Source organism: Triticum aestivum, chromosome 6A, assembly GCF_018294505.1.
Source record: "Triticum aestivum cultivar Chinese Spring chromosome 6A, IWGSC CS RefSeq v2.1, whole genome shotgun sequence".
NCBI lineage: Eukaryota > Viridiplantae > Streptophyta > Magnoliopsida > Poales > Poaceae > Triticum > Triticum aestivum.
Genome location: NC_057809.1, coordinates 467186992 through 467259080, shown reverse-complemented (window position 1 = coordinate 467259080; position 72089 = coordinate 467186992).

Here is a 72089-nt window from a genome sequence, read left to right as displayed (position 1 = left end):
CACCTCCATTGGTGCCTCTCCAATGATGCGTGAGTAGTTCTTTGTAGACCTTCGGGTCCGTAGTTAGTAGCTAGATGGCTTCCTCTCTCTTTGATTCTCAATACAATGGTCTCTTGGAGATCCATATGATGTAACTCTTTCCGTGGTGTGTTTGTTGGTATTGATGAACTTTGAGTTTATGATCAGATCTATCTTTTTATATCCATGAAAGTATTCGAGTTTTGTTGATCTCTTATATGTATGATTGCTTATAGCCTCATATTTCTTCTCCGATATTTGGGTTTTGTTTGGCCAACTTGATCTATTTATCTTGCAATGGGAAGAGGTGCTTTGTAGTGGGTCGATCTTACGGTATTTGATCCCAGTGACAGAAGGGGAACCGACACGTATGTATCGTTGCTACTAAGGATAAAACGATGGGGTGTATATCTACATAGATAGATCTTGTCTACATCATGTCATCATTCTTATTTCATTACTCCGTTTCTCCATGAACATAATACACTAGATGCATGCTGGATAGCGGTCGATGTGTGGAGTAATAGTAGTAGATGCAGGCAGGAGTCGGTCTACTAATCTTCGGTGTGATGCCTATGTAATGATCATTGCCTAGATATCGTCATGAGTATTTGAAGTTCTATCAATTGCCCAACAGTAATTTTTTCACCCACCGTTTGCTATTTTTCTCGAGAGAAGCCACTACTGAAACTTACGGCCCCCGGGTCTCTTTCTGATATATTTGCCTTTGCGATCTACTTTTCCTTTGCTTTTATTTTCAGATCTATTAATCCAAAAATACAAAAATACTTTGCTGCACTTTATTTTATTTGCGATCTATTTATTCAATCTATTACAACTTTCTCTCATCCATGCGCCAATTGCTGGCACTGTTACCTGAAAGGGATTGACAACCCCTTTAACACGTCAGGTTGCGAGTATTTTTTATTTGTGTGCAGGGGTTGTTTACGTTCTGTTGCTTGGTTCTCCTACTAGTTCGATAACCTTAGTTTTATATCTAAGGGAAATACCTACTGACACTGTGTTGCATCATCCCTTCCTCTTTGGGGAAATACCGACGTAGCTTCAAGCGACATCAAAAGGAATTTCTGGCACCGCTGCCGAGGAGGATCTTCAACATATACTAGGTTCCTAATCACAAATCTCACCTCCTTGCAATTTACATTACTTTCCATTTGCCTCTCGTTTTCGTCTCCCCCACTTTACAAAAATTTGCCATTTTATTTGCCCCTATTTTTCCGTTCGCCGTTTTTCTTGCCGAATCTGTTTTTGAATGCAATCTTGTTGTGTGGTCATCATGACTCAAGAGACCACCAAGTTATGTGATTTCTCAAATACCAACAACAATGATTTTATTTGCACTTCGATTGCTCCTCCCGCCACTAGTGCGGAGTCTTGTGATATTAATACTGCTTTGTTGAATCTTGTTACGAAAGATCAATTTTCTGGTACTCCTAATGAGGATGCCTCATCCCATCTTAATACCTTCGTGGAATTATGCGATATGCAAAAAAAAGATGTGGAAAATGATGTGGTGAAGATGAAATTACTTCCGTTTTCTTTGCATGATTCTGCAAAAATTTGGTTCTCTTCTTTGCCTCGCAATAGTATCGATTCTTGGAATAAGTGCAAAGATGCTTTTATCATTAAGTATTTTTTGCCCGCAAAAATCATTTCCCTTAGAACCCAGATCATGAATTTCAAGCAACTTGAACATGAGCATGTTGCACAATCTTGGGAAAGGATGAAAATGATGCTAAGGAATTGCCCAACTCATGGGTTAAATCTTTGGATGATCATACAATTTTTTATACAGGATTGAATTTTGTTTCTCGTAATCTATTAGATTCTACCGCGGGTAGTACTTTTATGGAAATTACTTTGGTTGAAGCCACAAAATTTCTTGATAATATCATGGCAAATTATTCACAATGGCATACCGAAAGAGCTCCTACTAGTAAAAAAGTTAATTCAGTTGAAGAAATTTCATCCTTGAGTGAAAAAGTTGATGCTCTTATGAAATTGGTTGCTAGTAGAAGTGCTCCTATTGATTTTAATGATATGCCTTTGTCTACTTTGATTGAGAAAAATAGTGATGCCATAGATGTGAATTTTATTTCTCGAAATAATTTCAACAACAATGCTTATAGAGGTAATTTTAATCCTAGGCCTTTTCCTAGTAATTCCTCTAATAATTATGGTAATTCCTATAGAAATCAATCTTATAATAATAATAGGAACAACTCTGATCTTGAGAACAATATTAAAGAATTTATCAACATGCAAAAAGTTTTCAACACTTCCATAGAAGAAAAGTTGAGAAAGATTGATGATTTGTCTAAAAGTGTTGATAGAATTGCTCAGGATGTGGAAAATCTCAAGATGAAATTTTTTGTGCCTAAAGTAGATGAATCGATTAAAGCTCTTTATGTTTCTATGGATGAAAGTAAGAAAAGAACCGCTATGCTTAGAGCTAAGAGAGAATTTTTAGAAAAAGTTATGAAGATCTTAAAATGATTGGTGTTTCTTCTATTGGTTCCCTGTTTAGTAAAGTTAAGATTGATGAAAAAGGGACTGGAGAAGAGTCGACTTTAGGTAGAAGGTGTCCCAATCATTCGGAGGGTGAAAATCTTGTTGAGAAAATTGATAAAAGTGGGTTTGAAGAGGTCAAAACTTTAGCTAGTGATGTGCCCACTCTTTTGGATTACAAAGACTTTAATTATGATAGTTGCTCTTTGATTGCTTGTATTTCTTTGTTGCAATCCATGATAAATTCACCCCATGCCTATGAACAAAATAAAGCTTTTACTGAACATATTGTTGATGCTATGATGAAAGCTTTTGAAGAAAAATTGGAATTAGAAGTTTCAATTCCTAGAAAATTGCATGATGAATGGGAACCTACTATCAAAGTCAAGATTAAAAAATATGAGTGTTTTGCTTTGTGTGACTTGGGTGCTAGTGTTTCTACAATTCTGAAATATTTATGTGATGTGCTTGGTCTTACCGATCTTGAATCATGTTCTTTGAATTTGCACTTTGCGGATTCCACTATTAAAAAGCCTATGGGAAGAATTAATGATGCTCTTATTCTTGCAAATAGAAATTATGTGCCCATATATTTTATTGTTCTTGATATTGATTGCAATCCGTCTTGTCCAATTATTCCTGGTAGACCGTTTTACGCACTATTGGTGTCGTGATTGATATGAAAGAAGGCAATATTAAGTTCCAATTTCCTTTGAGGAAGGGTATGTTACACTTTCCTAGAACAAGAATTAGGCCACCATACGAATCAATCATGAGGGCATCTTATGGATCTCGAACCAATGATGAAAAAACTAAGATCCTTGCTTTATGCCTAGCTAAGGGCGTAAAACTATAATGCTTGTTGGGAGGCAACCCAATGAATAATATTTATTTTTTCTTTTTGATTCCTATTTTTGAGTGTTAGCGCAATTATGCTACTGTTATGATAGTGTTTTTATGTTTTAATTAGTGTTTGTGCCAAGTAAAGCCTTTTGGATCTTCTTGGGTGATAGTTGTTTGATCTTGCTAAAAAAACAGAAACTTTTGTGCTCGCGAAAATAATTTTCACTTTTAACCAGAGAGCGATAAAATACCCATTCGACTTGCAGTAGATCAATATACAAATTGCTCAGGTCCCCCTAATGTTTCAGAATTTTTGGAGTTACAGAAGTATTCGAAATAGTCAGATTGCTACAGACTATTCTGTTTTGGCAGATTCTGTTTTTCTTTGCGTTGTGTGCTTATTTTGATGGCTCTACGGTTTTATTTGATGAGTTTTTGCCATATAAAAGTTGGAATAAAGTAGATATAATGCAAGAACAAAATATGAATTGGTTTGATACATCACTGATAGTAGTGATTCGTTATTTTCTTATACTAACGGATCTCACGAAGGTTTTCTTGAGTTTTGTGTGATTGAAGTTTTCAAGTTTTAGGTTATCTTATGATGGATGAAGGAATAAGGAGTAGAAGAGCCTAAGCTTGGGGATGCCCCGGCATCCCAAGCTATTATCCAAAAATGAGCAACCAACTAAGCTTGGGGATGCCCCCGAGTGGCATCCCCTCTTTCTTCTAGCGATCGTCGGTATTTTACTCGAAGCTATATTTTTATTCGTCACATACTATGTGTTTTGCTTGGATCGTCTTGTATGATATGAGTCTTTGCTTGTTTTATTTTGTGTTTTAAGTCTTGATCTCTTGCTGGACACACTTATTTGAGAGATCCAAAATTATGTCATGACTTGTTAGAATTGCTCTTTATGCTTCACTTAAATTTTTATGAGCTATGGACTTGCTCTAGTGATTCACTTATATCTTTTTGAGCACGGTGTTCTTAGTATTTTTGAAGAAATGCTCTCTTGCTTCACTTAGATTTATTTGAGATCTAGTATTCTTTTTAAGAAATTCTCTCTTGCTTCACTTAAATTACGTTGAGAGAAAGAAATATTATGCTCATGATCTTCACTTATATTTGTTTGAGCTTATGAAAAGCAACATATGTAAATTAGTGCCAAAGTGATAGATATCCAAGAAGGATATAATAAAAACTTTCATGAAGATCATTGGACAAAAATAAAATTCATTCTTACTAATAGTTTTGAGATATGATGATGCGATATGTGACACATCTTGATGAGTAATTATGCTTTAGTAAGAATAATGGTGTTGTAGCGACCAGACCTCAACCAGTCTGATCTCTGTGCATAAGTGTCATCCCTGGATCGGTAATGCTGACACACACAGTACTTGAAGGATTTATAACAGAGTAGCAATCACACACTTATTACAACGAATGTCTCAAAAGAGAACTTATTACAATAAATATGGCTTAAGTCCATCTAACACGATAACAGCGGAAGGCCTCGAAGATAAAGTGAGTCCATCAACTCCAATGGCATCACTAAGTGAAAGACCACGACCTAAGGCTCCTTACTCGTCATCTTAAAAGTCTGCAACATGATACGTTGCAGCCCGAAAACGGGTCAGCACATGGAATATGTTGGCAATGTAACACAAGAGAGTAATGATCAGAATAATGCTATCACTACATGCATATATGGCTGGTGGAGGCTGTATGGTTAATATGTTTTGCGAAAAGCCAATTTTCCCTACTGCAAAGGAATATATTTTATTTAACTACCAAGTTGGTTGAAAAAACATTGAGAAGGTAAACCCCCTCTCAATCCCAATTAAAAGTAATTAATAACCCAACAAAATTAATGTAGAGTGATGAGATCAACATGATAATCCAAGAACCAGATACTCAAGATGTCCTTAATCAGGGACACGGCAAACCATGATTAGTTTGTACACTCTGCAGAGGTTTGCGCACTTTTCCCTAGAAGACTCGATCTCCTCCGTTGGATTTATCTCACTACATGATATTTGAGAAATGGATGACCGAGACACAGTCTTTCAGAAGCGTTAGCACCTTACGATGGGTAGACAGTACCACCTACATCCCCTACATCTGTTAGTCTACCACTGTAAGAGTTTACATGACTTAATCAACTATGCCAGAGCCCATAATGGCTTGTGGTTGCACACGAAAGTTTCTAGCATGAATGATCTCATGATCCCTTTGAGCCTGGGTGGCAGTCCATAGGAGAATCACACGGTACCACGGGATATCCAAAAATATAGGCAATCACTGGAATTCCCCAGGTGCCTCAATCCACCCAGATGTGTATTTAAGTTGCCACCTTAAGTTTACCATTAATTAAGAATACTCGCATCTGTCTTGAATACTCTCAAACCCAAACCACGTCTACGAGCATAGCATGGCAATATAAGCATAACGTAATAGTAACTCCCAAGGGTTTGATAATAAACAGGTGAATAGGTACTACCTCAACTACTTCCTAACCCACAATTTAATTTAGATCCTAACCATGCAATTTGTTCAAGGATTTATCTAATGCAATAAAACTGGGTACTAAAGAGGTATGATCAAAGTGTTACTTGCCTTGTTGATGATCCGCGAAACCTAGAGACTCGTAGTAGCACGCTTCACACTCCGGGTACTCTATCGCAAACAAACAAGCATACAATAAGCAAACAAGCAAGGGCACGGGTAAAACTCAATTAAGAGATCTAACCAGAAAGTTCAACTTAAGAACTCCGGTTTGCAAAAAAGAATCAAATCAAATGAAGCAACAAAACTCGAACGGCGAAAGAGACAAGCTTCGTTTACTAATCTGGACTAAAGTCAAATTTTACAGTAGAAAAAACTTGTTCAAGTTGGTTAAACAGAAAGAGGGCTTCGAGACGAAACTCTAGGCGCTTGAATCGCCTGATTCCGAAAAACAGGCGAAAAGTTATACTAAAACGAAAATCGGAACAGAAATCGCGATCGAAAATAATCGTGAAAAATCCGAGAAAAAGAAAAACTGACGAACAGGCTAACGAATGAATGTTCGCTGTCTGCGGCTAAACGGTGAAAACCGTTCGTTAAAACGAGCTAACGAACGGGCGTTCGCTAAATAACAAAACCGAAAAAATAAAACCGAACCGGATCTAAAAACAGATCTAGGTTTTCAAAAAAAAAATGAACGGTTTTTCCGACTAAACCGGCGGCGGATCGGGCGGCTACCTCGGGACGGGGTCGGCGGGTGGCGGGGCGGCGGTGACTCCGGTGATGGCCGGCGGGACGGCGGGCGGCGGGGCTCTGAGGATGCCGGGACTCGGCGGCGGCGGCGTCTCACGGCGGCGGCGGCTTCTCGTGGCGGCGACGGCGGGTGGCGGCTCTAGGGTTTCGGGGGGGCTGGGCTGCGGCTCGGGCCTCTCGGCTCTTAAAGGCTGGCCGGGTGCAGTGTCTGCGTCCGACAAGGCCCTTTAAGTCGGTTGGCGTTTTTAAAAAAAAAAATCCACACAGAAAAAATAAAATAGAAACACTAAACAGACTCCAAAAATCTTGAAATAAATTTTCCCCGTCCTCTAAAAATAGGCCGGACAAAGTGAACATTTATTTGGGCCTAAAATGCAATTTTGAAAAACGCAAATTTTTCCTAATTCAAATAAAATAGCGATAAAACTCTGAATAAAAAAATCTTATTTGGTTTTAATATTTAATCTCCAATATTTCTTTATTTTGAGGAAGTCATTTTATCCTCTCTCGTTTTATTTTTATAAAAGAAATTTTCAAGAGAAAAATAATTAAAATCAAACGATCCTCTTTTCAAAATTTGAGAAAACTCAAATATGAAAATAACGAAATCCCCAACTCTCTCCGTGGGTCATTGAGTTGCGTAGAATTTCTAGGATCAAACCAAAATGCAATAAAATATGATATGCAATGATGATCTAATGTATAACATTCCAAATTGAAAATTTGGGATGTTACAAACCTACCCCCCTTAAGATGAATCTCGCCCTCGAGATTCGGGTTGGCTAGAAAATGGGTGAGAGTGATCCTTCCGTAGGTCTTCCTCGGCTTCATCCTCGGTATGGTGGCTCCACTGAACTTTGCAAAATTTGATAACCTTGCTGCGTGTAACTCGGCTGGCAAACTCGAGAATTCTGACTGGCTTCTCCTCGTTAGTCAAATCGCTATCCAACTGTATCGCTTCTAGCAGTATTGTATCTCTCAAAGGGATATCAGCCATCTCTGTGTGGCACTTCTTCAACTAAGAAACGTGGAACACATCGTGAACTCCTAACAATCCTTCGGGCAATTCCAACTTTTAAGCAACTTCTGCCATACGTTCCAAAACTTTGTATGGTCCCACAAAACGTGGTGCTAACTTTCCCTTAACTCCAAAGCGCTTAACTCCTTGGAGTGGTGATACACGAAGATACACTCTGTCTCCAACTTCATAAGCTGTCTCCTTGCGTTTAGAATCCGCATAGCTCTTCTGCCTGGACTGGGCTACCTTGAGTCTATCACGAAACAGCTTAACCTTCTCTTCAGACTCTTTAATCAAATCTGGTCCAAACAACTATCGGCCTCCAACCTCGTCCCACAACAACAGTGTTCTGCACCTCCTTCCGTACAGTGCTTCGAAAGGGGCCATCTTCAAACTGGCTTGGTAGTTTTGTTGTATGAGAACTCTGCATAAGGCAAATTTTCGTCTCAACTAGATCCATAGTCTAGTGCACAAGCTCTCAACATGTCCTCCAGAATCTGATTGACTCTCTCAGTCTGTCCATCCGTCTGCGGGGGGAAAGCCATACTGAACTCTAGCCTGGTTCCCAAAGTTTCATGCAACTGATTCCAAAACTTTGAAGTAAACTGGGTTCCTCTATCTAATACAATGGTCCTCGGAACTCCATGCAGACATACGATCCTAGTCATGTATATCTTTGCCAACTTAGCACTGTTGTAAGTGGTCTTCACTGGGATGAAATGACCTACTTTCGTCAAACGATCGACTACAACCCATATCGAGTCATAACCTGAACAAGTCCTGGGTAATCCCGTGATAAAATCCATGCCTAGCTTATCCCACTTCCATTCGGGTATCGGCAATGGTTGTAGCAATCTTGCTGGCTTCTGATGCTCTGCCTTCACTCTTTGACATACATCACAAATTGCTACATACTCTACAATATCCTTCTTCATTCTGGTCCACCAGAAACTTCCTTCAAATCCAGATACATCTTGGTATTTCCTAGGTGAATCGAATATGGCGAATCATGGGCCTCTTGCAGAATCAACTTCCTGATCTCCTGATCATTTGGCACATATACGCAGTCCTCAAACCATAAGGTATCGTGCTCATCCTCATGAAATCCTTTAGCTCTTCCTTTGCTCATTCTTTCCTTTATCTTGGAAATCTCCTTGTCCGTCTTCTGAGTTTCTCTGATCTTATCCATCAAAGTAGACTGAATCTCCAAAGATGCTACATAACCTCTCAGAACTATCTCCAAACATAGCTCGCGAAGGTCTTCTGCCAACTCCTTGGGTAATTCTCCGATCATGAGTGTATTGACATGACTTTTTCGGCTCAACGCATCGGCTACTACGTTAGCCTTTCTGGGATGATAATGCAACTTCATATCATAATCCTTTATGAGTTCCAACCATCTCCTCTGCATGAGATTCAACTCCTTCTGTGTGAAGATATACTTCAAACTCTTGTGATCCGTGTATACCTCACAATGGTTTCCGATGAGAAAACGTCTCCATGTCTTCAACGCATGTACTACGGCTGCTAACTCTAAATCATGCGTAGCATAATTTAACTCATGGGGTTTAAGCTATTGTGAGGCATATGAAACAACTCTTCCTTCCTGCATAAGCACTGCTCCAAGTTCTCGACGAGAAGCATCGCAATACACTTCATAATCTTTGTGTTGATCTGGCAGAATCAACACTGGTGATGTAACCAAACGTTTCTTCAATTCCTGAAAACTAGCCTCACATTCCTCAGTCCATTTGAATTTGGTGTCCTTCTTCAACAACTTAGTCATGGGCTTTGCAATCTTCGAGAAATTCTCAATGAACCTCCGGTAGTATCCTGCGAGTCCAAGGAAACTCCGGATCTCTCCAACTGTCATGGGTGACTCCCAATTTGTCACAGTGACAACCTTGGTGGGGTCTACCGCTATTCCTTCTCCAGATATAACATGTACAAGGAATCCAACTTCCTTCAACCAAAACTCACACTTGCTGAACTTGGCGTATAGCTGATGTTCTATGAGCTTCCCAAGTACTAAACACAAATGCTCTTTATGCTCTTCTTCATTCTTCGAGTAGACCAAAATATCATCAATGAACACCACAATGAACTTATCCAAAAACTCCATAAACACCTTGTTCATCATGTTCATAAAATAGGCAGGTGCGTTAGTCAGGCCAAATGACACAACGGTATACTCATATAGCCTGTACCTTGTGGTAAAAGATGTCTTAGGTATACCCTGCTCTCGAATCTTCAGCTGGTGGTACCCTGATCGCAGATCGATCTTAGAAAACACCTTAGCTCCTTGCAGCTGATCAAACAAATCATTGATCATCGGCAGTGGGTACTTGCTCTTGATCATTACTTCATTCAATCCACGATAATCAACAACCATCCTTAACGATCCATCCTTCTTCTCCACTAGAAGTACTGGTGATCCCCAAGGTGACAAACTTGGGCGAATATATCCTTTATCCAGTAACTCCTTAATCTTCTTCTTAATTTCCTCTAAATCCTGTGCAGGCATCCTGTACGGTCTCTTAGATATTGGCCCTGTGCCTAGCAAAAGCTCAATCAACAACTCAATGTCTCTATCCGGTGGCATACCTGGCAATTCTTATGGAAATACATCCGGGAAATCCTTCACCACTGGTACTTCCTCCTGTACAACTCCTGATAAGGAATTTACTTGAGTCCTATTCGGCACATGCCAGGATACACACTTGATCCTTCTTCCTTTTGGGGTGGTGAGCAAAATCGACTTACTGGCGCAGTCAATGTTCCCTTCATACTTCGATAACCAATCCATGCCTAATATCACATCCAAACCTTGTGACTCCAATACTATTAGGTCTGAGGGGAACAGGTAGTTACCAATCCTTAATGGTAACTGATCACACCATAGGCTAGCCATATACTCTGCTCCTGGCGAGGTTACTAACATGGGTGACCTAAGGGCTTGGGTTGGCAGTTTAAACTTATCCACGAATCCCCTTGATATGTATGAATGCGATGCACTAGTATCAAAAAGAATGACTGCAGTAAATGACTTAACAAAAAACTTACCTATTACTGCATCTGGCTGGGCTTCAACCTCCTCCACGTTGACATGGTTCACTTGTCCCCTGGTGAAAGGGTTGGGCTTCTTCCCAGAGCTTCCATTGCCGTTTCCATTCTTAGCTTCAGGACATTCATTGGCGTAATGTCCGGTCTTCTGGCACTTGTAGCAAGTAACGTGGCTTAGATCTTTCTTGGCGGGTGTTGCCGCGTTGGAACGGTTCTGTCCGCTACTTCCTCCATTTCCGTTCCCATTCTTAGGGCCACTATGGCTGTGCGAACTTCCTCCATTAGAGTGTGGCCTCTATGGTTATGCACAAGTCCTCCCGAGTTTGGGGTGAAATGGGGTCTCTGCTGAGCTCCAGAATTATACTTCCCTTGTCCATACTTCCTCTTGCGGCTGTCAATCTGTTGTTGCTTCCCTTCTAGCATGAGAGCTCTATCCACCAACTCCTGGTAGTTATTGAAATTTGCTGCCATCAACTGCATGCTCAGCTCATCATTCAGTCCTTCCAGAAACTTCTCCTTCCTAGCTGCATCTCTAGCGATGTCATCTGGGGCATAACATGCTAGCTTACTAAAGTCATCCACATACTGGCCTACAATGCGCCCTCCTTGGCGTAAGTTGTGAAACTCACGCTTCTTTATGGCCATAGCTCCTGCTGATACATGGCCAGTGCGAAAAGCTTGCTGGAACTGGTCCCATGTAACAGTGGCTATAGGATAGGTGACAGTGTAATTCTCCCACCACGAGGCTGCTGGTCCATCCAATTGGTGTGCGGAAAAACGCACCTTCTCAACATCTATGCATCCTGCAGTGGTTAACTCCCTTCCAATCTTGTGGAGCCAATCATCTGCAACAATCAGCTCGGTGCTACTGGAGAACACCGGCAGCTGCAACCTCAGAAAACGGGCTAAGTTATCAACTGGGGGTGGTGGTGGTGGGTTGTTGTTGTTGTTGTTATTGTCATTGTTGTTGCCTTGGTTCTAAACTAACAACTGCATCAGGGTATTCTGCTGCTGGATCAACTGAGTGAGCTCCGGTGGAAAGGTAAAACCAGGGTCATGTCTCAGAGGCATCGGAGGGTTTATAGGGAAGAGAAATAGAATAGGATGAGGTCTAGTGAGAAAACACTACCCATATGCACATGAGACAAACACAATCATATCACCCAATCAATCAAGCAAGGGCATACAATCGGTCTAGAACTATCGTTACAAAGTGCTTGGACTATACTATTTACATGGTGGAATACTACTACTGATATGGTGGTCGACTAGAAATATTGATGGGTCGAAGACTCCATGATATCTGCTCCAGCTTCATCAACATAGTCATCATCGCTATCGTCAGGGTTCGAGTCAGTGTCGTCGATGATGATGTAGTTCTCCGGGCAAGTGGAACCGTCATCTTCTCCTCCTGGCGCGGAGTCTCGCATGAATACTCATAGCTTCCTTGTCAGGTCGTCATTCATCTCCACTAGTATCGTCATTTCCTCCCCGTATCCATCGCGTGTAAACTTGAGTTCTTCCTCCAACTCCATGATCCTTGTCATCTCCTTCTTCAGATCTATCATGCCTGCGCACATCTGATTCTCCTGGCGGCGAATATGCTGGTTTAACTCTGGTATGAAAGCGGCAATTGATCTATCCTTCCTGGTGCTGATTATCTCCCATTGCTCATCTCGGCGCCCACAAATCTGGTAGATAGAATCCTTGAGATCCTTGTGGTAAACTTCTCCAATGCGTCCCATGGTGATGTGGGCTGCCCTACTCTTACCTAGACTCCGGGTTGGTGCATCAAAGGAAAACTCTATGGACTCAGTGACTGGCGTGAATGTCCTTCCTGGAACTTGAACTTGAATCATCAAGTGCTACTCCTCTGGTAGAGTGGCATTGTAAGTCCTGGTGAAGCTTGGGATTCCAATGTTCAGGTGCGTAGTAACTTCCTTCAATTGGCGTCCAAAAGGTGTGTCTTCATCTGGTTGTGCAAACTTGTTCCTTGCATCCGCCATCCTAAAGAGTAGAAAATGGAGAGGAGTCAGAAATGAGAAGAGAGTAGTGTTCTAGGGTTTTGTCTTAGTGGTTGTGTCCTACAATCAACATGTGCTCTGATACCATCTTGTAGCAACCAGACCTCAACCAGTGTGATCTCTGTGCATAAGTGTCATCCCTGGAACAGTAATGCTGACACGCACAGTACTTGAAGGATTTATAACAGAGTAGTAATCACACACTTATTACAACGAATGTCTCAAAAGTGAATTTATTACAATAAATATGGCTTAAGGCCATCTAACACGATAACATCGGAAGGCTTGGAAGATAAACTGAGTCCATCAACTCCAACGGCATCACTGAGTGAAAGACCACGACCTAAGGCTCCTTACTCGTCGTCTGATAAGTCTGCAACATGATATGTTGCAGCCCGAAAATGGGTCAGCACATGGAATATGTTGGCAAATGTAACACAAGAGAGTAATGAACAGAATAATGCTATCACTACATGCATATATGGCTGGTGGAGGCTGTATGGTTAATATGTTTTGCGAAAAGCCAATTTTTCCCTAATGCAAAGGAATATATTTTATTTAACTACCAAGTTGGTTGAAAAAACATTAAGAAGGTAAACCCCCTGTCAATCCCAATTAAAAGTAATTAATAACCCAACAAAATTAATTTAGAGTGATGAGATCAACATGATAATCCAAGAACCAGATACTCAAGATGTCCTTAACCGGGGACACGGCTAACCATGATTAGTTTGTACACTCTGCAGAGGTTAGCGCACTTTTCCCCACAAGACTCGATCTCCTCCGTTGGATTTCTCGCACTACATGATGTTTGAGAAACGGATGACCGAGACATAGTCTTTTAGAAGCGTTATCACCTTACGATGGATAGACAGTAGCACCTACATCCCCTACATCTGCTAGTCTACCACTGTAAGAGTTCACACAACTTAATCAACTATGCCAGAGCCCATAATGGCTTGTGGCTGCACACGGAAGTTTCTAGCATGAATAATATCATGATCCCTTTGAGCCTGGGTGGCAGTCCATAGGAGAATCACACGGTACCCTGGGATTTCCAAAAATACAGACAATCACTGGAATTCCCCAGGTGCCTCAATCCACCCAGATGTGTATTTAAGTTGCCACCTTAGGTTTACCATTAAATAAGAATACTCACATCTGTCATGAATACTCTCAAACCCAAACCACGTCTACGAGCATAGCATGGCAATATAAGCATAATGTAATAGTAACTCCCAAGGGTTTGATAATAAATAGGTGAATAGGTACTACCTCAACTACTTCCCAACCCACAATTTAATTCAGATCTTAACCATGCAATTTGTTCGAGGATTGATCTAATGCAATAAAACTGGGTAGTAAAGAGGTATGATCAAAGTGTTACTTGCCTGGCTGATGATCCGCGAAACCTAGAGACTCGTAGTAGCACGCTTCACACTGCGGGTAGTCTATCGCAAACAAACAAGCATACAATAAGCAAACAAGCAAGGGCACGGGTAAAACTCAATTAAGAGATCTAACCAGAAAGTTCAACTAAAGAACTCCGGTTTGCAAAAAGAATCAAATCAAACGAAGCAACAAAACTCGAACGGTGAAAGAAACAAGCTTCGTTTACTAATCTGGACTAAAGTCAAATTTTACTGTAGCAAAAACTTGTTTAAATTGGTTAAACAGAAAGAGGGCTTCGAGACGGAACACTAGGCGCTTGAATCGCCTGATTTCGATAAACGGGCGAAAAGTTATACTAAAACGAAAATCGGATCAGAAATCGCGATCGAAAATAATCACGAAAAATCTGAGAAAAAGAAAAACTGACGAACAGGCTAACGAACAAATGTTCGCTGTCTGCGGCTAAATGGTGAAAACCGTTCGTTAAAACGAACTAACGAACAGGCGTTCACTAAATAACAAAACCGAAAAAAATAAAACCGAACCGGATCTAAAAAACAGTTCTAGGTTTTCAAAAAAAACCGAACGGTTTTTCCGGCGAAACCGGCGGCGGATCGGGCAGCTACCTCGAGACGGGGTCGGCGGGTGGCGGGGTGGCGGCGACTCCGGCGATGGTCGGCCGGATGGCGGGGCGGCGGGGCTCCGAGGGCGGCGGCGTCGGGACACGGCGGCGGCGGCGTCTCGCAGCGGCGGTGGCTTCTCGCGACGGCGGCTGCGACTTGCGGCGACGGCTTGCGGCGGTGGCGGCGTCGGCAGGTGGCGGCTCTAGGGTCTCGGGGGGGCTGGGCTGCGGCTCGGGCCTCCCGGCTCTTATAGCCGGTCGGGCGCAATGTCCGGGTCAGACACGACCCGTTAAGTCGGTTGACATTTTTTTTTGAAAAAATTCCAAGCAGAATAACAAAAAAAAGAAAGACTAAACGGACTCCAAAAATCCTGAAATAAATTTTCCCCGTCCTCAAAAAATAGGCCAGACAAGGTGAACATTTATTTGGGCCTAAAATGCAATTTTGAAAAACGCACATTTTTCCTAATTCAAATAAAATAGCGATAAAACTCCGAATAAAAATTATTATTTGATTTTAATATTAAATCTCCAATATTTCTTTATTTTGAGGAAGTCATTTTATCCTCTCTCTTTTTATTTTTATAAAGAAATTTTCAAGAGAAAAATAATTAAGATCAAAAGATCCTCTCTTCAAAATTTGAGAAAACTCAAATATGAAAATAACGAAATCCCCAACGCTCTCCGTGGGTCATTGAGTTACGTAGAATTTCTAGGATCAAACCAAAATGCAATGAAATATGATATGCAATGATGATCTAATGTATAACATTCCAAATTGAAAATTTGGGATGTTACAGGTGTTAATGTTTTTGATTCCCCATGCAAGCACGAAAGTCAATAATTATGCAATGAAATTATATCCTATTTGTGGTGCATTATTCGGTGTTAATTATGCTTAATGCACGCTTACGAGATTATTCATTTCTTGGTTGGTTGCTTCTCAATCTTTTGCTAGCATTCATTTTGCACTAAGTATGATTTCTACTTGTGCATCCAAAAACCCTTAAACCACTTTTGCCACATGAGTCCACTATATCTACCTATATGCGGTATTATTTTGCCGATCTAAGCAAATTTGCATGTGCCATCTCTAATCTTCAAAATAAATTTCTCTTTTGTGTGTTCGTTTCTCTCGCGGAGCGGTGAGGGGTGGCTAATATTTTCCATGCTAGATGTGTTATTCTCACGATGAGTGTTTATTCACTTGGCATTGCACAAGAGTAAGGCAAAGATATTAAGGATGCCTAGTCCCGAAATGAAAAAAATGAATTTACTTTATGTTGTCAAATAATAAGTTCCTTGGAAAGTGTTGGTACGGAGGGCAACCGTGGATACGGCTAGCCATGGAAAGTGAAAGTGTGGTGGAAAAAGGAATCAACTTTATTTTCTGTTTGGGAACCTGATACGTCTCCAACGTATCTATAATTTTTGATTGCTCCATGCTATATTATCTACTGTTTTGGACTATATTGGGCTTTATTTTCCACTTCTATATTATTTTTTGGACTAACCTATTAACCGGAGGCCCATCCCAGAATTGCTGTTTTTTGCCTATTTCAGTGTTTCGAAGAAACGGAATATCAAACGGAGTCCAAACGGACTAAAATCTTCGGGAACGTGATTTTCTCACCGAACGTGATCCAGGAGACTTGGACCCTGCTCCAAGGAACAAAAGATGCGGTCACGAGGGTGGGGGCGCCCCCCCTAGGGCGCGCCCCTGCCTCATGGGCCCCTCGTTGCCCCTCCGGCGTACTTCTTCCTCCTATATATACACACGTACCCCCAAACGATCAGAACAGGAGCAAAAAAGCTAATTCCACCGCCCCAACTTTCTGTATCCACGAGATCCCATCTTGGGGCCTGTTTCGGAGCTCCGCCGGAAGAGGGCCGTCATCATGGAGAGCTTCTACATCATCCTAGCCTCTCCGATGAAGTGTGAGTAGTTTACCTCAGACCTTCGGTCCATAGTTAGTAGCTAGATGGCTTCTTCTCTCTCTTTGAATCTCAATACAAAGTTCTCCCCCTCTCTTGTGGAGATCTATTCGATGTAATCTTCTTTTTGCGGTGTGTTTGTTGAGAGCGATGAATTGTGGGTTTATGATCAAGTCTATCTATGAATAATATTTGAATCTTCTCTGAATTCTTTTATGTATGATTGGTTATCTTTGCAAGTCTCTTCAAATTATACGTTTGGTTTGGCTAACTAGATTGGTAGTTCTTGCCATGGGAGAAGTGCTTAGCTTTGGGTTGGATCTTGCGGTGTCCTTACCCAGTGATAGAAGGGGAAGCAAGGCACGTATTGTATCGTTGCCATCGAGGATAACAAGATGGGGTTTATTTCATATTGCATGAATTTATCTCTCTACATCTTGTCATCTTGCTTAAGACGTTACTCTATTTTTAACTTAACACTCTAGATGCATGCTGGATAACGGTCGATGAGTGGAGTAATAGTAGTAGATGCAGAATCGTTTTGATCTACTTGTCACGGACGTGATGCCTATATACATGATCATGCCTAGATATTCTCATAACTATGCTCAATTCTGGCAATTGCTCAACAGTAATTTGTTCACCCACTGTAGAATACTTATGCTCTTGAGAGAAGCCACTAGTGAAACCTATGGCCCCCGGGTCTATTCTCATCATATCAATCTCCATCACTTTAATCTTGCTTTGCTTTTTACTTTGCTTTTACTTTTTACTTTGCATCTTTATACCAAAAAAATATTATATCTATCAGATCTCACTCTCGTAAGTGACCGTGAAGGGATTGACAACCCCTAATCGCGTTGGCTGCGAGTAGCTATCACTTTGTGCAGGTACGAGGGACTTGAGCGTGGCCTCCTACTGGATTGATACCTTGGTTCTCAAAAACTGAGGGAAATACTTACAATAGTCTGCTGCATCATCCCTTCCTCTTCGGGGAAAACCAACGCAAGCTCAAGACGTAGCAAGAAGGATTTCTGGCGCCGTTGCCGGGGAGTCTACGCAAGAAGTCAACATACCAAGTACCCATCACAATCCCTATCTCTCGCATTACATTATTTTCCATTTGCCTCTTGTTTTCCTCTCCCCCCAATTCACCCTTGTCGTTTTATTCGCCCTCTCTCTCTCTATCCTCCCTCTCTTTCTCTATTTGCCTCTTTTGCCCGTTTGCTTTTTGTTTGCTCGTATGGTTGGAATAGTCATTTATTTATTACTAAACAGAGAACCTAAAATTTATGGATCCTCGTCCGCTTTCTAATCTTTTTAAGAGATCCAGTTATGTTGAACCAATTGCTAGTGAGTTTTGTGCACTAGATTATCTTTATGAAGTTTTGCTTGAAATTCGTGAATATGAAAAATTGCGATGAAGTATGTTAAGAAGTGATTCACGATAGATCTTTGAATAAAAAGCATGATTGCAATGATGTTATTATAAATTCTATTAATGAAAATTGTGCTAATAATATGCAAAACCCTAAGCTTGGGGATGCTGGTTTTGTTATGTCCTCTACTTGTTTCAATGATCATGATTGGGGTGATTCTTCTTTTGATCTTGAAAATTTATTTAAACCCCATGATGAATATGAGATTGATTATAATGTTTGCAATAATATTGACAGTGGGTTTGGAAGAATGTCAACTTTAGATCCCACATATTTAGAGAATGTTCAATCTTATGATGTTTTTGATAAAAGTGCGTTTGGGAAGGTCATGACTTTAGTTAATGTTAATCTCACTATTTAGGAAAAGTGCCAACTTTGCATGCATGTGGATCATGTTGAGAATATTTTATGTGATAGCTATATTGTTGAATTTGGTTATGATCCTACATGTAATTACTATGAGAGAGGAAAATATGGTTGTAGAAATTTTCATGTTACTAAATTACCGCTCGTTATGTTGAGATTGCTATTATTTCTTTCCTCTTCCTTGCATATGCTAGTTTTTTCTTGCCTTGCTAATTTGTTTGCCTATAAGATGCCTATGCATAGGAAGTATGTTAGACTTAGATGTGTTTGTCACATGCTTTATGATGCTCCTTTTGTGCTTGAATTCTTGTCTTTCATGTGAGCATCATTAAAATTATCAGTGCCTAGCTATAAGGCTTTAAAGAAAAGCGCTTGTTGCGAGACAACCCAATATTTTTCCTTGATATTATTTAATAAATAAATTATTTAGCCTATGTTTTGGTTGTGTTTTTTGTGTTTAATTAGTGTTTGTGCCAAGTAGAACCGTTGGGAAGACTTGGGGAAAGTCTTGTTGAACTTGCTGTAAAAACAGAAACTTTAGAGCTCACGAGAACTGCTGTCATTTTTATTTGAAGAGTGCTATTTAGTTAATTATTTTTTCAGATAATTAATAGATAAATTACTCACGTCCAGAAATTTATTTTAAAATTTTTGGGGTTCCAGATCTTGCGCTAGCTACAGATTACTACAGACTGTTCTGTTTTTGACAGATTCTGTTTTTTGTGTGTTGTTTGCTTATTTTGATGAATCTATGGCTAGTAAAATAGTTTATAATCCATAGAGAATTTGGAATACAGTATGTTTAACACCAATATAAATAAATAATGAGTTCATTACAGTACCTTGAAGTGGTCTTTTGTTTTCTTTCGCTAACGGAGCTCACGAGTTTTCTATTTTGAGTTTTGTGTTGTGAAGTTTTCAAGTTTTGGGTGAATTCTTTTGAAGGATCATGGAACGAGGAGTGGAAAGATCCTAAGCTTGGGTATCCCCATGGCACCCCCAAGATAATCGAAGGACACCAAAAAGTCAAAGCTTGGGGATGCCCCGGAAGGCATCCCCTCTTTCGTCCACTTCCATCGGTAATTTACTTGGAGCTATATTTTTATTCACCAACGTGATATGTGTTTTGCTTGGAGCGTCTTGTATTATTTGTGTCTTTGTGTCTTAGTATTCCACAATAATCCTTGCTGTACACACCTTTTGAGAGAGCCATACATGGATTAAAATTTGATAGAATACTCTATGTGCTTCACTTATATCTTTTGAGCTAAGTAGTTTTGCTCTATGTGCTTCACTTATATATTTTGAGCTAGATAATTTTGCTCTATGTGCTTCACTTATATCTTTTGAGCGTTATAATTTTGCTCTATGTGCTTCACTTAGATCTTTTAGAGAACGGTGGTGGATTTGTTTTAAAGAAACTATTGATCTCTCATGCTTCACTTAAATTATTTTGAGAGTCTCTTAATAGCATGGTAATTTGCTTAATAATAATATGCTTGGTATTCAAGATTTGTGAAACTTTCTTTTGAGTGTGTTGAATACTAAGAAAAGATTGAAGCATGATAATTGTTTTGAGATATGGAGGTGATAATATTAAAGTCATGCTAGTTGAGTAGTTGTGAATTTAAAGAATACTTGTGTTAAAGTTTGTGATTCCCGTAGCATGCACGTATGGTGAACCGTTATGTGACGAAGTCGGAGCATGATTTATTTATTGATTGTCTTCCTTATGAGTGGCGGTCGGGGACGAGCGATGGTCTTTTCCTACCAATCTATCCCCCTAGGAGCATGCGCGTAATACTTTGCTTTGATAACTTCTAGATTTTTGCAATAAGTATATGAGTTCTTTATGACTAATGTTGAGTCCATGGATTATACGCACTCTCACCCTTCCACCTTTGCTAGCCTCTCTAATACCGCGCACCTTTCGCCGGTATCATACACCTACCATATACCTTCCTCAAAACAGCCACCATACCTACCTATTATGGCATTTCCATAGCCATTCCGAGATATATTGCCATGCAACTTTCCACCATCTAGTTCATCATGACACATTCATCATTGTCATATTGCTTAGCATGATCATGTAGTTGACATAGTATTTGTGGCAAAGCCACCGTTCATAATTTCTTCATACTTGTCACTCTTGATTCATTGCATATCCCGGTACACCGCCGGAGGCATCCATATAGAGTCATACTTTGTTTTAGAATCGAGTTGTAATCATTGAGTTAAATAATAAAGTGTGATGATCATCATTCAATAGAGCATTGTCCCAATAAAAAAGGAGAAAGGCCAAAAAAAAAGAAGGCCCAAAAAAGAAAATAATAAAAGGGGCAAATGCTACTATCCTTTTTCCACACTTGTGCTTCAAAGTAGCACCATGATATAGCGAGTCTCATATATTGTGCTTCAAAGTAGCACCATGTTCTTCATATAGAGAGTCTCATATGTTGTCACTTTCATATACTAGTGGGAATTTTACATTATAGAACTTGGCTTGTATATTCCAATGATGGGCTTCCTCAAATTGCCCTAGGTCTTCGTGAGCAAGCAAGTTGGATGCACACCCACTAGTTTCTTTTGTTGAGCTTTCATACATTTATAGCTCTAGTGCATCTATTGCATGGCAATCCCTACTCACTCACATTGATATCTATTGATGGGCATCTCCATAGCCCGTAGATACGCCTAGTTGATGTGAGACTATCTTCCCTCCTTTTTGTCTTCTCCACAACCACCATTCTATTCCACCTATAGTGCTATATCCATGGCTCACGCTCATGTATTGCGTGAAGATTGAAAAAGTTTTGAAAAAGTTAGAGTATGAAACAATTGCTTGGCTTGTCATCGGGGTTGTGCATGATTTAAATACTTTGTGTGGTGAAGATGGAGCATAGCCAGACTATATGATTTTGTAGGGATAACTTTCTTTGGCCATGTTATTTTGAGAAGACATAATTGCTTTGTTAGTATGCTTGAAGTATTATTATTTTTATGTCAATATAAACTTTTGTCTTGAATCTTTTCTAATTTGAATATTCATACCACAATTAAGAATATTTGCATTGAAATTATGCAAGTAGCACTCCGCATCAAAAATTCTCTTTTTATCATTTACCTACTCGAGGACGAGCAGGAATTAAGCTTGGGGATGCCTGATACGTCTCCAACGTATCTATAATTTTTGATTGCTCCATGCTATATTATCTACTGTTTTGGACTATATTGGGCTTTATTTTCCACTTTTATATTATTTTTGGGACTAACCTATTAACCGGAGGCCCAGCCCAGAATTGTTGTTTTTTGCCTATTTCAGTGTTTCGAAGAAACGGAATATCAAACGGAGTCCAAATGGAATAAAATCTTCGGCAACGTGATTTTCTCACCGAACGTGATCCAGGAGACTTGGACCCTGCTCCAAGGAACAAAAGAGGCGGTCACGAGGGTGCCCCCCCTAGGGCGCGCCCCCTGCCTCGTGGGCCCCTCGTTACTCCTCCAACGTACTTCTTCCTCCTATATATACACACGTACCCCCAAACGATCAGAACAGGAGCAAAAAACCTAATTCCACCATCGCAACTTTCTGTATCCACGAGATCCCATCTTGGGGCCTGTTCCGGAGCTCCGCCGGAAGAGGGTCGTCATCACGGAGGGCTTCTACATCATCCTAGCCTCTCCAATGAAGTGTGCGTAGTTTACCTCAGACCTTCGGGTCCATAGTTAGTAGCTAGATGGCTTCTTCTCTCTCTTTGAATCTCAATACAAAGTTCTCCCCCTCTCTTGTGGAGATCTATTCGATGTAATCTTCTTTTTGCGGTGTGTTTGTTGAGACCGATGAAATGTGGGTTTATCATCAAGTCTATCTATGAATAATATTTGAATCTTCTCTAAATTCTTTTATGTATGATTGGTTATATTTGCAAGTCTCTTCGAATTATCCGTTTGGTTTGGCCAACTAGATAGGTAGTTCTTGCCATGGGAGAAGTGCTTAGCTTTGGGTTCGATCTTGCGGTGTCCTTACCCAGTGACAGAAGGGGCAGCAAGGCACGTATTGTATCGTTGCCATCGAGGATAACAAGATGGGGTTTATTTCATATTGCATGACTTTATCTCTCTACATCATGTCATCTTGCTTAAGGCGTTACTCTGTTTTTAACTTAATACTCTAGATGCATGCTGGATAGCGGTCGATGAGTGGAGTAATAGTAGTAGATGCAGAATCGTTTCGATCTACTTGTCACAGACGTGATGCCTATATACATCATCATGCGTAGATAACTATGCTCAATTCTGTCAATTGCTCAACAGTAATTTGTTCACCCACCGTAGAATACTTATGCTCTTGACAGAAGCCACTAGTGAAACCTATGGCCCCCGGGTCTATTCTCATCATATCAATCTCTATCACTTTAATCTTGCTTTGCTTTTTACTTTGCTTTTACTTTTTACTTTGCATCTTTATACCAAAAATAGTATATCTGTCAGATCTCACTCTCGTAAGTGACCGTGAAGGGATTGAGAACCCCTAATCGCGTTGGTTGCGAGTAGTTATCGCTTTGCACAGGTACGAGGGACTTGAGCGTGGCCTCCTACTGGATTGATACCTTGGTTCTCAAAAACTGAGGAAAATACTTACGCTACTCTGCTGCATCATCCCTTCCTCTTCGGGGAAAACCAACGCAAGCTCAAGACGTAGCAGAACCGCCTATGATATATCTAAGCATGGAAAGTATTGGGAACTCTAAGTCATTTTCGTTGGTAGGATCGATACACCTCCCAAAATGTTTTTATCTCTAAGTTTTCACTTTGAGATCTGGCACCTCTACAAATCCCTACTTCCCTCTGTGAAGGGCCTTTCTTTTACTTTATGGAATTTCTATTTTGAATTTGAGTCTCCATCTTCTCTTATAAAACCACCAACTAGGAGGCAATATGATCGTACTTGAGTATTGGGAGTAGCTAATATGCGAGTGTGTTTCATGAATGGATCAGTGATTGAGCATGATGGTCCAGGGATAACTTAATCTAGTGTTGATATTTTGAAAGACATGGTTGTTTGTTCATATGCTTGAGTATTTAAATTATCATGTCAAAACTAGACTATTGCTTTGAACAATATAAAAGTCCAAATGTTCATGCTATAAAGAAAGAATATGATATGACATGTTAGGCAACATTCCACATCAAAAATTCTGTTTTTATCACTTCGCTACTCGAGGACGAGTAGGAGTTAAGCTTGGGGATGTGATACGTCTCCGTCGTATCTATAATTTTTGATTGTTTCATGCCAATATTATACAAGTTTTACATACTTTTGGCAACCTTTTATATGATTTCTTGGACTAACCTATTGATCCATTGCCAAGTGCCAGTTCCTGTTTTTTGCATGTTTTTTGTATCGCAGAGTATCCATATCAAACGAAGTCCAAATGCAATAAAATTTTACGGAGAATTATTTTGGAATATATGTGATTTTTGGGAGTTGGAATCACCACAAATGGAGGTCCTTGGTGGGCACAACCCACCAGGGCGCGCCAGAGGAGCCAGGCGTGCCGTGGTGGGTTGTGCCCACCTCGTACGTCAGTTGGGGCTCTACTTTGGGCACAAGGAAGCTTATATCCGGAAAAAATCGTGTTAAAATCTCAGCTCAATCAGAGTTACGGATCGCCGGGAATATAAAAAACTGTTTTCGGCCAGATCTGGGGAACGTGAAATGGAAGAGAACAGAGAGGGAGATCCAATCTCGGAGGGGCTCCCTCCCCTCCGCCGCCATGGAGACCAAGTACCAAAGGAGGAACTCTCCTCCCATCTAGAGGGGAGGCCAAGTAAGAAGAAGAAGGAGGGGGCTCTCCCCCCTCGCTTCTGGTGGCGCTGGAGTGCCACCGGAGGTTAGTAAGCATGCACATATAGTCTCACGTTATGCTATGATGTTGGAGCATGATTTATTATTCATTGTCTTCCTTATGAGTGGCAGTCGGGGACGAGCGATGGTCTTTTCCTGCCAATCTATCCCCCTAGGGGCATGCGTAGTACTACTTTGCTTCGAGGGCTAATAAACTTTTGCAATAAGTATATGAGTTCTTTATGACTAATGTGAGTCCATGGATTATATGCACTCTTGCCTTTCCGCAATTTGCTAGCCTATAAGGTACCGTGCATTGCCCTTTCTCACATTGAGACATGGTGCAAACTTCATAGGTGCATCCAAACCCCGTGATATGATACGCTCTATCACACATAAGCCTTATTATATCTTCCTCAAAACAACCACCATACCTACCTATTATGGCTTTTCCATGGCCATTCCGAGATATATTGCCATGCAACTTCCACCGCTTTCGTTTGATGACTTGAGCATTCATTGTCATAATGCTTTGCATGATCATATAGCTGACATAGTGTTTGTGGCTTAGCCACCATTCATCATTTTTCATACATGTTACCCTAGATCATTGCACATCCCGGTAAATGCCAGAGGCATTCGTATAGAGTCATACTTTGCCATAGGTATCAAGTTGTAATTTTTATTTTATTTTGATTTATAAGTAAACAGAAGTGTGATGATCATCATTATTCATTTTTAGAGCAGTGCCCCAGTAAGGAAAGGATGATGGAGACTATGATTCCCCCACAAGTCGGGATGAGACTCCGAACAATGAGAGAATAAATAAAAAAGAAAGAAAAAAAATAAAAAAATAAAAATAAATAAAAATAAAAAATAAATAAAAAAATAAACAAAGAGAGAAGGGGCATTGTTAGTATCCTTTACCACACTTATGCTTCAAAGTAGCACCATGTTTTTCATATGGAGAGTCTCCTATGTTGTCACTTTCATATACTAGGGGAATTTTTCATTATAGGATTATATGCACACCCACTTAGTTTCATATTGAACTTTCATACACTTATGGCTCTTAATGCATTTGTTGCATGGCAATCCCTACTCCTCGCATTGATATCGATTGATGGGCATTTCCATAGCCCATTGGTTAGCCGCGTCGATGTAAGACTTTCTTACGTTTTGCCTTCTCTATATTTACCCCTATCATCATACTCTATTCCACCTATAGTGCTATATCCATGGCTTGCGCTCATGTATTGCGTGAAGGTTGAAAAAGCTATAGCGCGTTAAAAAGTATGAACCAATTGCTCGGCTTGTCATCGGGGTTGTGCATGATAAATACTTTGTGTTAAGAAGACAGAGCATGACAAGACTATATAATTTTGTAGGGATAGCTTTCTTTAGTGTTGATATTTTGAAAGACATGATTGTTTGTTGGGATGCCTAAGTATTGATTCTTTATATCAAATTATAGACTATTGCTTTGAATTACTTATGTCTTAATATTCATGCCATGATTAGATATATGATCAAGTTTATGCTAGGTAGCATTCCACATCAAAATTATCTTTTTATCATTTACCTGCTCAAGGACGAGCAGGAAGTAAGCTTGGGGATGCTGATATGTCTCCATCATATCTACAATTTTTGATTGTTTCATGCCAATATTATACAAGTTTTACATACTTTTGGCAACTTTTTATATGATTTATTGGACTAACCTATTGATCCAGTGCCAACTATCAGTTCCTATTTTTTGCATGTTTTTTTGTATCACATAGTATCCGTATCAAACAAAGTCCCAATGCATTAAAATTTTAGGGAGAATTATTTTGGAATATATGTGATTTTTGGGTGTTGGAATCACCGTAAACGGAGTCCCATGGTGGGCACAACCCACCAGGGCGCGCTAGAGGAGCCAAACATGCCGTGGTGGGTTGTGCCCACCTCGTAAGTCGGTTGGGGGTCTACTTCGGGCACAAGGAAGCTTCTATCTGGAAAAAGATCGTGTTAAAATCTCAGCGCAATCGGAGTAACGGATCTCCGGGAATATAAGAAACGGTTTTCGGCCAGATCCAGGGAACACGAAACAGAAGAGAACAGAGAGGGAGATCCACTCTCGGAGGGGCTCCCGCCCCTCCGCGGCCATGGATACCAAGGACCTGAGGGGGAACTCTCCTCCCATCTAGGGGGGAGGCCAAGGAAGAAGAAGAAGAAGGGGGGCTCTCTCCCCCTCGCTTCCGGTGGCGCCGGAGTGCCACCGGGGCAACGATCGGGACGATGATCTACATAAACAATCTTGCTACCGTCAACACCAACTTTCTCCCCCTCTATGCAGAAGTGCAACATCTCTTCTCCCCACTATAATCTCTAATTAAACATGGTGCTCAACTCCATATATTATTTCCCGATGATCTATGGTTATCCTATGATGTTTGAGTAGATCCGTTTTGTCCTGTGGGTTATTCGTGACCTTGGTTGGTATGATTGTATATTTTATTTACGGTGCTGTCCTATCGTGCCCTCCATTCTCGCGCAAACATGAGGGGGGCCCGCTGTAGGGTGTTGCAATATGTTCATGGTTCGCTTACGGTGGGTTGCGGGAGTGACAGAAACTTAAACCCGAGTAGGTGGGGTATGACGTATGGGAATAAAGAGGACTTGATACTTAATGCTATGGTTGGGTTTCATGACCTTAATGATCTTTAGTAGTTGTGGATGCTTACTAGAGTTCCAATCATAAGTGCATATGATCCAAGTAGAGAAAGTATGTTATCTCATGCCTCTCCCTCATATAAAGTTGCAAGAATGATTACCGGTACTTGTTATCGATTGCCTAGGGACAAATAAATTTCTTGTTGACAAAAGATCTCTATTAAAACTAACTTATTTGTGTCTTTATCTAAACAACCCCTAGATTTTATTTACGTGCTCTTTATTATCTTGCAAACCTATCCTATCACACCTACAAAGTACTTCTAGTTTCATACTTGTTCTAGGTAAAGTGAACGTCAAGCGTGCGTAGAGTTGTATCGGTGGTCGATAGAACTTGAGGGAATATTTGTTCTACCTTTAGCTCCTCGTTGGGTTCGACACTCTTATTTATCGAAAATGGCTGCAAACGATCCCCTATACTTGTGGGTTATCAGGATGATGATACGTCTCCAATGTATCTATAATTTTTTATTATTCCATGTTGTTGTATTATCAATCCTGGATGTTTTATAATCATTTTATAGTCATTTTATATCATTTTTTGGTACTAACCTATTGACATAGTGCCAAGTGCCAGTTGCTGTTTTTGCATGTTTTGTACAACACAGAAAATCAATAACAAATGGAGTCCAAATGCCACGAAACTTTACGAAGATTTTTTATGGACCAGAAGGAACATAATTGGCCCTGACTGCGCCTGGGGGTGCTTCGAGGAGAGAACAACCCACCAGGGGGCGCCAGGAGGCCCAGGCGTGCCCTGGTGGGTTGTGCCCACCTCAGGTGCCCCCCCGGACCGCCTCTTTGCTTTATAAATACCCCAATATTCTAGAAACCTCAGGGGAGTCAACGAAATATTCATCCAGCTGCCGCAGAGTCCAGAACCACCAAATCCAATCTAGACACCATCTCGAATGGGGTTCACCACCTCCATTGGTGCCTCTCCGATGATGCGTTAGTAGTTCTTTGTAGACCTTCGGGTCCTTAGTTAGTAGCTAGATGGCTTCCTATCTCTCTCTCTCTCTCTTGATTCTCATTACAATGGTCTTGTCGGATGTGGGGTCCGACTAATCCTTATGGTTCGAACACTGGGGTGCGCGTGAAGTCTTTCCCTCCTACCGATCTACGCTCTAGCTCGCTAGATCTCGTGGACGAACTCGACGAACTCACAACACAGAAAGACATGGGGTTTATACTGGTTCGGGCCACCGCTGTGGTGTAATACCCTACTCCAGTGTGGTGGTGGTGGATTGCCTCTTGGCTGATGATGAACAATACAAGGGACGAACAGCCTCCTGAGGTTGAGGTGTTCTTGCGTGTATGAACTTGTGTGTGTCTCTGGGTCTCATCCCCCCTCTACTATGGTGGTGGCTAGTCCTATTTATAGAGGCCCTGGTCCTCTTCCCAAATATCGAGCGGGAAGGGAGCCAACAATGGCGGGCTAATTTGAAGGGGGACAGCTAGTACAAGCTATCCTGACAAAAGCGGTCCTTGCCTGCACAAAGCTCTGGTGGCGACACCGTCTTGGGCTACACAATGACCTCCGTCTTGCAGTCCATGGCCTTGGTTTTGTTCACCGAAATGGCAACCTGCTTTGCCTGATGCCTCGGTACTCCACGGCTGCGCCTGTCCCCTTTGCACCAAAGAGGAAACAAGGACGTTGCGCGTGCTGGCGCCTGCCTGGCGCCCGCCTGGTGTCAATCGTCATGGCTCATGTCACGAGAGCCTCGTGAGGTTCGCCTCGCCTTGATATCCCTACCCCTCGCGAGCCTGCCTGACTAGGCCGCTCGGGAGGAGGTCTTGCACCGTCCGTGTCGTGAGGCTTGGAGCCTCGCGAGGGTCTTGGATGCTTTGTTGGTGAAGGTAGGCCGTACGGCCTGCTGGCTCCGCCACATTGCGGGCCACAGGCAGGCAAGTCTGGGGACCCCCGTTCCCATAACACCGACAGTAGCCCCCGGGCCCAAGGTGTGCGCAGGCTTGGCTTCACGGTGAAGCCAAGGGTCAAGTTCGGAGCACTGCGGGCCCCAAAAGCCTGCGGCCTTGGTTGACTCGTGGCGGTTGATTGGACGTGGGCGTCTGCGCTTCCCCATGCTGCCTCGACGACTACACGACTTGACAAGTCCCTGCGACATGCGATGGAATCCATCATTACATGCGACCGTGGGAGGTGTCGGTTGGCCTTCTTCCGCTATAAATGGGGAGGGGGCGGAGCCCCCGTCGCCCATCTGTTCCCCGCTTGCTTGCTTCGTCCTCCTTGCTCCATTGCTTGCTCCAATGGCGCCTATCAGAAGGTTCTCCACCGAAGAGAAGGGGAAAGCTCCCTGTGACGATCCGGAGCCTCTTCCGCCGAAGAAGAGGTCGATCCACCGCCATGACGAAGTGGCCATGCAAGTGGTGACGAGGCCTCAGTGCGAGCGGCCTCCTCCGGGGTATCCGCTACCCCTGTATGCCCAAGCCGAGGGCTCAGGAGGACAAAGTGACGAGCTGCGCCGCATCCGGGGTCGCCGTGCCATGGTGACGCGTGCCGTCCATGCCGCGGACTCCTCGCGCGAGTTGGTGCTGTGGGCGCCGACGCCTCCGAGCTCCTGGATCCGCTTCCCATGGTTCTTCTCCGACGTGATGCCACCGAGGGGGCCTCTCAAGCTCTTGCTACAGCACGCCGACTGCAGTGCTCATTCGACCGGATCGAAGATCGAAGCGGTCCCCTCTAGCAAGATCTTCATGACTCGCGGCTGGGGTGAGGTCACAAGGGTCTGTCGTGCGAGGGGCGCCTTCGCGATCCACTTCGAGTACGACGGCGCCTCCACGCTCTCCTTCAAGGTCTTCGACGCCGAGGGCCGCCGCCTGGAGTGCTGCTCCGAAGAGGAGCACGAGGCTGATGCGCGCTCCACTCGCGACCACTCCAGCAGCAGCAGCCCTTGGGAACCCAGCAGCTCTCCTGAGCTCTATGAGACTCCTGAGACGAGCGACAACAGCTACGTGCCCCTGAGCTCTCGCTGCGCTCGGAGCAGGGCTGCAGCGTCCGTCCACCGCCGCCGCCGCTGATCTGGATGGGGTTGGCGCCGGCCTCCCGTGGCCCACTGTTGATGATGGTGTCCGCCACGGGAGGATGTAGATAGGATTCCCCTTAGCATCAGCTTTTGTTTCCTGCGAAGAATCATGAATCACCCCATGAGGGCATGTAAGGATCCGCAATGCCTTTGTACTTATCTTCCTTGTTATGAAGATTTGATGAACGCGTGTCCTGTTAAGGCTCGGTCCCTCCTTTCTTTCCTTGCGATAGCTTGTTGCTCTACACTGACGGGTCCCGGTCCCAAGGCGGCTACAGCCGTCGCTGGTATGCTAGGTCGCGATGCCGTGGTCAAGGCTAGGAGGTGCGCGGCCCGAGGTCCAGTAAGAGCCCCTGAGGCGCGATGCTCAGGAGGTCCCCCTTAGTGCCCAAGCGGCCATGGTAAGGAAAGAAAGTAAGATGACTTGGCCGCAACGGGGTTGCGGCATGGGGTGAGCGACTATTAGGCCCAAATATTTAGCCGATCCGAGGGCGGGACTTATCTTGCTGACTTCGCGGTAATTCCTGATATTGCGCTAGGGCTGCGCGTCAACTTATGCGACATAGCTAGGCCGATCCATACGAGTTTTCCTTCTCCCGATTTCTTCTTAGTTCTCTATGTCCTTAGGTCCCGGCCCTCGAGCGAGCTCAGCCGCCACTGGTATGCTAGGTCGCGATGTCGTGGTCAAGGCCAGGGGGTGAGGGCTAGAGAGCCAGTAAGAGCTCCTAAGTCACGATGCTTAGGAGCCCCCCTTTTAACGCGCAAGTGAATCGCACAAGAGAAAAGGCGACTCGTGGTGCCTCCTGCTGTCCTTCCCACAGGCTCCCTGTGGACAGGCACAAGAAGAAACACGGTTTGCCATTACTACCGCTTGCCACCCGCTGGTTCGTCCAGATGAAGTGAAGGCACTGAGGGCCTGGTGAGGTGACGTGCACGGCGCGTGCCGCGAGCCAGAGCTCGACCACTTAGATTTGTCGGTCGTGGTAGGGACGGACCCATGCACCAGCGTCGTGCCTGTGTAGGGGCCTCGAGGGAGGCAATGATCGAGCAGGTGATAGCAGTTGGCAGGTTAAGCATGAAGAGCAGATCGACTTAGGTAAATGCAGGAAGATACATGCCATTGGGTCTGGCCCAAGCGGCGTGGGGATGATGCAGCCCGAGGGGCACCCCCAACAAGGTAAGCTAAAGACATAAGCAAAAGGGATACATGCCACAGGGACGGACCCATGTGGCCTGGGAATAATGCAGCCCGAGGGGCGCTCCCAACTTAAATGAACTTGGAAGATGTCACCTTGTTTTGTAGACGAAGTAGAGTTGGTGCAGTTGAAGCCACACGTTGAAGGAATGGCTACTCATGAGCCACCGGGACCCTGAGCCTCGGGAGGCTCTGGGGGCTCCGAAGGTTTCCTGAAGACCGTCCCCATCTCCTCCAGAATGGCGTGGAACCTGGCCTCCTGAGCCACCAGGACTTGCCGCATGTTGCGCTGATAGGCTGACGCCACGCTCGGCAAGCCGAAGGGCATGGGAACGTAGCTGTGTGGTGGACCCTCACAGCGGCCCACACGTGATGGCCAGAAGCGTTCCTGAGATGCGGCCCTGTTGAGCCCTGGGATGTCGATGCAGACGCGCAGTTCAGCATCCTCGCCTGGATGGTGAGCCGCGCTCGGTGAGCGGATGTCACCGTGCATGGCTCTCGCGTCTTGCAGCTCTTGGGTGGTCTTGGTGATGAACTCCTGGGTGGTGGGCACTCCTTACCCTGTGCTCTCCAGAGGAAAGCGTGCCGTGAAGCATGCTTCCAAGTGGTGCCCAAGTGCCTCCCTCGTGAGGTTGGCAAGGTCTGAGGCTCTCCAGGAGAGAGCCCCCGAGTCCTGCCCGAGGAGGGCGCCAAGCACGCTTTCCTATGCAGTTGAGGGAGGCGCCCCTGGAGTGGGCACTGATCCTGACGAGGCTCCTGACGCGACGCCATCTCCTTGGGGTCCTGCGCGGTGCGGCAACTTCTTCTTGGGGATGGTCTCCGGAGGGCCTTCACTTCTGCTGTCAGGGTTGTCAATTGTTGCGGCTTGGAAGGCACGCTCAAGGGAGCACACGGCATCCCTTTCTTCACATGGGACCGTGATGATTCCCCCACTTCCTGGCATCTTGAGAACGTTGTAGCCATGGTGAGTGACTGCCATGAACTTGGCCAGGGCTGGATACCCGAGGATGGCATTGTACGGCAGGCGGATGTGCGCGACGTCGAAGTCGATGAGCTCGGTGCGGTAGTTCTTGCGCTCCCCGAAGGTGACAGGCTGGCAGACTTGCCCTATCAGTGTGGTGGAACCGTCAGTCACTCCTGAGAAAGATCTGGTTGGCTGGAGCTTCTCATAGGGCACTTGGAGGTTGTCGAACATGTCGACGGATAGGACGTTGAGCCCTGCGCCTCCGTTGATGAGAGTCTTGGTGACTTGCACATTGCTGATTACTGGGGAGCACATCATAGGGAGTGTGCCAGCGGTGGCTGGGCACTTGAGCTGGTCGGCCGAGTCGAAGGTGATGGCGCATTGGGACCATCTGAGCGGGCGCGTGGCCTCGAGCTTGGGGAGCGCTGCGTTCACCTCGCGAGCAAACTGTTTGAAGATGCGCTGAGAGGCTGGGGCCTGAGCAACGCCCAAGATGCAAGCGATCGCACGCGGCTCCTGGAAGCCCCCAGCCCCCTCGTCCTGGTGGTGGTCGTCGTTCCTTCTTGGTGGTGGCAACGGGGGAAGACCAGCGTTGCCCTGGGGGCGATCCTCACGAGGCCGGTCCCTCCAGGCACCCTCACGAGGTTGGTCCTGCCAGTGGTCCTCACGAGGTCGGTCGCGCCACTCCTGGCGCGGGCCACGGTCGTCCCAGCGTCCGCCTCCGCGTCCTCCTCCGCGGCAATAGCCGCGGTCGTTGCGCTCGGGGCGTCGACCAAAGCATCCTTCCCGTATGGCTCTGAGCTCTTGACAGTCGCTGGTGTTGTGGGTGTTCAGGTTGTGGAAGGCGCAGAACGGACGACCACTCTTGGATGACTCAGGGTGATCTCTGCCTCTCTTGGTGTCGGGGTCGGCTGCGAGCACTACTTCCTCTTTGCGCTTCACGTCCTTGGCCTTGGCCTTCTTTTCCTCCACTCCTGCAGCCGGCAGCTCCAGGAGAGAAAGGCGCCCCTCCTCAGCTCCTGCGCACTTGGTCGCCAGGTTGAACAGCTCCTGAGATGTGCAAAGCTCCTCGTGGATAGCCAGCTCTTCCTTCATCTTGACGTCACGGACGCCGTCTGAGAACGCGGAGATGGTGTCTTCGTCCGTGACCTTGGGGATCTTGAGGCGGGTGTTGTTGAAGCGTTGGATGTACTTCTGAAGGGTCTCTCCTGGCTGTTGCTTGATGCGGCGTAGATCACCCGCGGCCGGTGGGCGGTCGCGAGTGCCCTGGAAGTTGGCGACCAAGCGGTCGTGCATCTCGTCCCAGGAGGAGATCGAGCCGTGCTGCAGGTTCAGGAGCCAGGAGCGGGCCCCATCCTTGAGAGCCATGGGAAACCAGTTCGCCATGACTTTTCCATCGCAGTTGGCTGCTTCGATGCTCAGCTCATAGAGCTGCAGAAACTCCGCGGGGTCGGCGGTGCCGTCATATCGAGGAGGTAGATCTGGCTTGAACATGCCTGGCCAGGCGACGCTACACAGTTCGGGGGTGAAGGCACGGCAGCCAGCCATGGTCACCGAGGCCTGCTTCTGAGGTGGAGCTTGGTCTTGGTGAGGTCCGGGCTGCGCCACTGCAGGCGGCACACGGTCTTGATGAGGTGGCACGGGGAGCGCCGGTGCAGCTTCTCGTGGCCGTGGGATTTCTTGGCAGCTTCTTTCTTCACGCGCGGGCGCCGGGCATGGTGGATCACGCCGCGGTGGCGCGCGCCTTGGTTCCAAGGAACCGTCTTGCGGTCGAGGCGGTGGAGGCATGCCATGAGCCCCGTCACCCGCGGATGGTTGAGGAGGAGGCAGAGAGTGGGACGGCGTCGGAGAGCCCCCTGCGGCGCGGACGAGCTCGGCGACGCATTCGAGCCACTCCTCATACAGGTCGTCGACGGGGCGGTAACGCAGGAGCTCGTTCGCCGTGATGAGCGCGGCCCGTGCCTCCATGGGAGCACGGTGCGCGTGAGACGAAGAACCGGCAGGGGTGAGTGATGGAGTAGCGGTGCGGCCGTCCTGCTGCACTGAAGGATGCAGTGAGGATGCCTACTGCTTGTTCCCCACCGGGCCGGTGGCGGTGTTGGCGGCGGGAGACAGAGAACGACAAGGTTACCCGCCGATGGGAGTAGTCTGAGCGACGCGGGCGGTGAGGGCAGCCCGACTAAGGGAGTCCTGGATTAGGGGGTATTCGGACAGCCGGACTATATCCTTTGGCCGGACTGATGGACTATGAAGATACAAGATTGGAGACTTCGTCCCGTGTCCGGATGGGACTCTCCTTGGCGTGGAAGGCAAGCTTGGCAATACGGATATGTAGATCTCCTTCCTTGTAACCGACTTTGTGTAACCCTAGCCCCCTCCGGTGTCTATATAAACCGGAGGGTTTAGTCCGTAGGACCAAGAACAACAATCATACCATAGGCTAGCTTCTAGGGTTTAGCCTCTCTGATCTCGTGGTTGATCAACTCTTGTACTACTCATATCATCAAGAACAATCGAGCGGGACATAGGGTATTACCTCCATCAAGATGGCCCGAACCTGGGTAAACATCGTGTCCCCCGTCTCCTGTTACCATCCGCCTAGACGCACAGTTCGAGACCCCCTACCCGAGATCCGCCGGTTTTGACACCGACATTGGTGCTTTCATTGAGAGTTCCAATGTGCCGTCACCGTAAGGGAGGATGCCTCGTCTTGTCATCAAAAACAACATTACCGCCGGGGGAGCCCTGGCTGTCGACCAAACTCTCCGGCTAGGCAGTTTCGTCATGACCGCCCATTCGGCTGCTGCACCGACAATGACTTCTCGGGTCATCGAAAACAGCTTCCACGTCGGCTCAGAATTTTCCGAGCATATGGATCCAATGGAACTCTCTTCCCTAAATGAGCTCTTGGATTGCATCGCCGCCTTGGGAGTCGCTATGGACTATGATTGGATTGGGCTTAAACCCGATCAAAGGGAGATTAACTCTCCACCGGTCACCCATCATATTGCGGTGGTGAAGGAACAATGCGGCGATTCTTCCTCTATCTTGAGGACTAACTATGTCCGGATTCCTGAGCTCTCGAGCCGGATACCCGTTTACGAGAGGACATCACCCAAGCCTTGAACCTAGAGTCAGGCAGCGGGCCAGACTTATCAGGCAACATCCCGGAACCCAAACTTCCAAGATTGGAAACTCCTCGGCCCCTGGGTCTCAGATCGGGTAAGGGTTCGGAATCAAATCCACCCACCCACCCAAACATAAACGATCTTTCCCACATCAGGCAAGAGCCCCAGGAAACAGTACATCATTATTGGGCCAGATTCCTCCTTGTGATGAACAAGGTTAAGGACTATTGCGAGGAAGACGCAGTCTCATTTTTCTGCAATAATTGCCCAGACATGGGAATCATTAACGCCATAAGTTGCTGTGACATATCACGCTTCGCCGACTTGGCGTCCATAGTATGAAAGTACTGTGCGATGGAAAGTGCCTGGAAAACCGAAACGAAATTTTGGGCTAATCCGGCTCCGAATATACACCCAGTCCGAAGTAAAAGGGTGCACTATCATAAGACACCCGAGTTAATTACAAAGAAGCAAAGACCGTCTACAGGGAGTGGAACCGTATTGGAGGGATGGCTCAACGGACCCTGCAAAATTCATAGTACAGCGGATACCATACCAACACACAGCCTTAGAGCATGTTGGGTACTCCGGCAGGTGGCTAAAAGTGGTGAGGATCTTCTCATCCCAGATGCCAAAGAGCACCATCCCATGGATAACAATATGGTATTAACAGTCTTTGAGACCTTCGCATCAAATAATAGGCGCAAGCGAACACTCCGCAGCCTTGCTGAAATCTGCCACGTGGCAGCAATAAATCCATGGAGTGACACGACTATTACCTTCAATGCTAGTGACGAACCTAAATCCCGAACAGCCCGAGCACCAGCTGCACTGGTCCTCAGTCCAATTGTGGACGGCTTTCGACTCACCAAAGTACTCATGGATTGCGGCAGTGGATTAAACCTCAAAAAATGGAAATAGACTGGAACCGCATTGAGCGAAGCAGCACAACCTTCAAAGGAATCATCCCCAATCAGGAAGCATGCTGTGCTGAGAAAATCACACTAGATGTGGTATTCGGCACGCCGGAGAACTATAGGTCCGAAGAAATTACATTCCAAGTGGCCTCACTCAGTAGAGGATACCACGCCCTTTTAGGGCGGGAGGCATTCACGATCTTCCAAGCCATACCCCATTACGGGTACATGAAGCTCAAAATTCTCGGGCCCAATGGAATCATCACTCTCGCTAGTGATCCGGACATAGCACTCCGCGCCGAAAACAAAATAGCTGCATTGGCCCTCGAGGCATTATCCGAAGCCCTTGCGGCCGAGGAATTAACTGCGCTGCGCTCCACAGTGGACAGGGATGACGTGATATTTGACAAGAGATCCAAGTCCACCTCTTTTAAACCAGCGGATGAAATAGTCAAATTCCAAGTCCACCCAATAGACCCTACAAAAACAGCCTCCATCGGGGCACAGTTAAACCCCGCAGTGGACGCCGCACTACGAGAGTTCTTGCGCGAGAATTGGGACATATTCGCCTGGCATCCCTCGGATATGCCAGGAATCCCACGTAGGCTAGCCGAGCACAGCCTTAATATTCTAAAGGGATTCAAGTCGGTCAAGCAGACTCTTCGGCGTTTCTCTTAACCTAAGAGACAAGCTATGGGAGAGGAACTAACCAAGTTATTGGAGGCCGGATTCATTAGAGAAATAAAACACCCAAACTGGCTAGCAAACCTGGTGATGGTATCAAAGAAGGACAAATCCTGGCGCCTATGTGTCGATTTCAAGGACCTCAACAAGGCTTGCCCAAAGGATCCCTTCCCCCTCCCCCGCATCGATCAAATTATCGATGCTACCGCAGGACACGATTCATTGTGTTTCCTCGATGCATACTCCGGCTACCACCAAATCAAGATGGCGGAGTCCGACCAAGACGCAACGACATTTATCACACCATACGGCCCCTTCTGTTTCAACACAATGCCTTTTGGGCTCAAAAATGACGGCACAACATATCAGCGCATGATTTAGACATGTCCGGAGAAACAGATCGGCAAAACAGTAGAGGCATACGTAGATGATGTGGTCGTCACCAAACACATCGACTCTCTAATAGACGACTTGAGGCTCACATTCGACAACCTCCGAACATACGACATCAAGCTCAATCCGGAAAAATGCATTTTCGGTGTACCAGCCGGAAAGCTCCTGGGCTTCATTGTCTCCAGTAGAGGAATTTTGAAGCAAATCCGGCCAAAATCCGAGCTCTGTCACAGTTGGCTATCCCAACGAACCTAAAACAAATCCAGAAATTAACCGGATGTGTGGCGGCTCTAAGCCGCTTTATCTCTCGCTTAGGAGAAAAGGCATTACCCCTTTATCGCCTCCTTCAGCGCACCGAACACTTCGAGTGGACGGATGCTGCCACAGCCAGATTGGAACAAATAAAAGCCATACTGGCATCCAACCCAATCCTGGTCGCGCCAAACAACGGCGAACCAATGTTGTTGTACATTGCGGCAACTCATTAGGTTGTAAGCACAGTGCTCGCCGTCAAACGAGAAACGGACGGACATAAATTCCCCCTTCAAAAGCCGGTATATTATGTATCCACTGTCCTCACTCCATGCAAATCACGGTACCCACATTATCAAATGATAGCCTATACGGTATTCATGGCATCTCGGAAGCTGCGATACTACTTTCAAGAGTGTTCAATTACAGTAGCCTCGGAAGTGCCACTTAATGATATTATAAACAACTGCGATGCCACGGGCCGGATTGCCGAATGGGCCATTGAGCTCCTCCCGTTCGACATGACATACAAACCCCGGCGAGCCATTAAATCGCAAGTATTGGCCGACTTTGTCACCGAATGGACGGAAGCCGAACTCCCTAAAGAGTACGGCGCATACTCCAATTAGATCATGCACTTCGACGGCTCCAAAATGTTGGCTGGTCTGGGGGCTGGCATCGTCCTGACGTCCCCAACCAGAGATACAGTTCAATACGTACTCCAGAGACTGTATACAGACTCCAACAACGCAGTCGAATACGAAGCCCTGTTACATGGTCTTCGGATGGCAGTTTCCATGGGCATTCAACGCCTGGAGGTGCATGGGGATTCGATCCTTGCAATATCCCAAATAAATGGAGACTTCGATGCCAAGGATCCGAAAATGGCGGTCTATCGCAACGCCGTCCTAAAGATGTCAGCTCGGTTCGAGGGGCTCGAATTTCACCATGTGGCTCGGGAAAACAATCAGGCGGCGGATATCCTCGCCCGCATCGGTGCAAAACGCGATGTGGTCCCCCCAACATCTTTTTGGTGAGGTTGTTTAAGCCATCTGTGGTATGGGAAGGGGACACCGATAACAATAGTCTGGACCCGGCCAAAATGCCTGATACCGAACACTCTGACATAATCGAAGGCTCTGCCACCGAAATAACACCTTCAGCCCACGTAATAATGGCCATCATTGCCCCGTGGACAGAACCATTCCTGGCCTACCTAACTAGGCAGGAACTTCCCGAGGACCAAAATGAGGCACGCTGCATAGTGCGGCGGTCTAAAGCCTACAGGGTCCACGAGGGAGAGCTGTATAAAAAAGCACTACCAGAGTCCTTCAAAGGTGCATCTCCGAAGAGGAAGGGCGGAAGCTTTTGACAGAAATTCACGCCGGACTCGGCGGCCACCATGCCGCAGCCCGGGCCCTTGTAAGCAAGGCCTTTCATACAGGTTTTTATTGGCCGATGGCCTGGGTAGATGCACAGGACTCGGTCCAACGCTGCGTCGGTTGCCATCTTTTTGCAAACCAAATCCACATGCCACCCACCGCCCTCCAAACAATCCCCATTACCTGGCCCTTCACGGTCTGGGGGCTTGACATAGTTGGACACCTTAAAGGGGGAACCCATAAGAAAAAATACTTACTGGTCATGGTGGATAAATTCACCAAATGGATAGAAGCCAAACCTGTTAAAATGGCCGAATCCGGACCGGTGATAGGCTTCATATCCGGGGTTGTACACCGTTATGGTGTCCCCCACAGCATCATCACTGACAACGGCACGAACTTCATGGCCGACGAGGTAAAACTATGGTGCAGCAACATGGGCATCAAGCTCGATTATGCTTCTGTCTATCACCCACAAACTAACGGCCAAGTTGAGTGAGCAAATGGTCTTATCATGAGCGGCATCAAACCCAGATTAGTGCGGTCCTTAAAGGAGTCTAACACGCACTGGGTAGAGGAGCTCGACTCCATACTCTGGGGGCTGTCGACCACGCCGAATCGTACTACCGGATACACACCCTTCTTTATGGTGTACAACTCAGAGGCGGTTCTGCCATGCGACATAATTCATGACTCACCTCGAGTGCGCATGTACGAAGAAAGAGAAGCCGAGCTCGATCGGCAGGACAGTCTGGACACCCTTGAGGAGGAGCGCGACGTGGCAAAAGCCCGTTCCGCATTCTATAAGCAACAGGCTCGAAGATACCAAAGCAGAGAAGTACGGGCCAAAACTTCTAACGTTGGTGAGCTAGTTCTATGCCCACCGGAGAAGAAAAAGACCAAGCTCGAGCCCAAATGGGAAGGTCCCTTCATTATTGACCAAGTTCTGACCGGTGGAGCGTACCGTCTGCGGGATGCATCGAATAATCGACTTGAGCCGAACCCATGGAATGCAGCCAGGCTCCGAAGATTCTGCGCCTAGTGCCGGACTCTATGTTCGTCTCCTTCCTCTGTCCATTTTTTGCATATACATTATCTGTATTTTCTCTCTTTCTTTCTTTTATTCTTTCTCAAGGCCTTCAAGGGCCAACTTGTGCCTTTCTTGCACACTATTGACGCGCTAACCATGCTCATTATACCTGGGGGCTTCTTACACAGAAGCTTAATTATTTATTTGGGCTTCATGCCCCGCACATGTGTTATTCTTCCGCATGTACCTTTTCTTCGCCATTATATGCATCGATATGACTTAAGTTTTGGCCAAGCTGGGTTGCCTGGCTCTTGTATTTATGCCCTACGTTCCCGTTAATTCGGCTAGGGAATAAGGGGAGCACCTTTGCAATTGTTACTGCCGGGTCAGCCGGATGTGTACCTCAGACTGGGTGAAGCCGAAAGCTAGCGTTCTTAAGGGAATATTCAGTCGGTGAACAAAAGATGATTTTTATTTATTTTCCATATGTGCCCCCAGATGTTTTTGCTTGCGTCTCCTCTCGCAGTCCAGAGATGCACTTTAAGGCATGCGTACCCAGGGAAAGGAACCCTTAACGGAACTATTCTCCCTGGAAGATGTTTCTTACTACCCATGTAATATAACATAACTAGTTGGGTACTTGTCTGTTCAAGCACTAATGGCCCCTACGCCTGGTTTCCACGCATACCCCGGTTCTTATATAACTGAGGGGGTATTCGGATACACTCCGGACTATCAGGTCCCGAGGTGGAAGCGAAAAGGTCCGCCATGACAAATGATTTACAATCCGGCTAGAAGGCATTATACATGTCACTTTAATTACATAGTCATCTAGACTGACTAAATTCCTCTTCTATACCATCCAATGGGCTGTCTAGCCTACAATCCTGTTGGGAATACTTTGCGGCTAACGGGGATCTCTTTCCCATCGGGCCCCACAGGTCTGACCTCGGCCATGTGGTTTGGATCAGCCTTGGTATACCGCATCTTCACCATGGCCCAGGCTTCCCTGGCACCTTGACGGCAGGCCGATATCTTCCATAATCGAAAGCGCCGCCATGCTCCCTTGAGCTTCTTCGCAAGCTCTCCAATGCCTGCTGGCAGGGAGACGGATGGCCACAAGGCCCGGGCAATATTTTGCATCACCTGCTGAACTTGTTCGTTCAGTTGTGAGAGCTCAGGTAGAAGATCACCCGCAGAGCCGGGCATCTCCTCCGCGGGACGACCCGTCAGCATACCTGCAGACAGAACTCTATTAGCCGGCTTCTTCGTTGCACTCTTTTAAGGGTTTGTTCAATCACTTACTAAAATTGCCGCGTTGAAGCCGCTTATTCTCCTTCACGGAGTCCGCAAGCTGGGCTCGAACATCTTTCAGTTCCACGCTCAGATTGGTATTGGCGTCTTGGAGATTGTTTTTCTCCCGCATGACCTTAGTTAGCACGCGTTCGCCAGCCTTTAGCTGTCGTACGACATGCTGGTCCTCCGGATTCTCTCCGGAGTCATCTGCAATATCTATTGTTAGATCCGCAGCCATGCCGCACACTATATGGTACCTATCATTCTTTGAAACAAATGTTACTAGCTGGGGACTTTTCAGGTTCCTTCAATGCGGCAACGGCGGCCCGAAGTTGGGTCTTGCATTCCTCCAGCTCCTGTGACAGTCAAGAACCTGCATAATAAATGATCCTTAAATTAGTTGTGCCAACTGTTTCAAGTGTCAGGGGCTACTGATATATATACTCATCAAATTTTCTTACCCATACATCCTTTACATACTGGTCCGTGGCTCTGGCTAGACCATTTTGAGCAGCACGGATATACGCATCTCCTGAGTTGAATGCATCAAACGCCTCTTGGGAGAAACAAGCGTCACGGAGTACGGCTCAGCGACGCCTGTGATTCATGACACTCTCCACTTCGGAATTCGTAGCGGATATCTTATCCGCATCCTCTGTAGAAGGAGCATCCCGAGTGTGCCTCGTGTTAGCTTCCGCCTCTGTGTCCGGCCCTGGAGCGCGACTGGTAGAGGCGTGATCGGCGGCCTCTCTGGATATTGTCCGGCGAGCGTTCTTCCTTCTAGGAAACACGGGTTGTCGGTGTCAAAACTGGCGGATCTCGGGTAGGGGGTCCCGGACTGTGTGTCTAGGCCGGATGGTAACATGAGGCAAGGGACACGAAGTTTTACCCAGGTTCGAGCCCTCTCGATGGAGGTAAAACCCTACGTCCTGCTTGATTAATATTGATGATATGGGTAGTACAAGAGTAGATCTACCACGAGATCGAGGAGGCTAAACCCTAGAAGCTAGCCTATGGTATGATTGTTGGTGTGTATGTTGTCCTACGGACTAAAACCCTCTGGTTTATATAGACACCGGGTAGGGTTAGGGTTACATAGAGTCGGTTACAATGGTAGGAGATCTGCATATCCGTATCGCCAAGCTTGCCTTCCACGCCAAGGAAAGTCCCTTCCGGACACGGGACGGAGTCTTCAATCTTGTATCTTCATAGTCCAGGAGCCCGGCTGAAGGTATAGTCCGGCTATCCGAACACCCCCTAATCCAGGACTCCCTCACGGGTGTTATTATGTTTTTAAAGACGAAAAGCACGGAGTGAGGTGTTGCATCATACCTCTGCGCCGGCGTCTCCATCCGGACCGCCTTCCTTTTTAGCCTACCCGGCTTTGAAACCCCTTGTTGGCGAGTCGCCGTGGGCTCGGCATGGCGTCCCGAGGGCCTTCCCTATAAAACACCGTTTTTATATGGTAGGTGAAGTGCATAAAAGGAAATCCTTTTAAAAGGTTGGGACTTTGGTCTCATTTACCTGTGAGGCTGGGAGTATCCCAGGGTAGTCGGCTATAATGGCCACCATGGCATCATCACAGCTTAGCTGATAGAAAATTCTATCAATCAGCTCCACGAATATGTACGTATCCTCTTTGAGGCCGGGGTCGAGGACCCATTTAGGATCCTACGGTTTTGGAGGTGGGCTATTGATCTCCCCTACCGCCTTACGCAGTTCCTGCGATGAAACGGCAAGGTAAATATTTATCACAAAAACAAGGGTAGAATGGAAGTAAAAAGAGCAGAAGCTCACCCAGCTTCGAGGGTTGTTCATGGAGAATCCATCCCGTGGCTTGATGCGAGGGAACTCCTCTTCTTCCCCCTTATACAGATCGGATAGAATTTTTGCTAGAGCAGCAACTGAGTCTGGTCCCTTGCGCTCGCAGCGAGTGGCATCATCTTCCCCGTTGAAGTGCCACATGTGGTGGCCTCGATATTGAAGTGGCTACAACCCCCGCATAATGCTTATTGCCATAACCTCAGTTATGGTCAGTCCTGATTTAGCCAGCAACTTTATCCGGCCCATCAGATAAAATACGTCTCTATCATCTTCCTCCTGTGGGCTCCGTGGGCGCCAGCTTAGGCGTTTCTTCAAAGGGGTGTTGTTGAACTCAAGAAGACCAATCCGGATAGGATCCGGGAGAGGAACATCCTCCATATAAAACCACTCCAAAGGCCAGTCCTCAGACGTCTTCTTCGGGGTACCGGATAGGTATCCGGTCCCGGCGATGCACCATACTTCGGCTCCGCCCACTTGATATATTGATCCCCTCTGTGTACGGGGCACAAGGTAGAACAACTTCTTCCACAGCGCGAAATGAGCTTCGCAGCCCAGAAACACCTCGCAAAGGGCTACGAAACCAGCGATGTGCAGTATGGAGGCAGGGGTGAGGTTGGGCAACTGGAGGCCGTAGAACTCCAGGAGCCCTCGGAGAAATGAATGGATTGGAAATCCGAGTCCCCTTAACAAATAAGGGACAAGGCATACCCGCTCTCCCTTAGAGGGGTTGGGAAAGCTCTCCGCTTGCTCCCTGCCATTATAGGTGGCGAGCCCGGCTCGAATCAGGACCATATACGCTGGAGGGAGGAATCCTTTGGTATGTAGCTTCACTAATTGGCTGTATGGGATGGAACACTTCTCCCAATCTCCGGGCTTGGGGCTGCGGGAGCGAGAGGAGGAGCTGCGCTGGCCGGCCATGTTGGGATGGATTTTTTCGGGCACGCTCCGATGAATGCTCGCTGAGGAAGGATGGTGTGTTTTGGATATGAGGATCCTCGTCTCTTTAATAGACAGTTCATTCACATAGATGGGCTGGAAAATGTAAAAACACCCTGGCTCCTCACATTCGCTTGACATGTGGAAGATGGCCATTATTGGACGCAGAAGCCAAGAAGCGCAACATTTACGAGAAGCCGGACACTATTTAACAGGTACTCGGAGTTTGAAGAAGAACCCGCCTTGCAATGCCGAAGACAATCTGCGCGCCGGACTCATCGTCATTGAAGCCTCGTTCGGGGGCTACTGAGGGAGTCCTGGATTAGGGGATATCCGGATAGCCGGACTATATCCTTTGGCCGGACTGATGGACTATGAAGATACAAGATTGGAGACTTCATCCCGTGTCCGGATGGGACTTTCCTTGGCGTGGAAGTTAAGCTTGGCAATTCGAATATGTATATCTCCTTCCTTGTAACCGACTCTGTGTAACCCTAGCCCCCTCCGGTGTCTATATAAACAGGAGGGTTTAGTCCGTAGGAAAACATACAATCATACCATAGGCTAGCTTCTAGGGTTTAGCCTCTCTGATCTCGTGGTAGATCAACTCTTGTACTACTCATATCATCAAGAACAATCAAGCAGGACGTAGGGTATTACCTCCATCAAGAGGGCCCAAACCTGGGTAAACATCATGTCCCCCATCTCCTGTTACCATCCGCCTAGACGCATAGTTCGGGACCCCCTACCCGAGATCCGCCGGTTTTGACATCGACACCAACGCTCAGCTCGAGCACGATGAGCGTACGCCATGGAGACGACGGAGCGACGAACTGATGGAAGGGAAGCTACGGCGCACCCCTGCCTGGCGCGCCAAATGTCGGATGTGGGGCTCTGGCTAACCCTTAAGGTTCGAACACTAGGGCACAGGAGAAGTCTTTCCCTCCTACCGATCTACGCTCTAGCTCGCTAGATCTCGTGGACGAACTCGACGAACTCACAACACAGAAAGACACAGGGTTTATACTGGTTCGGGCCACCGTTGTGGTGTAATACCCTACTCCAGTGTGGTGGTGGTGGATTGCCTCTTGGGCTGATGATGAACAATACAAGGGAAGAACAGCCTCTTGAGGTTGAGGTGTTCTTGCGCGTATGAACTTGTGTGTGTCTCTGGGTCTCATCCCCCCTCTACTATGGTGGTGGCTAGTCCTATTTATAGAGGCCCTGGTCCTCTTCCCAAATATCAAGCGGGAAGGGAGCCAACAATGGCGGGCTAATTTGAAGGGGGACAGCTAGTACAAGATATCCTGACAAAAGCGGTCCTCACCTGCACAAAGCTCTGGTGGCAACACTGTCTTGGGCTCTATGATGACCTTCGTCTTGCAGTCCATGGCCTTGGTCTTGTTGCACCGAAATGTCAACCTTTGTCTGATGCCTCGGTACTCCGCGGTTGCGCCTGCCCCCTTTGCACCAAAGAGGAAACAAGGACGCTGCGCGCACTGGCGCCCGCCTGGTGTCGATCGTCATGGCTCACGTCACGAGAACCTCATGAGGTTTGCCTCGCCTTGATATCTCCGCCCCTCATGAGCCTGCCTGACTAGGCCGCTCGGGAGGAGGTCTTGCGCCGTCCGCCTCGCGAGGGTCTTGGATTCTTTGTTGGTGAAGGTGGGCGTATGGCCTGTTGGCTCCGCCACGTCGCGGGCCACAGGCAGGCAAGTCTGGGACCCCTGTTCCCAGAATGCCGACAGGTCTCTTGGAGATCCATATGATGTAACTCTTTTTGCGGTGTGTTTGTAGGGATCGATGAACTTTGAGTTTATGATCAGATCTATCTTTTCATATATCCATGAAATTATTTGAGTTTCTTTGATCTCTTTTATGCATGATTGCTTATAGCCTCGTATTTCTTCTCTGATATTTGGGTTTTGTTTGGCCAACTTGATCTATTTATCTTGCAACGGGAAGAGGTGCTTTGTAGTAGATTCGATCTTACGGTGCTTGATCCCAGTGACAAAAGGGGAACCGACACGTATGTATCATTGCTACTAAGGATAAAACGATGGGGTGTATATCTACATAGATAGATCTTGTCTACATCATGTCATCATTCTTATTTCATTAATCCGTTTCTCCATGAACTTAATACACTAGATGCATGCTGGATAGCGGTCGATGTGTGGAGTAATAGTAGTAGATGCATGCAGGAGTCGGCCTACTAATCTTGGATGTGATGCCTATGTAATGATCATTGTCTGGATATTGTCATGAGTATTTGAAGTTCTATCAATTTCCCAACAGTAATTTGTTCACCCACTGTTTGCTATTTTTCTCAAGAGAAGCCACTAGTGAAACCTACGGCCCCCGGGTCTCTTTCTTATATATTTGCCGTTGCGATCTACTTTTCCTTTGCTTTTATTTTCAGATCTATTAATCCAAAAATACTTTTCTGCACTTTATTTTATTTGTGATCTATTTATTCAATCTATTTCAACTTTGTATCGTCCATGCACCAATCTCTGGCACCGTTACCCGAAAGGGATTGACAACCCCTTTAACACGTTTGGTTGCGAGTATTTGTTATTTGTGTGCAGGGGTTGTTTACGTTGTGTTGCTTGGTTCTCCTATTGGTTCGATAACCTTGGTTTCATATCTGAGGGAAATACCTACCGCCGCTGTGCTCCATCATCCCTTCCTCTTTGGAGAAATACCGCCGCAGAGGCCATGGCACGGGCTCAGTTGCTGCTGAGGTTTCCGCCAGCGGCCGAGCAGATGGACGAATGGCATGCCACCATCCAAAGTCTACTCGGTTTCACCGAGGCTGGGGGCTCGTAGCAAGGTGGCCCGCCACGGCCTCCCGAAGCGACGACGGCAGCTCGTGCTGCTGGCCATACGGAAGGGGCCACCCCCATGGTGCAGGCCCGGCCATGGCAGCCAGCACGAGCCCAACAGAATTAAGAACCCGATGACGTCTCGATGGCCTCCTCTGACCCTCGATCACGTCCTGGCCGACGGCGAGTCCCGGAGGATAGGCGGAGGGGAGACGTGCACGTCGCCGTCGAGCGATGCCGCGACGACCACTGCCAGACCGATGGGTGTGACAGCCCCGACATCGATGAATCTGCGCTCGGTATTGGCGGGTGCCTACCTTTGGAGGTTGGTGTTGGGGAACGTAATAATTTCAAAAAATTCCTACGCACACGCAAGATCATGGTGATGCATAGCAACGAGAGGGGAGAGTGTTTTCCACGTACCCTCGTAGACCGAAAGCGGAAGCGTTAGCACAACGCGATTGATGTAATCGTACGTCTTCACGATCCGACCGATCAAGTACCGAACATACAGCACCTCCGAGTTTAGCACACGTTCAGCCCGATGACATCCCTCGAACTCCAGTCCAGCCGAGTGTTGAGGGAGAGTTTCGTCAGCACAACAGCATGGTGACGATGTTGATGTTCTACCGACGATGGTGGAGGGGGGCACCGCACACGGCTAAGAGATCAATGATCAATTGTTGTGTCTATGGGGTGCCCCAGCCCCTGTATATAAAGGAGCAAGGGGGTGCGGCCGGCCATAGGAGGAGGCGCGCAGGAGGAGTCCTACTCCCACCGGGTGTAGGACTCCCCTCCTTTTCCCTAGTTGGATTGGGACTTGGGGAGGAAGCAGTGGAGGAGAAGGAAGGAACGGGGGCACCGCCCCCCTCTCCTTGTCCTATTCGAACTAGGGGGGAGGGGCGCGCGGCCAGCCCTTGCCTCCTCTCATCTCTTCCACCTAGGCCCACTAAGGCCCATTTGATTCTCGGGGGGTTCCTGTAGCCTCCTGGTACTCCGGTAAAATCCCGATTTTACCCGGAACACTTCCAATATCCAAACACAGGCTTCCAATATATCAATCTTCATGTCTCAACCATTTCGAGACTCCTCGTCATGTCTGTGATCACATCCAGGACTCCGAACAACCTTCGGTACATCAAAACATATAAACTCATAATATAACTGTCATCGTAACGTTAAGCGTGCGGACCCTACGGCTTCGAGAACTATGTAGACATGACCGAGACACATCTCCGGTCAATAACCAATAGCGGAACCTGGATGCTCATATTGGTTCCTACATATTCTACGAAGATCTTTATCGGTCAAACCACATAAAAACATACGTCATTCCCTTTGTCATCAGTATGTTACTTGCCCGAGATTCGATCGTAGTTCAATCTCGTTACTAGCAAGTCTCTTTACTCGTTCCGTAATACATCATCCCGCAACTAACTCATTAGTTGCAATGCTTGCAAGGCTTAAGTGATGTGCATTACCGAGAGGGCCCAGAGATACCTCTCCGACAGTCGGAGTGACAAATCCTAATCTTGAAATACGTCAACCCAACAAGTACCTTCGGAGACACCTGTAGAGCACCTTTATAATCACGCAGTTATGTTGTGACGTTTGGTAGCACACAAAGTGTTCCTCCGGTAAACGGGAGTTGCATAATCTCATAGTCATAAGAACATGTATAAGTCATGAAGAAAGCAATAGCAACATAATGATCATGTGTTAAGCTAACAGAATGGGTCATGTCAATCACATCATTCTCCTAATGATGTGATCCTGTTAATCAAATGACAACTCATGTATATGGTTAGGAAACTTAACCATCTTTGATCAACGAGCTAGTCAAGTAGAGGCATACTAGTGACACTCTGTTTGTCTATGTATTCACACATGTATTATGTTTTCGGTTATTACAATTCTAGCATGAATAATAAACATTTATCATGATATAAGGAAATAAATAATAACTTTATTATTGCCTCTAGGGCATATTTCCTTCAGTTGGGTGCCCTGCCTTTACTCTTGATCTGCGGCAAGTCCGTTAGCCGTCCGTTCGCACATTCAAGCCAGAGATACCTGAGAAGTACGATGGAAGGCTGATCCCGGCAGAGTTTCTGAGCATCTACACCATCGCTATTCAGGCTGCCGGGGGGAGAGATGAGAAGGTGTTTGCCAACTACTTCCCTTTGGCTCTCATGTCTAATGTGAGGTCTTGGCTGATGCACCTGCCGGAGAACTCCATTTCATCGTGGGCTGACCTGTGCCATGACTTCATTGGCACCTTCACCGGTGACCATCAAGAGCCGGGCAGACCCAGTGACCTGCAGCTTCACCAATAGAAGGAAGGAGAGAACCTCCGTAAGTATTTACAGAGATTCAGTAAAGTACATAGGAACATCCCAAATATCCATCCGGCAGCTGTGATAGCTGCCTTCCAGTCCAATCTGCGCAACCGCCGGATTCGTCCCAAGATGAACGTGTGGTTTCCCAAGATTGTGATGGAGCTCTACACCTTGGTGGATAAGTGTGCTCATATGGAGGAGGGAAGGAAGTTGCCCGGAGAGGAATATTGCACCAACATTGATTCAGAGGACGATGATGAATCAATCAGTCAGAAGAAGAGCAAGAAGCGCAGCAAGAAGCGGAAGGATAAGGTAGTGATGACTGTTGAAGGACCGAGTGCACCTACTATCGTCAAGAAGGCCAAGGCTAAGGTCCCCGACAAGAAAGATGCCGTGTGCACTGACTGCCGGGAGGCCGCGGCTGCCAAGAAGGCTGGGAAAGTGTTGGGGAACGTAGCATACAATTTCGAAAAAATTCCTACGATCACACAAGATCTATCTAGGAGATTGATAGCAACAAGAGGGGGAGAGTGTGTCCACGTACCCTCGTAGACTGAAAGCGGAAGCGTTAGGTTAACACAGTTGATGTCGTCGAACGTCTTCATGATCCAACCGATCTAAGTATCGAACGTACGCACCTTTGTGTTCAGCACACGTTTAGCTCGATGACGTCCCTCGAGCTCTTGATCCAGTAGAGGGTCGAGTGAGAGTTCCAACAGTACGACGGTGTGGTGACGGTGATGGTGATGTGATCCGCAAAGGGCTTTGCCTAAGCACTACAACGCTATGACCGGAGGAATAAACTATGGAGGGGGGCACCGCATACGGCTAAGAGAAATCTTGGTGTACCTTCGGGGTGCCCCTTCCCCTGTATATAAAGGGGGGCAGGAGGAAGCCGGTGGCCAGGAGGGGAGCGCCAAGGGGGAGTCCTACTTGGACTCCTAGTCCAAGTAGGATTCACGCCCCCCCCTTTTCCTTTCTCCACCGGAGGGAATAGGAAGGAGAGGGAGAGGGAAAGGGAAGGGGGGGCGCCCCCTCCTCCTTGTCCTATTCGTACTCCCTAGGAGAGGGGCGCGCGCTGATACGTCTCCAACGTATCTATAATTTTTGATTGCTCCATGCTATATTATCTATTGTTTTGGACTATATTGGGCTTTATTTTCCACTTTTATGTTATTTTTGGGACTAACCTATTAACCAGAGGCCCAACCCAGAATTATTGTTTTTTGCCTATTTCAGTGTTTCGAAGAAACGGAATATCAAACGGAGTCCAAACGGAATGAAACCCTCGGGATTGTGATTTTCTCACCGAACGTGATCCAGGAGACTTGGACCCTACTCCAAGGATTCAAAGCGGCGGTCATGAGGGTGGGCGCGCGCCCACCCCCCTAGGGCGCGCCCCCTACCTCGTGGGCCCCTCGGTGCTCCACCAACGTACTCCTTCCTCCTATATATACCTGCGTACCCCCAAACGATCAGAACAGGAGCCAAAAACCTAATTCCACCGCCGCAACTTTCTGTATCCACGAGATCCCATCTTGGGGCCTGTTCCGGAGCTCCGCTGGAGAGGGTCGTTATCACGGAGAGCTTCTACATCATCATAGCCCCTCCGATGAAGTGTGAGTAGTTTACCTCAGACCTTCGGGTCCATAGTTAGTAGCTAGATGGCTTCTTCTCTCTTTTTGGATCTCAATACAAAGTTCTCCCCCTCTCTCGTGGAAATCTATTCGATGTAATCTTCTTTTTGCGGTGTGTTTGTTGAGACCGATGAATTGTGGGTTTATGATCAAGTCTATCTATGAATAATATTTGAATCTTCTCTGAATTCTTTTATGTATGATTGGTTATCTTTGCAAGTCTCTTCGAATTATCTGTTTGGTTTGGCCAACTAGATTGGTAGTTCTTGCCATGGGAGAAGTGCTTAGCTTTGGGTTCGATCTTGCGGTGTCCTTTCCCAGTGACAGAAGGGGCAGCAAGGCACGTATTGTATCGTTGCCATCGAGGATAACGAGATGGGGTTTATTTCATATTGCATGAATTTATCTCTCTACATCATGTCATCTTGCTTAAACCGTTACTCTGTTTTTAACTTAATACTCTAGATGCATGCTGGATAGCGGTCGATGAGTGGAGTAATAGTAGTAGATGCAGAATCGTTTCGGTCTACTTGTCACGGAAGTGATGCCTATATACATGATCATGCCTAGATATTCTCATAACTATGCTCAATTCTGTCAATTGCTCAACAGTAATTTGTTCACCCACCGTAGAATACTTATGCTCTTGAGAGAAGCCACTAGTGAAACCTATGGCCCCTGGGTCTATTCTCATCATATCAATCTCCATCACTTTAATCTTGCTTTGCTTTTTTACTTTGCCTTTTACTTTTCACTTTGCATCTCTATACCAAAAATACCAAAATAATTATATCTATCAGATCTCACTCTCGTAAGTGACCATGAAGGGATTGACAACCCCTAATCGCATTGGTTGCGAGTAGCTATCGTTTTGTGCAGGTACGAGGGACTTGAGCGTGGCCTCCTACTGGATTGATACCTTGGTTCTCAAAAACTAAGGGAAATACTTACGCTACTCTGCTGCATCATCCTTTCCTCTTCGGGGAAATCCAACACAAGCTCAAGATGTAGCACGCGCGGCTTCCCTCTCTCTCCCTTTAGGCTCATGTAGGCCCAACATTTCCCTGTGGGGTTCCGGTAACCCCTCGGTACTCCGAAAAAATACCCGAATCACTCGGAACGATTCCGATGTCTCAATACTACCTTCCAATATATTAATCTTTACCTCTCGACCATATCAAGACTCCTCGTCATGTCCGTGATCTCATCCGGGACTCCGAACAAACTTTGGTAACCAAAACACATAACTCATAATACAAATCATCATCGAACGTTAAGCGTGCGGACCCTATGGGTTCAAGAACTATGTAGACATGACCGAGACACATCTCCGGTCAATAACCAATAGCGGAACCTGGATGCTCATATTGGTTCCTACATATTCTACGAAGATCTTTATCGGTCAAACCACATAACAACATACGTCATTCCCTTTGTCATCGGTATGTTACTTGCCCGAGATTCGATCGTCGGTATCCTCATACCTAGTTCAATCTCATTACCGGCAAGTCTCTTTACTCGTTCGGTAATGCATAATCCCGCAACTAACTCATTAGTCACATTGCTTGCAAGGCCTATAGAGAAGTGCATTACCGAGAGGGCCCAGAGATACCTCTCCGATACACAGAATGACAAATCCTAATCTTGATCTATAAAAAATCAACAAACACCTTCGGAGACACCTGTAGAGCATCTTTATAATCACCCAGTTACATTGTGACGTTTGATAGCACACAAGGTGTTCCTCGGGTATTCGGGAGTTGCACAATCTCATAGTCAGAGCAATATGTATAAGTCATGAAGAAATCAATAGCAATAAAACTAAATGATCATAATGCTAAGCTAACAGATGGGTCTTGTCCATCACATCATTCTCTAATGATGTGATTGTTGGAAATATGCCCTAGAGGCAATAATAAAAGTGTTATTATTATATTTCTTTGTTCATGATAATAGTGTTTTATTCATGCTATAACTGTATTATCCGGAAAATGTAATACACGTGTGAATACATAGACCACAATATGTCCCTAGTGAGCCTGTAGTTGACTAGCTCGTTGTGATCAACAGATAGTCATGGTTTCCTGGCTATGGACATTGGATGTCGTTGATAACGGGATCACATCATTAGGAGAATGATGTGATGGACAAGACCCAATCCTAAGCATAGCACAAAGGTCGGTTAGTTCGTTTGCTAGAGCTTTTCCAATGTCAAGTATCTCTTCCTTAGACCATGAGATCGTGTAACTCCCGGATACCGTAGGAGTGCTTTGGGTGTACCAAACGTCACAACGTAAATGGGTGACTATAAAGGTGCATTACAGGTATCTCCGAAAGTGTCTGTTGGGTTGACACGGATCGAGACTGGGATTTGTCACTCCGTATGACGGAGAGGTATCACTGGGCCCACTCGGTAGTGCATCATCATAATGAGCTCAAGGTCGCCAAGTGTCTGGTCACGGGATCATGCATTACGGTACGAGTAAAGTGACTTGCCGGTAACGAGACTGAACGAGGTATTGGGATACCGACGATCGAGTCTCGGGCAAGTAACATACCGTCTGATAAAGGGAATAGAATACGGGGTTGCTTGAACCCTTGACATCGTGGTTCATCCGATGACAACATCGAGGAGCATGTGGGAGCCAACATGGGTATCCAGATCCCGCTGTTGGTTATTGACCTGAGGTCGTCTCGGTCATGTCTGCATGTCTCCCGAACCCGTAGGGTCTACACACTTAAGGTTCGGTGACGCTAGGGTTATCAGGAAGACAAGTATGTGATTACCGAATGTTGTTCGGAGTCCCGGATGAGATCCCGGACGTCATGAGGAGTCCCGGAATGATCCGGAGGTAAAGATTTATATAAGGAAAGTGGTTAAATGGACACCGGAAAGTTTCGGTGGCATACCGGTATTGTACCGGGGCCACCGGAAGGGTTCCGGGGGTCCACCGGGTGGGGCCACCCCTCCCGGGGGGCCACATGGGCTGTGTGGGAGAGGGAGCCAGCCCCTAGTGGGCTGGGCGCGCCTCCCCACCTAGGCCCATGCGGCTAGGGCAAGGGGAGGGGAAACCCTAAAGGGGGCGCCCCCCTAGCTTGGGGGGCAAGCCACCCCTTTTCCTCTCCCTTTGGCCGCCGCCCCCCTATAGGGTTTCCCCTAGAGGGCCGGCCCCCTTGCCCCTCTCCTCCTATATATAGAGGGGTGAGGGGAGGTCTGCTAATAAACACAACTCAAGGCGTAGCCCCTCCCCTCCCCAACACCTCTCCTCCTCCGTACATGCTTGGCGAAGCCCTGTCGGAGTACTTCTGCACCAACTACACCACGTCGTCGTGCTGCCGTTGGAGCTGCCTTCCTCAACCTCTCCTTCCTCCTTGCTGGATCAAGACGGAGGAGATGTCATCCGTCCCGTACGTGTGTTGAATGCGGAGGTGCTGTCCGTTCAGCACTTGGTCATCGGTGATCCGAATCACGACGAGTACGACTCCATCATCACCATCCCCTTGAATGCTTCCGCACTCGATCTACAAGTGGTATGTAGATGAAAACTCTTCCCCTTGACTCGTTGCTTAGATGAACTCATAGATGGATCTTGGTGAAACCGTAGGAAAAATTTTAATTTTCTGCAACGTTCCCCAACAGTGGTATCAGAGCCAAGTTTATGCGTAGTTCTCTTTGCACGAGTAGAACACAATTTTGTTGTGGGCGTAGATCTTGTCAACTTGCTTGCCACTACTAGTCTTATCTTGCTTCAGCGGTATTGTGGGATGAAGCGGCCCGGACCAACCTTACACGTACGCTTACGTGAGACCGGTTCCACCGACTAACATGCACTAGTTGCATAAGGTGGTTGGCGGGTGTCTGTCTCTCCCACTTTAGTTGAAGTGGATTCGATGAAAAGGGTCCTTATGAAGGGTAAATAGAAGTTGACAAGATCACGTTGTGGTTATTCGTAGGTAAGAAAACGTTCTTGCTAGAACCCAATTGCAGCCACGTAAAAGATGCAACAACAATTAGAGGACGTCTAACTTGTTTTTGTAGCAATTGTCATGTGATGTGATATGGCCAGAAGTTGAGATGAATGATGAATGATATATTGTGATGTATGAGATCATGTTCTTGTAATAGGAATCACGACTTGCATGTCGATGAGTATGACAACCGGCAGGAGCCATAGGAGTTGTCTTTATTTTTGTATGACCTGCGTGTCATTGAAGAACGCCATGTAAACTACTTTACTTTATTACTAAACGCGTTAGTCATAGAAGTAGAAGTAGTCATTGGCGTGACAACTTCATGAAGACACGATGATGGAGATCATGATGATGGAGATCATGGTGTCATGCCGGTGACAAGATGATCATGGAGCCCCGAAGATGAAGATCAAAGGAGCTATATGATATTGGCCATATCATGTCACTACTTTATATAATTGCATGTGATGTTTATTATGTTTATGCATCTTGTTTACTTAGATCGACGGTAGTAAATAAGATGATCCCTTATAACAATTTCAAGAAAGTGTTCCCCCTAACTGTGCACCGTTGCTAAAGTTCGTCGTTTTGAAGCACCACGTGATGATCGGGTGTGATAGATCCTTACGTTCACATACAACGGGTGTAAGATAGTTTTACACATGGAAAAACACTTAGGGTTAACTTGACGAGCCTAGCATGTACAGACATGGCCTCGAAACACGGAGACCGAAAGGTCGAACACGAGTCGTATGGAAGATATGATCAACATGAGAATGTTCACCGATGATGACTAGTCCGTCTCACGTGATGATCGGACACGGCCTAGTCGACTCGGATCGTGTAACACTTAGATGACTAGAGGGATGTCTAATCTAAGTGGGAGTTCATTCAATAATTTGATTAGATGAACTTAATTATCATGAACTTAGTCTAAAACCTTTTGCAAATATGTCTTGTAGATCAAATGGCCAGCGCTCATGTCAACTTGAACTTCAACGCGTTCCTAGAGAAAACCAAGCTGAAAGATGATGGCAGCAACTATACGGACTGGGTCCGGAACCTGAGGATCATCCTCATAGCTGCCAGGAAACAATATGTCCTAGAAGGACCGCTAGGTGACGCTCCCGTCCCAGAGAACCAAGACATTATGAATGCTTGGCAGTCTCGTGCTGATGATTACTCCCTTGTTCAGTGCGGCATGCTTTACACCTTAGAACCGGGGCTCCAAAAGCGTTTTGAGCATCACGGAGCATATGAGATGTTCGAGGAGCTGAAACTAGTTTTCCAAGCTCACGCCCGGGTCGAGAGATATGACATCTCCGACAAGTTCTATAGTTGTAAGATGGAGGAAAATAGTTCTGTCAGTGAGCACATACTCAAGATGTCTGGGTTGCACAACCGTATGACCCAGCTGAATATTAACCTCCCTGATGAGGCAGTCATTGACAGAATCCTTCAGTCGCTCCCACCAAGATACAAGAGCTTTGTGATGAACTACAATATGCAGGGGATGGTAAAGACCATTCCTGAAGTATTTTCTATGCTGAAGTCAGCAGAGGTTGAAATCAAGAAAGAACATCCAGTGTTGATGGTCAATAAGACCACTAAGTTCAAGAAGGGCAAGGGTAAGAAGAACTTCAAGAAGGACGGCAAGGAGGTTGCCGCGCCCGGTAAGCCAGTTGCCGGGAAGAAGTCAAAGAATGGACCCAAGCCTGAGACTGAGTGCTTTTATTGCAAGGGGAAGGGTCACTGGAAGCGGAACTGCCCCAAATACTTAGCGGATAAGAAGGCCGGCAACACTAAAGGTATATTTGATATACATGTAATTGATGTGTACCTTACCAGTACTTGTAGTAACTCCTGGGTATTTGATACCGGTGTTGTTGCTCATATTTGTAACTCACAGCAGGGGCTGCGGAATAAGAGGAGACTGGCAAAGGACAAGGTGACGATGCACGTCGGGAATGGTTCCAGAGTCGATGTGATCACCGTCGGCACGCTACCTCTACATTTACCCACGGGATTAGTTTTGAACATTAATAATTGTTATTTAGTACCAAGTTTGAGCATGAACATTGTATCTGGATCTCGTTTAATACGAGATGGCTACTCATTTAAGTCTGAGAATAATGGTTGTTCGATTTATATGAGAGATATGTTTTATGGTCATGCCCCGATGGTCAATGGTTTATTCTTAATGAATCTTGAGCGTAATACTACACATATTCATAGCGTGAATACCAAAAGATGTAAAGTTGATAACGATAGTCCCACATACTTGTGGCACTGCCGCCTTGGTCACATTGGTGTCAAGCACATGAAGAAGCTCCATGCTGATGGACTTTTAGAGTCTCTCGATTATGAATCATTTGACACATGCGAACCATGCCTCATGGGCAAGATGACCAAGACTCCGTTCTCCAGAACAATGGAGCGAGCAACCAACTTGTTGGAAATCATACACACCGATGTGTGCGGTCCAATGAGTGTTGAGGCTCACGGAGGATATCGTTATGTTCTCACTCTCACTGATGACTTGAGTAGATATGGGTATGTCTACTTAATGAAACACAAGTCTGAGACCTTTGAAAGGTTCAAGGAATTTCAGAATGAGGTAGAGAATCAACGTGACCGAAAGATAAAATTCCTACGATCAGATCGTGGAGGAGAATACTTGAGTCACGAATTTGGTACACACTTAAGGAAATGTGGAATCGTTTCACAACTCACGCCGCCTGGAACACCTCAGCGTAACGGTGTGTCCGAACGTCGTAATCGCACTCTATTAGATATGGTGCGGTCTATGATGTCTCTTACCGATTTACCACTATCATTTTGGGGATACGCTCTAGAGACAGCTACATTCACTTTAAATAGGGCACCGTCTAAATCCGTTGAGACGACACCGTATGAATTATGGTTTGGGAAGAAACCTAAGCTGTCGTTTCTAAAAGTTTGGGGATGCGATGCTTATGTCAAGAAACTTCAACCTGAAAAGCTCGAACCCAAGTCGGAAAAATGCGTCTTCATAGGATACCCTAAGGAAACCATTGGGTATACCTTCTACTTAAGATCCGAGGGCAAGATCTTTGTTGCCAAGAACCGATCCTTTCTGGAAAAAGAGTTTCTCTCGAAAGAAGTAAGTGGGAGGAAAGTAGAACTCGATGAAGTACTACCTCTTGAACCGGAAAGTAGTGCAGCCCAGGAAAATGTTCCTGTGATGCCTACACCAACTGAAGAGGAAAATAATGATGATGATCAAGGTACTTCGGATCAAGTTGCTACTGAACTTCGTAGGTCCACAAGGACACATTCCGCACCAGAGTGGTACGGCAACCCTGTCCTGGAAATCATGTTGTTAGACAACGGTGGACCTTCGAACTATGAAGAAGCGATGGCGGGCCCAGATTCCAACAAATGGCTAGAAGCCATGAAATCCGAGATAGAATCCATGTATGAAAACAAAGTATGGACTTTGACTGACTTGCCCGATGATCGGCGAGCGATAGAAAATAAATGGATCTTTAAGAAGAAGACGGACGCGGATGGTAATGTCACCATCTATAAAGCTCGACTTGTCGCTAAGGGTTATCGGCAAGTTCAAGGGATTGACTACGATGAGACTTTCTCTCCCGTAGCGAAGCTTAAGTCCGTCCGAATCATGTTAGCAATTGCCGCATACTATGATTATGAGATATGGCAGATGGACGTCAAAACGGCATTCCTTAACGGTTATCTTAAGGAAGAACTGTATATGATGCAGCCGGAAGGTTTTGTCGATCCTAAGAACGCTAACAAAGTATGCAAGCTCCAGCGATCCATTTATGGGCTGGTGCAAGCATCTCGGAGTTGGAATATTCGCTTTGATGAGATGATCAAAGCGTTTGGGTTTATGCAGACTTATGGAGAAGCCTGCGTTTACAAGAAAGTGAGTGGGAGCTCTGTAGCATTTCTCATATTATATGTAGATGACATACTTTTGATGGGAAATGATATAGAATTCTTGGACAGCATTAAGGCCTACTTGAATAAGTGTTTTTCAATGAAGGACCTTGGAGAAGCTGCTTATATATTAGGCATCAAGATCTATAGAAATAGATCGAGACGCCTCATAGGTCTTTCACAAAGCACATACCTTGATAAAATTTTGAAGAAGTTCAAAATGGATCAGTCCAAGAAGGGGTTCTTGCCTGTATTGCAAGGTGTGAGATTGAGCTCGGCTCAATGCCCGACCACGGCAAAAGATATAGAAGAGAGGAGTGTCATCCCCTATGCTTCAGCCATAGGATCTATTATGTATGCCATGCTGTGTACCAGACCTGATGTAAACCTTGCCGTAAGTTTGGTAGGTAGGTACCAAAGTAATCCCGGCAAGGAACACTCGACAGTGGTCAAGAATATCCTGAAGTACCTGAAAAGGACAAAGGACATGTTTCTCGTTTATGGAGGTGACGAAGAGCTCGTCGTAAAGGGTTACGTCGACGCTAGCTTCGACACAGATCTGGATGACTCTAAGTCACAAACCGGATACGTGTATATGTTGAATGGTGGAGCAGTAAGCTGGTGCAGTTGCAAGCAGAGCATGGTGGCGGGATCTACATGTGAAGCGGAGTACATGGCAGCCTCGGAGGCAGTGCATGAAGCTATTTGGGTGAAGGAGTTCATCACCGACCTAGGAGTCATACCCAATGCGTCGGGGCCGATCAAACTCTTCTGTGACAACACTGGAGCTATTGCCCTTGCCAAGGAGCCCAGGTTTCACAAGAAGACCAGGCACATCAAGCGTCGTTTCAACTCCATCCGTGAAAATGTTCAAGATGGAGACATAGAAATTTGCAAAGTACATACAGATCTGAATGTTGCAGATCCGTTGACTAAACCTCTCTCGCGAGCGAAACATGATCAACACCAGAACTCTATGGGTGTTCGATTCATCACAATGTAACTAGATTATTGATTCTAGTGCAAGTGGGAGACTGTTGGAAATATGCCCTAGAGGCAATAATAAAAGTGTTATTATTATATTTCTTTGTTCATGATAATAGTCTTTTATTCATGCTATAACTGTATTATCCGGAAATCGTAATACACGTGTGAATACATAGACCACAATATGTCCCTAGTGAGCCTCTAGTTGACTAGCTCGTTGTGATCAACAGATAGTCATGGTTTCCTGGCTATGGACATTGGATGTCGTTGATAACAGGATCACATCATTAGGAGAATGATGTGATGGACAAGACCCAATCCTAAGCATAGCACAAAGGTCGGTTAGTTCGTTTGCTAGAGCTTTTCCAATGTCAAGTATCTCTTCCTTAGACCATGAGATCGTGTAACTCTCGGATACCGTAGGAGTGCTTTGGGTGTACCAAACATCACAACGTAACTGGGTGACTATAAAGGTGCATTACAGGTATCTCCGAAAGTGTCTGTTGGGTTGACACGGATCGAGACTGGGATTTGTCACTCCGTATGACGGAGAGGTATCACTGGGCCCACTCGGTAGTGCATCATCATAATGAGCTCAAGGTGGCCAAGTGTCTGGTCACGGGATCATGCATTACGGTACGAGTAAAGTGACTTGCCGGTAACGAGACTGAACGAGGTATTGGGATACCGACGATCGAGTCTCGGGCAAGTAACATACCGTCTGATAAAGGGAATAGAATACGGGGTTGCTTGAACCCTTGACATCGTGGTTCATCCGATGACAACATCGAGGAGCATGTGGGAGCCAACATGGGTATCCAGATCCCGCTGTTGGTTATTGACCTGAGGTCGTCTCGGTCATGTCTGCATGTCTCCCGAACCCGTAGGGTCTACACACTTAAGGTTCGGTGACGCTAGGGTTATCAGGAAGACAAGTATGTGATTACCGAATGTTGTTCGGAGTCCCGGATGAGATCCTGGACGTCACGAGGAGTTCCGGAATGATCCAGAGGTAAAGATTTATATAAGGAAAGTGGTTAAATGGACACCGAAAAGTTTCGGTGGCATACCGGTATTGTACCGGGGCCACCGGAAGGGTTCCGGGGGTCCACCGGGTGGGGCCACCCCTCCCGGGGGGCCACATGGGCTGTGTGGGAGAGGGAGCCAGCCCCTAGTGGGCTGGGCGCGCCTCCCCACCTAGGCCCATGCGGCTAGGGCAAGGGGAGGGGAAACCCTAAAGGGGGCGCCCCCCTAGCTTGGGGGGCAAGCCACCCCTTTTCCTCTCCCTTTGGCCGCCGCCCCCCTCTAGGGTTTCCCCTAGAGGGCCGGCCCCCTTGCCCCTCTCCTCCTATATATAGAGGGGTGAGGGGAGGGCTGCTAATAAACACAACTCAAGGCGCAGCCCCTCCCCTCCCCAACACCTCTCCTCCTCCGTACATGCTTGGCGAAGCCCTGTCGGAGTACTTCTGCACCAACTACACCACGCCGTCGTGCTGCCGTTGGAGCTGCCTTCCTCAACCTCTCCTTCCTCCTTGCTGGATCAAGACGGAGGAGACGTCGTCCGCCCCGTACGTGTGTTGAACGCGGAGGTGCTGTCCGTTCAGCACTTGGTCATCAGTGATCCGAATCACGACGAGTACGACTCCATCATCACCATCCCCTTGAACGCTTCCGCACTCGATCTACAAGTGGTATGTAGATGAAAACTCTTCCCCTTGACTCGTTGCTTAGATGAACTCATAGATGGATCTTGGTGAAACCGTAGGAAAAAATTTAATTTTCTGCAACATTCCCCAACAGTGATCCCGTTTATAAAATGACAACACATGTCTATGGTCAGGAACCTTAACCATCTTTGATTAACGAGCTAGTCAAGTAGAGGCATACTAGGGACACTCTGTTTTGTCTATACATTCACACATGTACTAAGTTTTCGGTCAATACAATTCTTGCATGAATAGTAAACATTTATCGTGATATAAGGAAATATAAATAACAAATTTATTATTGCCTCTAGGGCATATTTCCTTTAGTCTCCCACTTGCACTAGAGTCAATAATCTAGATTACATAGTAATGATTTCTAACACCCATGGAGTCTTGGTACTGATCATGTTTTGCTCGTGAGAGAGGCTTAGTCAACGGGTCTGCAACATTCAGATCCGTATATATATTGCAAATCTCTATGTCTCCCTCCCTGACTTGATCGCGGATGTAATTGAAGCGTATCTTGATGTGTTTGGTTCTCTTGTGAAATCTGGATTCCTTCGCCAAGGCAATTTCTCCAATATTGTCACAAAAGATTTACATTGGACCCGATGCACTAGGTATTACACCTAGATTGGATATGAACTCCTTCATCCAAACTCCTTCATTTGTTGCTTCCGAAGAAGCTATGTACTATGCTTCACACGTAGATCCCGCCACGATGCTCTGCTTGGAACTGCACCAACTGACAGCTCCACTATTCAATATAAATACGTATCCGGTTTGTGACTTAGAATCATCCGGATCAGTGTCAAAGCTTGCATCGTTGTAACCATTTACGACAATCTCTTTGTCACCTCCATAAACGAGAAACATATCCTTAGTCCTTTTCAGGCATTTAAGGATGTTCTTGACCGTTGTCCAGTGATTCACTCCTGGATTACTTTGGTACATCCCTGCTAAACTTATAGCAAGGCACACATCAGGTCTGGGGCACATCATTGCATACATGATGGAACCTATAGCTGAGGCAGTGGTCGGGCATTGAGTCTAACTCAACTTCACACCTTGTAACACAGACAAGAACCCTTTCTTTGACTGGTCCATTTTGAACTTCTTCAAAACTTTATCAAGGTATGTGCTTTGTGAAATTTCAATTAAGCGTCTTGATCTATCTCTATAGATCTTGATGCCCAATATATAAGCATTTTCACCGAGGTCTTTCATTGAAAAATTCTTATTCAATTATCCTTTTGTGCTATCCAGAAATTTTGTATTATTTCCAATCAATGATAGGTCATCCACATATAATATTAGAAATGCTACAGAGCTCCCACTCACTTTCTTGTAAATATAGGCTTCTCCAAAAGTCTGTATAAAACCATATGCTTTGATAACACTATCAAAGCGTATATTCCAACTCCGAGAGGCTTCCACGAGTCCATAAATCGATCGCTGGAGCTTGCACACTCTGTTAGCACCTTTAGGATAGAAAAAACTTTCTGGTTGCGTCATATACAACTCTTATTTAAGATATCCATTAAGGAATGCAGTTTTGACATCCATCTGCCAAATTTCATAATCATAAAACGCGGCAATTGCTAACATGATTCGGACAGACATAAGCATCGCTATGGTGAGAAGGTCTCATCATAGTCAACTCCATTAACTTGTCGAAAACCTTTCGCAACAAGTCGAGATTTGTAGACAGTTACATTACCGTCAGCATCAGTCTTCTTCTTGAAAATCCATTTATTCTCTATGGCTTGCCTATCATCGGGCAAGTCAACCGAAGTCCACACTTTGTTCTCATACGTGGATCCCATCTCTGATTTCATGGCCTCAAGCCATTTCGTGGAATCTGGGCTCATCATCACTTCCTCATAGTTCGTAGGTTCGTCATGGTCTAGTAACATGACTTCCAGAACAGGATGACCGTACCACTCTGGTGCAGATCGTACTCTAGTTGACCTACGAGGTTCGGTAGTAACTTGTCGGCATTCTGGGAACGGGGGTTCCCAGACTTTCCTGCCTGCGGCCTGCGGCGTGGCTCGAGTGGGGGCCCAGTGCGGCCGAGCTTCATCAGCTCAAGCTCAAGACCCTCTCAAGGGGCCAAGCCTTGCGGGGCGGACGACAGGAAGCTTCCTCGGGAGCAGCCTCATCAGGCAGGCTTGCGAGGAGGCGGAGAGATCAAGGCAGGGGCACCTCGCGAGGAACCCATGACGCAAGCCATGGCGATCGAGACCAGGCAGGCACCGGCCTGTGCGGTGTCCTTGTTTCCCCTTGGGTGCAAAGGGAACAAGCACAGTCCAAGGCATCAGGCAAAGGTTACCATTCTGGTGCAACGAGACCAAGACCAGCAGAGCGGCAGGATGGAGGTCACCGTGGAGCCCAAGACGGCGTCATCACCAGTGCTTTTTGGCAGTCGAAGACCACCTTTGGTCAGGATAACTTGTACTAGATGTTCCCCTTCAAAATGGCCAATTGTTGGCGCCCTTCCCGCTCATTATTTGGGAAGAGGACCAGGTCCTCTATAAATGGGACTAGCCCCCGGGGAGAAAAAAGGGGGGAGAGAAGAGAAAGAGAAAGAGAGAGAGAGAGAGAGATCCGGACCAAGTAGAACACACTGCACTAGCTCAAGAACTCCTCTCGCGAGGCCGTTCTTCCCCCTGTATTGTTCATCATCAGCCCCTTAGGCAATCCACCACACCACACACTGGAGTAGGGTATTACACCACATCGGTGGCCCAAACCAGTATAAACCTCGTGTCCTTTGTGTGTTCTTCTTTCCGGCCGAGATTTCTTATGAGCCATAGAAGCGCGAGTCTGTAACATCCCAAATTTTCAATTGGAATGTTATACACCAGATCATCATTGCATATCATATTTATTGCATTTTGGTTGATCCTAGAAATTTCACGCAACTCAAGGACCCTCGGTGAGAGTTGGGGATTTCGTTATTTTCATATTTGAGTTGTCTCAAATATTGAAAATAGGATCATTTGATTTTATTTATTTTATCTTCAATCATTTCTATTATAAAAATTATGAGAGAGGGAATAAAATGACTTTCCCAAAATAAAGAAATATTGAGGATTTAATAAAAAAATAAATTAAGATTTTATTTGGTTCTATTTGCTCTTTTATTTGAATTTAGGAAAAATGTGTGTTTTTCAAAAATTGCATTTAGGCCCCCAAATAAATGTTCATCTTGTGCGGCTTGATTTTAGAAGCCGGGGAAAATTTATTTCGGGATTTTTGGAGTCCGTTTAGTATTCCTTTTGTTTTTTTCTGAGCATAACTTTATTTTTTTTAAAAGCAACCGACCTACGGGCCGTGTCTGACCCGAACACTAGCCCGTCCGACTTTATAAGCCGGGGAGGCCTAGCCGGACCCCCCAAACCCTAGCCGCCCTAGCCCCGCGCCGCCGCCGCCTTTGCCGCACCGCTACCGCATTTGCCGCCGCCGCCGCCGCCCCGCCGCCGCCGCCCCGCGCCGCCGTTCGCCGGACCGCCGGAGGTAGTTTTTTTTCTTTTCGCCCCGGTTTTTTTTCGAAAAACCATTCGGTTTTTCCGACGGTTTTGTTCGTTTTTTTAGTTTCGGTTTTTTTAAATAGATCAGTTTTTCCAGTTTATTTAAATAGCGAGTGTTCGCCCGTTCGTTCGTTTTAATGAACGTTCATCATTTTTCTTTTTCTCAGATTAAATCCGCGATTTTTCTGATCGCGATCTCTGATCCGATTTTCGTTTTAGTCTAACTTTTCGCTCGTTTATCGAAATCAGGCGATTCAAGCACCTGGAGTTTCGTCTCGAAACTCTCTTTCCGTTTAACCAACTTAAACAAGTTTTTGCCACTGTAAAAATTGCCCTAGATACAGAATAGTAAATGAAGCCTGTTTCTTTTGCCGTTTGTGTTTCGTTGCTTCGTTCGATTTGATTCTTTTTGCCAACCGGAGTTCTTAAGTTGAATTTTCTGGTTAGATCTCTTATTTGAGTTTTACCCGTGCATTAGTTGAGTACTTATTGTATGCTTGTTTGTTTGCGATAGAGTACCCGGAGTGCGCCACTTGTTACTTCGAATCGCTAGGTTTCCCGGATCATCAGCAAGGCAAGTAACACTTTGATCATACCTCCTACTACCCAGTTTTATTGCATTAGATCAATCCTCACACATTGCATGATTAGGATCTAATTAAAATTGTGGGTTTGGGAAGTAGTTGAGGTAGTACCTATTACCTGTTTATTATCAAACCTTTGGGAGTTACTTCTATGTTTGCTTATTATGCCATGCTATGCTAGTAGACGTGGATTGGGTGAGTGTATCCATGACAGATGTGAGATTGTTAATTAATGGTTTATTTAAGGTGGCAACTTAAACACACATCTGGGTGGATTGAGGTACCTGGGTATTCCAGGATTGCCTGCTTTTTTGGACCGCCACCCAGGCTCAAAGGGATCATGAGATTATTCATGCTAGAAACTTCTATGTGCAGCCACAAGCTATTATGGGCTCTAGCATAGTTGACTAAGTCGTGCGAACTCTTACAGTGGTATACTAGCAGATGTAGGGGATGTAGGTGGTACGGTCTACCCATCGTAAGGTGCTAGCGCTTCTGAAAGACTATGTCTCGGTCATCCGTTTCTCAAACACCGTGTAGTGCGAGAAATCCAACGGAGGAGATCGAGACTTGTGGGGAAAAGTGCGCAAACCTATGCAGAGTGTATAAACTAATCATGGTTAGCCGTGTCCCCGATTATGGACATCTTGAGTATCTAGTACCTGGATTATCATGTGAATCTCAACATGTTACTGTAAAATTAATTTTGATGGGTTTGTTTAATGATGATGCTTAATTGGGATTGAGAATGCTGTCAACCATTCTCAATTTTTAACAACCACCATGATAGTTAAATAAATATATTCCTTTGCAGTAGGGAAAAATTGGATTTACGCAAAACTGTAACCATAGAGCCTTCCACCAGCCAAATATGCATATACAATAGATGTTTCATTCCATTATTCTCTATGTGTTACCTTGCCAGCATATTCCATGTGCTGACCCGTTTCAGGCTGCAACGTTAATGTTGCAGACTTTTCAAACGACGATTAAGGAGTTTTAGGTTGTGGTTCTATACTCAGTGATGCCGTTGGAGTTGATGGACTCACTTATCTTCCAAGCCTTCCGCTATTACCGTTATGAGATGGCCTTAAGCCATATTTATTGTAATAAGTTCTCTTTTGAGATATTCGATGTAATAAGTGTGTGATTTCTACTCTATTATAAATCCTTCAAGTACTGTGTGGTGTCAGCATTACTGATCCAGGGATGACACCGGAGCACAGAGATTGGACCGTTTGAGGTCTGGTCGCTACAAGATGGTATCAGAGCACACGCTGACTGTAGGACACGACCACTAAGCTAAAGACCTAGGTCACTACTCACTCTCTTCTCTTTCTGACTTCTCATCTTGTCATCTCTTTTAGGATGGCGGATGCAAGGAACAAGTTCACTCAACCAGATGAAGATACACCTTTTGGACGTCATTTGAAGGAAGTCACTAGATACCTGAACATAGGAGTACCAAGCTTCACCGGCACCTACAACGCCACTTTACCTGAAGAAGAGCGCTGGATCATCCAATTGATCCAGCAGTAGAACACATTGATGCAGTTACCAATCCAGAATCAGAATTAGGGGAACAACAACAACAACCCACCACCACCACCACATGTTGATCACTTAGCCCGTTTTCTTAGGCTGAATCCGCCAGTGTTTTCTAGTAGCACCGAGCCGATAGTAGCAGATGATTGGCTCCGCAAGACAGCTAGAGAGTTGACCACAGCAGGATGCACGGATGCAGAAAAGGTGAAGTTTGCCGCACATCAGCTTGAAGGACCCGCAGCATCATGGTGGGAGAATTTCACAGCCACTTTCCCTGTCGACACTGTCATGTGGGACCAGTTTCAGCAGGCTTTTCGTACTCCCCATGTTTCAGCAGGAGCTATGGCCATGAAGAAGCGAGAGTTTCACAACTTACGCCAAGGAGGACGGACAGTTGGCCACTATGTGGAGGACTTTAGTAAGTTAGCACGTTATGCCCCAGATGACGTTGCTACGGATGCAGCTAAACAAGAGAAGTTTCTGGAAGGACTGAATGATGAGTTGAGCATGCAATTGATGGTAGCAACCTTCAAAAACTACCAGGAGTTGGTAGATTGTGCTCTCATGATTGAAGGGAAACAGCAGCAAATTAAGAATCGCAAGAGGAAGTATGGACAAGGAAAGTACAATTCTGGAGCTCATCAGAAGCCATGTTTTACCCCTAGACCGGGAGGACATTTCCAGCATACCCATGGAGGAGGTAGCTCGCACCATCACAATGGCCCCAAGATTGGTAATGGGAATGGAGGAAGCAACGGCCAGAACCGCACCAACCCATCGACCCCAGCCAAGAAAGACCTGAGCCAAGTCACTTGCTTTAAGTGCTAGAAGACCGGACATTTATGCCAACAAATGTCCTGAATCACAGAATGGAAATGGCAATGGAAGCTCTGGGAAGAAGCCGAACCCTTTCAACAGGGGACAGGTGAACCACGTTAATGTGGAGGAGGTTGAAGAGCAGCCGGATGCAGTAATCGGTAAGTTTTTGGTTAAGTCATTCACTGCACTCGTTCTTTTCGATACTGGTGCATCGCATTCATACATATCAAGGGGATTTGTGGATAAGTATAAACTGCCAACCCAAGCCCTTAGGTCACCCATGTTAGTAACCTCGCCTGGAGCAGAATATATGGCTAGTCTATGGTGTGATCGGTTACCATTAAGGATTGGTAACTACGTATTTCCATCAGACCTAATAGTGTTGGAATCTCAAGGATTGGATGTGATATTAGGCATGGATTGGTTGTCAAAGTATGAAGGGAATATTGAATGTGCCAGTAAGTCGATTTTTCTTACCACCCCAGAAGGGAGAAGGATCAAGTATGTATCCCGGCATGTTCTGAAGAGGACCCAAGTAAATTGTTTAACAGGAGGAAGTACCAATAGTGAAGGATTTCCCCGATGTATTTCTAGAAGAGTTGCCAGGCATGCCACCGGATAGAGATATTGAGTTTTTGATTGAGCTTTTCCCAGGCACAGGGCCAATATCAAAGAGACCATATAGGATGCCCGCAAAGGATTTGGTGGAAATCAAGAAGCAGATTAAGGAGTTACTGGATAAAGGATATATTCGCCCAAGTTCATCGCCTTGGGGACCGCCAGTACTTCTAGTAGAAAAGAAGGATGGATCGTTAAGGATGGTTGTTGATTATTGAGGATCGAATGAAGTAACCATCAAGAACAAGTACCCACTATCGATGATCAATGATCTGTTTGATCGATTGAAAGGAGCTAAGGTATTTTCCAAGATAGATTTGCGATCAGGATATCACCAGTTGAAGATTCGGGAACATGATATACCCAAGACAGCTTTTACCACCAGGTATGGGCTGTACGAGTATACCATTATGTCATTTGGTCTGACTAATGCACCTGCATATTTTATGAACATGATGAACAAAGTGTTTATGGAGTTCTTGGATAAGTTCGTCGTAGTGTTCATTGATGATATCCTGGTTTACTCGAAGAATGGAGAGGAGCATAAGGAGCATTTGCGTTTGGTTCTTGGAAAGCTCAGAGAACATCAGTTATATGCCAAGTTTAGCAAATGTGAGTTTTGGTTGAAAGAAGTTGGATTTCTCAGACACGTTATATCCGGAGAAGGTATAGCAGTAGATCCCACTAAAGTTGATACCGTGACCAAGTGGGAAGCACCAACCACAGTTGGAGAGATTCGGAGTTTTCTTGGACTCGCAGGATACTACCGGAGGTTTATTGAGAATTTATCAAAGATTGCGAAGCCTATGATGGAGTTGTTGAAGAAGGATACCAAGTTCATATGGACTGAGGAATGTGAGGCTAGTTTTCAGGAGTTGAAGAAACGTTTGGTTACCTCACCAGTGTTGATTTTACCGGATCAGACCAAGGATTATGAGGTGTATTGTGACGCTTCACGTCGAGGACTTGGAACAGTGCTTATGCAGGAAGGAAGAGTTGTTTCATATGCCTCACGACAGCTTAAGCCTCATGAGTTGAATTATGCTACGCATGATTTGGAGTTAGCAGCCGTAGTGCATGCATTGAAAACTTGGAGACATTTTCTGATTGGAAACCATTGCGAGGTGTACACGGATCACAAGAGCTTGAAGTATATTTTCACACAGAAGGAGTTGAATCTCAAACAAAGGATATGGTTGGAGCTCATCAAGTATTATGATATGAGATTGCATTATCACCCTGGAAAGGCTAACGTAGTAGCTGACGCGTTAAGCCGTAAGAGCCATGTCAACACCTTAATGATGGGAGATTTACCAAGGGAGTTAGCCGAAAATCTTCGATAGCTATGTTTGGAAATAGTCCCGAGAGGCTATGTAGCAGCATTGGAGATTTAGTCTACTTTCATGGATAAGATCAGAGAAGCTCAAACGACTGATAAGGAGATTGCTTCTATTAAGGAGAAAATGAGCAAAGGAAAAGCTAAGGGATTTCGTGAGGATGAGCACGACACCCTATGGTTTGAAGACCGTGTTTATGTGCCAAATGATCCGGAGATCAGGAAGTTAATTTTACAAGAGGCCCATGATTCACCGTATTCGATTCACCTAGGAAATACCAACATGTATTTGGATTTGAAGGATATTTTCTGGTGGACCGGAATGAAGAAGGATGTTGCGGAGTATGTAGCAGTTTGTGATGTATGTCAGAGAGTGAAGGCAGAGCATCAGAAGCCAGCAGGATTGCTACAACCATTGCCGATACCCGAATGGAAGTGGGATAAGCTAGGCATGGATGTTATTACAGGATTGCCCAGAACACGTTCAAGCTATGACTCGATATGGATTGTAGTCGATCGTTTGACAAAGGTAGCTCATTTCATTCCAGTGAAGACTACCTATACCAGTGCAAAGTTGGCAAATATATAGATGACCAGGATCGTATGTCTGCGTGCAGTTCCAAGGAGCATTGTATCAGACAGAGGAATCCAGTTTACCTCAAAGTTCTGGAATCAGTTGCACGAGACTTTGGGAACTAGACTGGAGTTTAGCACAACTTTTCATCCGCGGACAGATGGACAGACTAAGGGAGTCAATCAGATTTTGGAGGATATGCTAAGAGCTTGTGCGCTAGATTACGGATCTAGTTGGGACGCGAATTTGCCGTATGCAGAGTTCTCTTACAACAACAGCTATCAATCCAGTTTGAAGATGGCCCCTTTCGAAGCCTTGTATGGAAGGAGGTGCAAGACCCCATTGTCCTGGGATGAAGTTGGAGATCGCCAGTTGTTTGGACCGGATCTGATAAAGGAATCTAAAAATAAAGTGAAATTAATTCGCGACAGGCTGAAGGTAGCTCAATCCAGGCAGAAGAGTTATGCAGATTCTAAACGCAAGGAGACAGTTTACGAAGTCGGAGACCGAGTTTATCTTCGAGTATCACCACTTCGAGGATTTAAGCGTTTTGGAGTTAAGGGAAAGTTAGCACCACGTTTTGTAGGCCCATACAAAGTTTTGGAGCGTATGGGAGAAGTTGCCTATAAGTTGGAATTGCCCGAAGGATTGTCAGGAGTTCATGACGTGTTCCATGTATCCCAGTTGAAGAAGTGCCACGCAGAGATGGCTGAAATACCACTGAGAGATACGGTACCACTGGAAGCGATTCAGTTGGACAGTGATTTAACCTATGAGGAGAAACCAGTTAAGATTCTAGAGTATGCCAGTCGAGTCACCCGTAGCAAGGTTATCAAGTTTTGCAAGGTTCAGTGGAGCCACCACACGGAGGATGAAGCCACCTAGGAACGAGAGGAAGATTTGTTGAAAGACCACCCTCACCTATTTTCTAGCCAACCTGAATCTCGAGGGCGAGATTCATCTTAAGGGGGGTAGGTTTGTAACATCCCAAATTTTCAATTGGAATGTTATACACTAGATCATCATTGCATATCATATTTATTGCATTTTGGTTGATCCTAGAAATTTTACGCAACTCAAGGACCCTCGGTGAGAGTTGGGGATTTCGTTATTTTCATATTTGAGTTGTCTCAAATATTGAAAATAGGATCATTTGATTTTATTTATTTTATCTTCAATCATTTCTATTATAAAAATTATGAGAGAGGGAATAAAATGACTTCCCAAAATAAAGAAATATTGAGGATTTAATAAAAAATCAATTAAGATTTTATTTGGTTCTATTTGCTCTTTTATTTGAATTTAGGAAAAATGCGCATTTTTCAAAAATTGCATTTAGGCCCAAAATAAATGTTCATCATGTGCGGCTTGATTTTAGAAGCCGGGGAAAATTTATTTTGGGATTTTTCGAGTCCGTTTAGTATTCCTTTTGTTTTTTTCTAAGTGTAACTTTATTTTCAAAGAAACACAACCGACCTACGGGCCGTGTCCGACCCGGACACTAGGCCCGTCCGGCTTTATAAGCCGGGGAGGCCCAG